This window comes from Protopterus annectens, chromosome 2.part1, assembly GCF_019279795.1.
Source record: "Protopterus annectens isolate FY-2018-M chromosome 2.part1, PAN1.0, whole genome shotgun sequence".
NCBI lineage: Eukaryota > Metazoa > Chordata > Ceratodontiformes > Protopteridae > Protopterus > Protopterus annectens.
The window spans coordinates 1,554,766,216-1,554,838,304 of NC_056729.1; positions in this window are offsets into that span (position 1 = coordinate 1,554,766,216).

The window sequence follows — 72,089 nt, forward strand, 5'->3', positions numbered from 1 at the left end:
AGTGGATGGGAGATCATAGGTTTACCCCGGGTATCACTTCTGTGTCACTGTTAGACAGAGGCACAGTATACTAACCTCGAAAAAGGGCATAGCAAAATAAATTTAAAATGGGTGGCGAAAGCCAAACACATTCTGGCTAGGCTTATAAATGTCCTAGGGCAGATAGCCTAGTATGAACCTATGAACCTATGAACCTAGAGCTATTTTCCTTTCCTAGGATGGGAAAACCAGCAACAAACGCTCACTCTTATCCTCCACAGCCAGTTCCTACCGTCACCTGAGCTGCATCAAACTCAGATCACCTTCACAGTAGCCATACGTACAAATATTTCAAGCACAGGCATTAATGTCCTTCTAGCCTGCCATAGTTTTGTTCCTTTATGACACAGGGCTAGCAGTGAGTCAATCAATTGACTAAATACTGGCAGTAGAAAAGCCTAGAATAGGCAAACCTAGGACATACTTAGATCCTACTAATGTAAAGAAAGTTATCAAAAGGCCACATTATCCTTTATGTGCATTTCATGATCTTAAGTTGCCTGATGCAAAGTTCTTTACTAGATCTGATGCTCATTCAAGCTATAAAGTTGTTCTTAAATTCAAGAAAACTCACGGGGTTCAAGACCGTATTTGGAGATTCTGATTCTTACTTTTATAATCTGGTTACAGTGAAGTACAAAATCAACTTTAGAAAACAGCAGAAGCTTATTAAAGTATTAAAGATTAGAGCCATTGGGGAAGTACATAACTCTTTGGTTACAGTAGAGGAACAGGATGCAAATCTCCATGCAGTGCTAAGCAGAAGTCGCGAGAGAGACAAAGACAGTGGAATTCTTAGAAGTGTCTCTGGTGTAAATAAAGTCAGTTACTTTGGCATGTTATTATGGCTTAAGGAATTATGCTATCTCTTGAAATATTGAAGCCATTAAAGAAAATGGCATGCCCAATGGTCAGCTACTGAGACAGAGTTCCATCTGAGCTCTCTGAAGTTAATGCATCATTGAGAGAGCTGTTAAAGCAAACAAGAGTTTGTATCAAAGAGTGTTCATGATGCACTACTCCAACAAATGAAAGAGCTCTTTACAAGACACCAAGTCCCTTTATTGCCTATTATTCTCCTGGAAAGAAATGTATTTATAGGCTGAGGCATCACAAATGGCATAGGTGAAGTTCATTCATAATAAATCAAATCAATAACATATGCTCAAATCCACTAGTTAACAATGATAAAAAATATGATATGAGAAGATACAAAATAGTTTTGTGTTACAAACATTTTCACCAATATTCTTGTAGAAATGCTGTTGTGGAATCTGATCACAAGCCACTAAAAATTATTGACCACTGCGCCAACACATTTGCAGACAATGGATTGGCATTATAAAGATATGTCACCAAAGCTGTGCATTGTGGCTTACCATCACAATGTCAGGAAACAGTTATGCAAACTTGGAAGGCACTCCTCCAAAGTGTTGTAACTGCAATTTTTAAATGGTTAAATCTACAAGAGCGAAAGTACACTAGCATTTGCTCTTGTGGATTTGTCATTTTTCATGGAGATCGCACTATAGTGGGGATAGGGAAATTTACCATTTCCCTCACTGTACTGTGATCATTCATAGCACATAACATAATTGTGACACACTAATGCTGTAAATCGAAGTGTTTGGCATTTTAAATACAACTACTTCCTTCCTGGAATTCCATTTCTGACATCAAACGGATGAACGTAGAAGTTCAGGAGTGCTGCTGTACCATAGTGCAAAGATGTCAAATTCAAGATTACTTTTCAGCAGTTTTGACATTTTACTTCTAATTTATTAGGTATTCGACATAATGCATTGCATAAATAAACACTCGTAAACATCAATTTCTACTTTATGATAGTAAACCGTGCACTATTCACATAAAGACATTATATGTTCATAGGTTGGTACTAGGCTATCGGCCCTAATGCCTATGCAAGCCTAGTCATAACAATTCCCTGGAAATTTTTTCCCACAATATTTACTTCTCTGGGCCCCTGTCTTGCAGGGCGACTGACATGATCCCCGGGGTGAATTTCCTATCTCCCATCCAATCATCAAGGTTCCTTTTGAAGAGGGCCAATGAGGCCCTCTGCTTGACATGTATGGGCAGTCTATTCCAGAGTATGGGGAGTCTCTGGGTCAGGAACCTATCCCTCCAACATGTTTTTTTCATTGTGATGATAAGGTTTAGATCCCTGAAGCATGTGGCTCTGAGGGATTGGGAGTTTTTTAAGTGGAGCATGACCAACAGCTCAGGGTTTGACATGGCCTTGTAAGTTAAGTAGAGATCGCCTCTGAGTAGACGATATGCCACAGAGTATAGCTGTAGTTTTTTTAGATGGTCGGCATATGGCATCTGCTTTAGGCCTGTGATTCTTTTAGTGAGGTATTTCTGTGGCCTTTCCAGCTGTTGCAGATGTCTTGTGAGGTACATACCAAATGGGGCATTATACTTTATAATGGGTCTAATGAGGGATGAGTACAGTGGGACAATGACCTCCCTTTTTCTGGATGAAAAGCCCTTAGTGATGAGGTGTGCCATGTAGAAGGATTTCCTGACTGTTGTGGCGATGTGGTTATCGAAAGTGAGACCACTGTCCACTTGTGTCCCTAAGTCTCTTATCACACTTTCGATGTTTAGTGGCCTTCTTCAAATGCAATGGTGTTGAAGGCCTTGGCGAGGTCCAGATAGGCTGTGTGGACCGCCTTACCCTCGTCCACAGCTCTGGAGACCGATTCAAAGAAGTCAATCAGATTCAGGAGACAAGATCAGCCCTTCACAAACCCAAACTGGGTGGGGTCCAGTGTCTGGAGGTTGCCAATGTCTTTGTTTATAAGTTCCATGATAATGCGTTCCATACCCTTGCAGATCAAAAGATGTATTTTCTTACAAATAGCTGGTGTCACAGAAAGACTACAATTAAAGGAATGGATGCACAGATAAACACGGTACTGGAAAATACTGTCAGAGTTTAACATAACCAATATCCCTGTTAGAAAGTGGAAGCTTGTAAAATGCTCAATCACCCATACCCAAGTTAAACCCTCAATAAAACAAGTAGTATCAAAACATCAAAATATATCTAGGAAGCATGGCTAGGCTTGAAAAGTCCATTTAGTGTCATTAACCTAGTGATCACCTATGAACCTATGAACTTATGAACCAATAACCACTTCAAAAGTTTCACAACTTTGAGTGAAACACTTTATTAAATCAGACTGCCCAAAAGCCAGATACCAGTTTTCACAGCTAACGTAAGAATACTGGAATCCTTAAGATGAGATTATGTAATTAGATGGTGCTTTGCTAAAGGAAAAAAAAGTATTTTTTTCCTCCACTCCTTAAATGAGGAAATGTTTCAGCGTTTTCACATTGGTCATTTGATTTTAGAAATGTGGAAAGAAGGTGTAAGATATATTTTGCATTGGCCAGGCATAAACAAGTTAAACTAAAATATTGTTGTCAGATGTTCTACTTGCAATAAGGAAAAACATTCATTTTCAAGACAGCCAATATGTTTAGATGCTCCTCCATACAGGCCATGGCAATATTCTTCCTACAATTCATACAAAATAATTAAAAATGCCTTATTACTATCAACTACTATACAAAACATTTTGATTTTGAGATGAGTATCCCTGCTTCTACTGCAATCATTTTGAAAAATGAAGCTAAGTATTTCTAAACATGATATTTCTAAGAAAATAATATCCAAAAGTGGTTCAGAGTACAAGTCTAAAGAATTTTAAGTTTTTCAAGTATATGGAGTTTACACATGTTACACATTCTACTATACCAATACAACAATGCATAGCCAAAATATCAGCCTAAAATGTTAAGCTATTGCCCAACAAGGCAAATATAGAAAATAGTTATTCACATCTGGCTCTGTTCAAATGCATGAACATTCTAATGCTTAAGGTCGTAAGTTCAAATTGTTTACTACAAATAATAATGACTGGAAAAATTATGTTATATTTTTTTCTTAAATACAGGTCAGAATCCATGGTGAAAAGATGAAATAGAAAACAAGTTAAGCCGATACATTAATTCTGATGCAGGTCAGAATCATTGCTTATTCTGTAGCTAGGGTATAGTGCATTTTTTTGCAAAAAATTGGGAATAGAAGCCAACAGTTGTAATCTACCTTACAGAGATAGATAAATCCCACAATATAATTACTCCAGGTAGAAAAGGTATATTATAGAAATTATAACACATGACCAAAGCTCTTGATGATCATCATTGAAGAGATTTACTGTGTTCATGATTCACTGCCAAAATATGCTATTTATGTTCAAAAGGTTCCAAAGTTGCTACAGCAGAACCATGAAAGAGCCAAATGAGCAAAGACTTAAATAGTTACAGCATATCTATTTAATTCAGTAACAAACCCAAGGCAGATGAAGTAGGAAGCTGTCCCAGTCATAAACTGTTATGGGGAGTGGTTGGCAGATCTTGATTGCTCTTCAGTTTAATACCAGCATTCAGAAATGAATACCAGTATTGCATTTGTGGTCAGAAATTAAGCATTTTACTGCTCTGTGTGTAGTAGAAACTGTAACAGTTACCCATTACAAATGTAGCAAGCAGAGTGCAACAATTTAAAAGGAAAATTATTTTTTTTCACTTTAGTGCTTATGGACCTTTTTGTTTGTTTGGCTGTTTTTTTCTTCTTCCTTAACTAGAGTTGAAGGGGAGCAATAGTTCAGGGGATGACAGCGGGAATAGCTAGCTACACCTCTGATTTAATCCTGCCTATATTCTAGAACTGTGATATGTTTAAGGGATAAATACATTTGCATGTGATCCATAAGTTATAAATGCATGCATAGTCAAATCATGCAAATGTGTGTGGAAGCATATTTTCATTTCATAGACAGATATGGATTCATAGCTTGCTACTAGGCTAATGCCCTGGTGGTGGTGGTGGTGGGGGGTCTTTTTAAGCCTAGCAAAGTTTTCCAAAAAGAATAATGACATCATGTATCGAAATAGGATATTGAGGGCCAAGCATTTTTATTTTATTTCTAATTCAGCAGTCTCTTTCATTTCATCCACAAGTTTAAAGAAGAAGATATTCTAGTGGTTCTTTCCTTAAAAGTTAAAATCTCCATATGACAATTTTCATTTGCAATATTAAAAAACTTTTATAGTTGGTGAAGTAGTGGTCTTCCAATTTTTTGTTATCACTTTTCTTGCAATTGTAAGAAGAGTCCAAAGAGGAAGGTAATCAACTTTTTAAACACAAGTGGGCACTGGCACATTAAACAGAATTAATGATTTATTTAGATTGAAATTATCACTGAATAGAGCCTGTAAAAAAGTTGAAATTATTCCAAAAAGGCTTAATTATATTGCAATCATAAAACATATGTTGCCAATCAGCGATAATATTTAATCCACATCTCCTACAAACTTTTTTTTTTTTTTTGTAAATCAACTCTATTTTGTGAGGTGTAATAAATTTATGATGTAGAAATTTCCAAGAGAATAGTTTCCATCTTAAAGATGTTGAGGTTTGAACTGAGGATGTTAGGATCGTTTTTTTCTCACTATCGCTTGGATGATAGTTATTATTACTTACAAAATATTCCCAATAATTACCGTTGCAAAAACCCATTTTAATTTTTACACTGCTGTAGAAAAGAGGAAAATCCCAGGATGCAAAAAACTCCCTTACCAGCCTCAGTAAGAAGCTGAGATCCCTCATAAAATCCTCCAAAGCTAGTTATGAAAATAAAATTGCCAAAGATTCCAAAGACAACCACAAGGCATTCTATAGTTATGTCAAGAATCTAAATGGCAATGCTCAGATGTGCTCTGAGCTACAACAGAATGGCATTAAATATACTGATACCAAGGATATTGCCAATATCCTGTCAGATCGATTTAGTGCCAACTTCACCCCCCTCTCATCCCCTAAAGGGCCCATCTCAATACCAAAAGATTGCCAGATTCCGGTAATCATGGCCACACAGGTAGAAACCGCACTCTCCAAAGCTAAGAATACAGCATCCATGGGACCAGATAACATCCCAGGCTGTGTACTACATGAACTACAAAATGAACTGGCACCTCACCTAAGTGTCATGTTTAATCATAGCCTCACCTCAGGCTTCATGCTCACTAAGTGGTGCACAGCTGCAGTTATCCCCACTTCACAAGGGGGGATCCACCTTGGATCCTGGGAACTACCATCCTATCAGTCTGACGAGTCTGATCAGCAAGGGCATGGAATGCATTATCATGGAACTTATAACAAAGACATTGGCAACCTTAGAACACTGGACCCCACCCAGTTTGGGTTCGTGAAGGGCCGCTCTTGTCTCCTGAACCTGACTGACTTCTTTGAATCAGTCTCTAGAGCTGTGGACGAGGGTAAAGTGGTCCACACAGCCTATCTGGACCTTGCCAAGGCCTTCAACACTATCCTCCACTCTGGAATTATAGATAAACTTACTAAGCTGGGCATAAATCCCTACATCACTCGATGGGTTACCAGCTGACTTACTGACAGAACCCAGACTATAAAAGTAGCCGACTCCAAATCCAGCTCCAGACAAGTGACAAGTGGAGTACCTCAGGGTTGAGTCCTGGAACCGCTTTTGTTTGGCATCTACTTCTCTGAAGTACAGGCCAATACTAAGGGAATCTGGCTAACAAAGTTTGCAGATGACTGCAAACTGGGAGCCATTATTAAATCCCCAAATGATGTAGATATTCTACAAAAGGGCCTTACAGAAAAAGATCCTTGGTGCCAGAGCCATGGGCTCAAGCTTAATGCCAAAAAATGTATAGTTATCCCCTTTGGGAAAAACCATGTAACCATGAATTACCACATAGGTGGAAGTACACTAAACACCGAAAGTGTGATGAGAGACTTAGGGACACAGGTGGACAGTGGTCTCACTTTCGATAACCACATCGCCACAACAGTCAGGAAATCCTTCTATGTGGCACACCTCATCACTAAGGGCTTTTCATCCAGAAAAAAGGAGGTTATTGTCCCACTGTACTCATCCTTCATTTGACCCATTATAGAGTGCAACACCCCGTTTGGTATGTACCTCACAATACATCTGCAACAGCTGGAAAGGCCACAGAAATACCTCACTAAAAGAATAACAGACCTAAAGCAGATGCCCTATGCTGACCATCTAAAAAAACTCCAGCTATACTCTGTGGCATATCGTCTACTCAGAGGCAATCTCTGCTTAACATACAAGTCCATGTCAAACACTGAGCTGTTGGACATGAGCCACTTAAAGAAATACCAATCCCTCAGAGCCACACACTCCAGGGATCTAAACCTTGTCATCACAATGAACAAAACATGATGAAGGGATAGGTTCCTGAAACAGAGACTCCTCATATTCTGGAATAGACATGTCAAGCAGAGCACCTCCTTGGCCCTCTTCAAAAGGAACCTTGACGATTGAATGGGAGATAGGAAATTCACCCCGGAGATCATGTCAGTTGCCCTACTAGACAGGCATCGAGGGAAGTAAATATTGTGGAAAGAAATATCAGGGGAATTGTTTGACTAGGCTTGTATAGGCCTTAAGGCCAATAGCCTAGTACCAACCTATGAACCTATGAAAAATTTTATAAATTCTGGAAAGGCAACCGTTCTCTGGAGCATTTTGATGAATTGATAGTATCAGATATTCTATAAATTTTTGAATCTCTTTTTTTAACTGATGTTTGATTCAAAGATAATCTTTTTTCTAACGCGTATCTACAATTTTGTATAGCTAGCCATACTTCAGTATTTAAATCGAATTTGTTTAGAATATAATCTAGTGAGAACATTTTTCTCTTTGTCCATTAATTGAAACCAAAATGTTAATTATTTGTCTTTAAGATTATTCATTAAGAATGTATTAAAAGTAATAATATTATTTTGTGTATATGATATAGGAAAGATTAAAAATATCCAGGCTGCATATTCAGGGGTCCTATACATGAGATTTTTGAAGTTAGAGATTGTCATAGCAATATAGGTTGAGCTGATTGATATTTTTTGATATGCAAGTATATGATCTTTTAATATCCAGAGAAAACTATTATTATAAATTTTGTTATAACAATTGAAATGTAATTGATTATTTTTCATAAGAATGTCCTCGTGAATATCTTTCCATTTAGTGAAATAGTTTTTATTTGTCCATAGGGTGATTGTTTTAATAATGGTTGATGTGGAATATAATTCTATATCAGGCAAATTTATTCCGCCATTGGACCAGTTACGCTGATGGTGCTTGAGTGCTATTCTAGGTTTATTAGGGTGCCAAAGAAATTTAAGTATTAGGGTTATTGAAATCTTTTATATATTGTTTGGGAATAATAAGAGCTATGGATTGTATTATATATAATATTTTGGGTAATCTAATTTTTATAATAAAAAAAACTCTCTTCGAGGGCCAACCATTTTTAAGCTACCACTGTGAATAAGGTTCATTGGTGCCAGGCTTGGTGTAAATTTCCTATTCCCCATCCACTGGTCTACATTTTGCTTAAATTGGATAACACACAAACTCAGCTTCACATGGGTGGGAAGCCAGTTCAATAGGAGGGGCAGTCTCTGGGACACATTTCTGTCTCTCCAGCATGTACTGTTTAATCATCATCATCATCCTCATTATCAGCAGCCCCCTTTTTTCCCATTTTCTACATGGGTTCAGGGTATCATGTTAATTGTTGCCATCTCCCTTGATTCAATGCCACACTCCTGCCTTTTTCAACACTCATGCCCAACTGTCACAGATCTTCTTTCATACAATCCATCCACATTTTTGCTAGATGTCTTTGTTTCCTCTTACCTTCTTCCTGCCTGTCCCAAATCTTCTTCACCAGATTGTCTTCTGCTTTTCTACACCTGTTCTCCTTGATCTTTTCTGCTACTGGAGCGACTTTGGCTTCTGCTCTTATGTCCTCATTTCTTCATTTGTCCCACATTATGCATCCTACCACCCTTGTCAGACACTTAATTTCCATCACCTCTAGATTTCTCATCTGCTCTGCCTTTACTGCCCAGGTTTCTGTACCATACAGTACTGCTGATCGCACCACTGTCTTGTACACCTTACATTTTCAGCTTCTTTGGCATTTTTTTGTCATAGACTACATGCCTGAGATTCTATGCCAGCTGGCTGCAGCCCCTCTGACTGTAGCTTTCACCTCTTCATTCAGACTTCCCTTCTCATCAACAACCCATCCCCGATACTTAAACCTATTTGCCTCTTCCACTATCCTTCCTCACTTTAAACCACCACAGTACTGCCCAAATCAGCTTTCTTTGGACCTCATCATATGCTTTCTCCAAGTCTAGAATGCCCAGTTGGACCCTTCCCTCATCTTTAGCTTCTTCTCAAGTATCTGTCTCACAGCATATTCTCTTTAAGTCAGACAAAATTCAGATCTCTAGACCTTGTATTCCTGGTACTGTTTGACTTACAAATATGCAGGACATTCATAATTGTGGGGTATGCGGATGCCCTGTAAGCCAGTCATAGATCACCCTTCGGCAACCTCTAGCATAGAAAGGGCTTTAGGGCACTCTGTATAAGGCAGGTTTATTATGCCTTGTATTGTTTTAGCAAGGGACCTGAGAGGTCGGTCTAGTTGCTACATGTGCCTGGTCAGGTACATACCAAAGAGAGTATTGTTCATAGGTTCATAGGAGATTACTAGGCTAATGATTTAAGAGCCCTTACAAGCCTGACAAATATAACCCAATTTTACCCAATATATGCCCCCCTAGGAGCAAGAGGATGGCATAGATTTGTGTCTGTGCATTGAGTATCTTACAGATTGCCCCTGTCCATAAGGGACAAAGGTATGTGTGAATTTGCAATTTCCCATCCATTGATCCAAACTACATTTGAAAAGGGGCAGGGAAGGGCTCTGCTTAATGTGAATAGGAGCCTGTTCCACAGAAGGGGCAATCTCTGTCTCTCCACCATGTTTTGTTTGAGTCACTGACTAAGTTTAGATCCCTAGATTGGGTGGCCATCATGCTGTTCAACATGCAGATGTGTAGCAGCTCAGTCAGGGCTGGATTTGTGAGTGCCTTGTAGATCAAGCATAAGTCACCTCTTAATAGTTAGTATGAGATGGAGTATGGGCTATGGCTTTTAGTCTATCTGCATAGGACATATTGTTTACCCTACATTTTCTTTGTGAGAACCTCTGAGGTCACTCCAGCTACTGTTAAGTGCCTAGTCAAGTATTTGCCACATGGTGTATTGTATTTGATTATCATTCTAATGAGGGATGAGTACAGAAGAACTATAATTTCCTTGGATCTGTTGGCCATGCCTTTGCTTATAAGTTATGCCATACAGAAGGACTTCCTCACCACTATGGACAAATGGTGGTCAAAGTTCAGGCTAATATCTATAGGTGCACCTAGATCTCTCACTTCTGAGTCTACTGTTAGTGGTTTGCTATGGAAGTTTTAATTTGCAAGGGTAATTTATTTCCCAAAGAGTATGATAATGCATTTTTTCACATTTAGTTTTAGACTACAGTTCTGGCACTAATCATTTGTCTGATCAAGACCCTCTAAAGGATATGTACATCACTGGGGAATTCAGTGATTGCCCCCAGCTTACAATCATCAGCAAACTTTGTCATCCAGAGGCCTTCCCCATTTGCCTTGACTTCAGAGAAATATATTCTGAATAGGAGTGGTCCCAGTACTGAACCCTGTGGCACACCACTAGTAACTGGCCTCTTCAACCACGTGTCCTGTCCATGAGACAACTGGGCTATCCATCTGGTGACATAAGGATTTATTCCCAGTTTTGTTAATTTATTTATAATACTTGAGTGGGGGGTTGTATCAAATGCCTTGGCCAGGTAGAGGTAGGTGGTATGTATGGTTTTACCATCATCCATGACCTTAGAGACTTTCTCAAAGAAAGCAGTCAAATTTGTTAGGCATGACTTGCCCTTGACAAAGCCAAATTGGATCAGGACCAGTGCTTGGCGGTTTCCTATGTCATTATTTGCCAGGTCCTTGTTTATACTTTCTATGGGCTTACATATAAGACCAGTCAAACTTTTGGGTCTGTAATTTCCTGGGGCAGTAGACGGTCCCCCTTTATGTAAGGGGATGACTGTTGCTGTCCTCTGCTCTACTGGACAAAACCAGTCCAAAGGTTGTGGTTAAATAGAGATCCTAATGGGCCTGATAAGTCCTGATTTTTGCTGCTTAAAAGGCAAACTGGTATATCATCAGGCCCCATTTAAGCTGTGTTTTTAACTTTAGAGATTGCAGTGGAAACCTGTTTTTAGCAATAATTGTCAGTGGAGTGGTGGAAGATATTTCTTGGGGGAGAATTGGGAGTGACTGAGAGCTGAAATTTGAGCTAGATTTGTTGGGCAGCAGATTTGTTATATCTTCTGGCTGTGTATAAGTGATGCCATCTGCAACTAATTCAGCACATTGTTGAATGTACTCTATTATTGGTCTGATGACCTCTTTAGACCTGAATGCCATGCCCTTACTTATAAGCTATGCAACATAAAAGGATTTACTCACCACAGTGGCCATGTAGGGGTTGAAGGTAAGGCTATCATTTATGTGAGTACCCAGATCCCTGACCAGTGGGTTAACTTTTAAGGGTACATTATCAACATGGCAATTAGCCAGGATGATTGACTTCTCAAAGGGTACAATTATGCATTTCATAGCATTGAGTTTAAGACCATGGCTTTGACACCATTTGTTAGTTAGTGATAGGCATTCTTGAAAAATGCTAGTGTCTGGAGGAAAGTTGATAACCCCGAGCTTGCAAACAGCTGCAAATTGAGTCCGACATCAACCTTCAGCATTTGCTTCCACTTCAGAAAAATAGATGCCAAAAAGGAGCAGGCCCAGTACCAAACAATGGGGGACTCCACCAATCACTGACCTCTTACTGGAGGTGGCCTCACCTATTTTGACATTCTGTGTCCTATTATTGAGCCAGTTGGCTATCCAGTAGATGATGAAAGAGTTTATACCTAATTTAGTGAGCTTGTCTATAATGCCTGAGTGAGTTATTGTATCAAAAGCCTTGGCTATGTCAAGGTAAGATGTATACACAGTCTTGCCTTCATCCATTGATTTGGTGACCTTCTTAAAGAAGTCCATCAGATTTAATAGGCATGCCCTTCCTTTAACAAAGCAGAACTATGATGGGTCCAGCATTTTCAGGTTACCTATGTCCTCATTTGTCATGTCCATGATGATTCTTTCCATGGCTTTACATATGAGGCTAGTCAGACTTATGAGTCTATAGTTAGATCAGTGGTTGGACCTCCTTTTTTCAGGAGACTGACTGTAGCCATCTTCCATTTCTTCAGCATAAAGCCTGACTGTAGGCTCCATCTGAAAAGTGATTCAAGTAGACCACAGAGGACCACAGAGATCATGTTTCATGCCATTTAGTGAACATCCCAGCATGTTATTGGAGCCCATTGGTGTAGTGCTTTTGGCCTTGGAAAGTCCATTGATGACCTCTTTCCCTAGTAATGATTGGATTATGGTATGTGGTATTTACTTTGGACTATCAGGGGACAGTGGGAGGAGAAATTTGAGCTGAACCTGTTAGCCAAAAGGTTGGCAGTGGCTTCCAGTTTGGCGTGGATGATACAATTTACAATAAGTTCAGTGCATTGTTACATATTTCACTTGAGGTTATGGACATAGCTGTAGAAAGCTTTGTGATTGTCCTTTGCCTGGGAAGCTATGCTTCTTCAAATTTAGTCTTTGAAGAATTAATTAACCCTCCGAGCTGCTTGTTTAGATTGGTCGGGGGCTATTAGTGTGCTTGGCTTTGTTCCACCTATTCTTGGTCAAGTTTTTTTTCTTTTGTTGCATAACCAATTGATATTGTGATTCCACCAGCATGGCCTGTCTTTTGACTTTGTTTTAGTCTTAATACAAGTGGGCACCACTCACCATATACGGCTATCACTATGGCTGCACAGGGATTTTGTAAATAGCTCAACATATGTTATGGCAGGGTTCCTGTTAGAATGACGAAAATGCATTTTGTCGAATGCGTTTTCATCTACACCTAAACAGCAAACAGGCAAAGCGGCTGTTCAGCTAATTCTTTCCCTGGGAAAGAAGTTGCTTGACCGCTTTATTACTTTGCCGTATTCTGCACTGTAGTGTGGTCTCAGAGATTCCCTTATCTGGTATAGCTCCCGAACATAAATGTGCAACAGTTACTGACCTTAGGGTTAGGGTGTGGGTTAAGGTAAGTGCATATGTATCAAACTGTTTACTTTTTTTTTTTTTGCATTAGATGCACGGTTGAGTTAAGTGCATATGTATTTTAAGCTGTTTACTTTTGTTTTGAGGAGGTAGAATTCGGGTTAAGGTAAGTGTGCATGTGTTTGGAACTGTTTACATACATGTGCAACAGTTACTGACCTTGGAGTTAGGGTACGGGTTAAGGTAAGTGCATATGTTTTAAAATGTTTACTTTTTGTTTTGTATTAGATGTATGGTTGAGTTAAGTGCATATGTGTTTTCAGCTGTTTACTTTTTTTTGGGCGGGGGGTAGAATTAGGGTTAAGGTACATGTGTATGTGTTTGGAACTGTTTACTGGTTTTTTTTTTTTTTTTTTTTTGGTTGGAACAGTGATTTCTTTCCCTAGGAAAGAAATCGCTGTTCTGGGGTGTTAACATTTTCAGCTTTCGCTGAAATAGGGTCGATTAAACATTGTTCGCTGTTTTAAGCATTTGATGTTGTAATATAGACCCCCATGGCATTTACTGGGTTGGGGAGTGCTTGGAATTTAGCCAGGGTGTTGCTTAGTTCAGACAGGTTAGCACTGGAATAGTTCCAAGAGGTTTTTGGTTTCACTGGATCCATAGTTTTAATTTGTATTTCAACCAATACTGGGTTATGGTCAGATCTAATAAGCAAGGACATTACAATGGGTGAGGAGCATTTCTTCCCCATGTTCATGAGTACAAGGTCAAGGATGTTTCTACCCGTGGTAGAAGAATGGACCAGCTATTCCTGTATGTTGGTATTAATGAAATTTAGGACTCACTGGGCTTGTACATTAGACGTAGTGTAAGATTTTTAATCTATAGAGGGATAGTTGAGATCCTCCACAAAGATCATATTGGGTTGAACGGTGAGGGTCTCTAGTACATTGAGATAGGTAGTAAGGATTTTCTGGGATATAAAGGGGGGCCTATAGGTTGCAAAGATATCATAAGAGACCTTGTTTATGGTGAGTTGTACATGTATGAGTTCCAGTACGTCACAAACTCTAAATAGTCTGGATGTGAGGATGTTTTAATATAGACTGAGACTCCTCCACCTTTAGTTCCCTCCTGTGCAGCAGCTGGTCTACAGGTATGAAAGTTATTATAACCTTGCATTGCCAGGGCACTCTCCATGACTTTAAACCTTGCCTCTATTACTACACAGATGTCTACACTCTCCAGGAAGTGGAAGGCTTGCAGGGAGTGGAGTTTCTTAAGACTTCCAGCATTGAGCAGCACCACCTTCAGATATTCCTTCATAGGTTCAGTTACGTCTGGAGGTTTATTAGTTTGGCATTGCCTACAATGGCAATGTGGGGGTGGAAAAGGTCTTTGCCAATATACAAAAGCCTAGGGGGAATAAGTGCAGACCATCCTGGCAAAGGATTATGGTCTGTCAACCATATCCTCCCAGGCCATCAAATATTCCACCCCCTTGGATTAACACCAGAAGCTAAACCGATTGTTAAAATCAATCATTTTCTGTGGGTAACAAGGCATCATCCTTGGAGAAGATGGTACGCTGCTCAGTGCTAGGTTCGTATCTGCCTGTGACACATAATCAGTGAGCTTAATCATGTATCTCTTCATATGGAAAAGGGAGATATGTCTCAGGTCATTAAGACCAGCATGGATTATGACAGAGTCTTACTGGTACTTGTGGTTCAATGACCTGAGGGCCTGGTGACTTGATGGATCCTTACCCCTGAAAGACAGCTAACCATGACTCTCTCTTTATGCAGTCTGATGAGGGGAACATCAGTGTGCCTCACTATAGAATCCCCAATGACCAGGAAATTTGGCTGTGCACTGGTTTGCCTTAAGGGCTTAGCAGTACAGGCATTGGATACAGTGTTACTATTTTTAGCTGTAGGTGGTGTTTTGATGGCATGTTTACATGATCGCTGAGTACCCTTTTTTATTGTTCTGTGCAGAAAGTCTTAGTGTTTTAGAAAGGTTACTTGTAAGTGCTTCAGCATAAATAGTTTTGTCATCCTGTGTAGTAAGCATAGTGCAAGTGTCACTGACAACCTCTATAAGATTAGATTTGGTTGTATGAGAGAGTTTTCCCTCCAGTATTAAAGTGTATTTACACCTCCCACATACTTTATCTGTTTTATTAGGAAAATGTTGGCTGTCAGTGTACATAAAATACCCATCTCAACCAGACTGGACACAGAGAGAGACAGGAAGTGCATATCCAAGGTTGCTGATCTACTACAGAGGAATGAGGGAAATTTAAATATTGAATAGATAAATATCACAAGAAATTTGATGAGGAACACTCAGCTATGCACAAACTAGATGCTCCAGTAGTTTAAAAACCTGTCTAAACTGTAAGGGTATTTTAAGGGAAACTTACACTGTGAGGGATTGGTGTCTTACACAGATTACAAAGGAGAATTAGGCTGCAAGATATTGGTGTGTATACAGGTCACTGCTAGACGCTGCTGTCCAGAGAGCAGCAGTTCTAACTAAAGACTGTAAAAAATGTCAAAAAGTGCAGATGTTCAACACTGAAACACTCAATTAATGCAGCTATCAAAAAAACAATGTGAAATTCAAGTGCCGAAACAGTGGATGTGGTAATGTTAGTCTTAGCTTGCTTGTAGCCAAGGATTGTGCAACTGCAGAGCTTAAACAGCAGAGGAGATTCAATAAAAAAAAAATTAAAAAAAACAAACAAACAAGGCCCTGTATCCAATCAAAAACAGCACACTCTTCTTTCCTTTTCCAGGCTTTTCCCGCCTTTCCTGTAACTAGTCTAGTCCAGATACACATTTGCTGTATCCAGGACTGTATGTAAGCTTCTGAGCACCCCAAGCCTTTCTGTGTTGGAGAAAAGCCTTCTAACTTATCAGTGGGAGTGGTAAGCACTAGGTAGCCTATCTACCACAAGAGGAGTGGTTTCTGGCCCAGAATTTGTAGTTTATTGGCCGTTTGGCCAGTTTTTCCATCTCTTTCAACTTTCTGGATTAAAAGCCCGCATTTGTGCTTGTTTCCCGCCTTTCCTGTAACTAATCTAGTCCAGATACAGGTTTGCTGTATCCAGGACTGTTTGTAAGCTTCTGAGAGGTGCCAAAGTCTGCTCTTCAATTTTTCCCTTAGATCTGCTAGTTCTCTCCTCTCCTGCACTTTCACTAGCTTATTCGTCTAGCACTTTACCATACCAGACTTCTTGTAGCAATTATTGTAGCACACAAAAGTGCGACCAGCACTAAATGTTTTACAAGGAAACAGCTCCAGTACTTATTATTAATGCCCACCCTTTCAGGCATGTCTAAAGGTCAGTTCCCTATGCTTTCTCCTATTAACCTGGTGAACTTGGGCATCCTGAGGCAATGTAGCAACTGCCTCATGTACACCAACAACCCTCTCCTCTTACCTCCCAACACAGACTTGCAAGAGATGCACTTATATATCCAAACTGGAAGCCATGCACTCTCCAGCCAAGACCAGAATAGCTGGTCAAGAGGAGAAGGTCAACACTTGCACCACACCACATGGAACACATAGCCCTCCAGAACAAACACCAGCACTGCCTTCACAAAAAAACACAAACTGCACACCCGCCTTCGTGGTGGCTCTCAGTAAAAATATACCCAAACTGCAGAGACCTCCAAGGCAGAAATGCACTCGACCACCACAACACAACGCTAATCATGAGACACATAACTCTCCTAAACAGTGTGTCACTCAACCAAAGCCCCTAAGGCAAAACAGCATGCCCAGCACACTAGTCATAGGTGATTTGATAGTGAGGCACACTGATGTCCCACTCACTAGGTTGAATAAGGAGAAAGTAACAGCCAGCTGCCTGTCAGGTGCCAGAATCCACCACATAACACATGCACTTAGGTCCCTCGACAACAGGTACAAATATTACTGTGTCATTGTACATGTGAGTGTGAATGACCTGAGACATACCTCCCGGGACTACATGAAAAGAGACATTGAGGAGCTGTCAGATTACGTAGTCCAGGTGGGTATGACCCTAGCCCTGAGGAGCATCCTACTATCACCCAGAATGATACCACAGTACAAGCAGAAAATTATTGGTTTCAACAATTGGCTATGTTTCTGGTGTCATTCTAAGGGGAACCAGTATCTGTCTGCCTGGGATGACATGATTGACAGACCTTGATGCTTTGCCAGAGATGGCCTGCATCTGTCACCCCTGGGATTCCAGATACTGGACAAGGTTCTTGCTACCCCTATAGTGCCTTTTTTAGGTGGTATTCCAAAACCAAATTACCACTGTAACAGCTACAAACAAATGCAATCTGAGGGTCATGCTGCTCAATGCTAGAAGTCTAAATCTCAAAATGCACTCGCTCAAAGAACTCCTTAAAAAATAGAGAACATCGACATTTGTGCTGTAACAGAGACCTGGTTCAAGCAGCAGAAAGCACCCCTGCACTACCAGGCTATAACTCATTCCACACCTTTCAGCCCCAGAACTTGGACCGAAGCTCCAAAGGCAGTGGTGTTTCCATATTCATAAAGGATGCACACACCTGCAGACTGGTAGCCCAGCATAACGCATCAAATATACTTCAGGAGCAGCTAACATTGGGTAAGACAGTGATTCAGGTCATAGCCTGTTATAGTTTCCCAACCATGTCCCAAGACTCACACTCCACATTTTTAAGCACCCTGGAGAACATTAGGGTCCAACCTAACACTCATACTGAGTGACTTCAACTACCCCTCCATTAACTGGGAAAACTACTCATGTACCAATACACTTGCCCAACATTTCCTGGAATTCTTTAATTCCAATGCCCCGGACCAGCTCATTCTTACCCCCACTAGAGGTAGCAACATCCTTGACCTGGCCATTACTAACATGGGCAACCGTTGCTCTACATCAATAGTCAACTCCTCCCTGGTTAGATCCGACTACAAACTAATCACATTGGAAATCCACATCCCTCACACCCCCTACCCCACCCCCGCAAAGGAAACCACCATGAAAAACTTCTCCAAAGCTAACTTTGGGCTCCTAAAAACAGAGGTGGCTAACTTCACAGCACCCATGCAAATGGAGAATAGTTGTATGACCGCCGAGTCATACACCAATGCACTGTAAGAACCCGTACACAAATACATGGATCTTGCCATACCCAATAGAACCAAGACGCTCTCCTCCAAAAAGTAAGCCAATCTGGTGGTCCTCTGCCATAAACAAACTCTACAACAGAAGGAGAAAACTGATGAGGAATAAGGTGAAGTCCGAAGACTGGAAGAACTCTCTTATCAGCCTCAATAAAAAGTTGAGATCCCTCATCAAATCCTCTAAATCTAGCTATGAAAACAGAATTGCAGCAGATAGTAAAGACAACCACAAGACCTTCTATAGTTATGTAAAGAATCTCCATGGCAATACCCAGATTTGCTCTGAGCTACTGCACAATGGTACCTCCTATACAGAGTCAACAGACATTGCCAATATACTGGCCGACAGATTCAGTGCCAACTTTACCCCTCTCCCCCACAAGGACCAATCACAATACCAATAGATTACCAGGCACCCAGTATTACTGCTGCACATGTTAAAACAGCACTGTCCAAGGCCAAGAATGCAGCTTCTATGGGACCTGACAATATCTCTGGCTGTGTTCTACATGAACTACAGAGTAAAGTGGCAACTCACCTGTGTGCCCTGTTCAATCACGGCCTCACCTCAGGCTTTGTCCCTACCAAATGGCGCACTGCTACAGTCATCCCTCTCCACAAAGAAGGAGACCCTAGGAACTATCGCCCCATTAACCTGACAAGTCTGATATGCAAAGCTATGGAACCTATCATCATCATGGACCTAATAAACAAGGATGTAGGGGAATCTCCAAACTCTGGATCCCACACAGTTTAGTTTTGTGAAGGGTAGAGCATGCCTACTCAACTTGGTTGAATTCTTTGAGTTAGTCACCAGAGCTGTGGATGAAGGCATGGTGGTTCATACAGCCTACCTTGATCTGGCCAAGGCCATTGATACCATTCACCACTCAGGAATCATAGAAAAACTCACTAAGTTAGGCATCAATCCCTATATCACTAGGTGGGTTGCAAACTGACTCACAGATAGAACCCACAGTGTGAAAGTATCTGACTCCATGTCAGACTGCCAACCAGTCATGAGTGGAGTCTCACAGAATTTGGTCCTGGGTCCTCTCCTGTTTGGTATTTATTTCTCAGAAGTCCAGGCCAACAGAAAGGGACTTTGGCTGACAAAGTTCGCAGATGATTGCAAGTTGGGAGCCATTATTAACTCCCCAAGGGATGTTGACATTCTACAGAAAGGCCTCAGTGAGACCAACAACTGGTGTCAGAACCATGACCTTAAGCTCAATGCCAAAAAATGTGTCATTTCATTACTAAGGGGTTTGCATCCGGGAAAAAAGAGGTCATTGTCTCCCTCTACTCTTCCCGTATTAAGCCAATCATCAAGTACAATGCCCCATTTGGCATGTACCTCACTAGACACCTGCAACAACAGGAGAGGCTGCAAAAGTACCCACAAAGAGGATCCTAGGCCTTAAACACTTGTCCTATATGGACAGATTCAAAAAATTCCAACTATTCTCTGTCTCATATTACCTACTTAGAGGCAATCTCTGCTTGACTTACAAAGCCATGTTTGATTCAACTCTGTTAGAAATGCTACATCTAAAGAAATCCCAATCCCTCTGCACCACACACTCCAGAGACCTCAATCTCTTTACCACAATCAACCGAACGTGTTGAAAAGACTAACCATGCTATGGAATAGACTTCCCATACATGTCAAAAAGAGCACCTCACTGGCCCTCTTCAAGAGACATCTTGATGAGTGGACGGGATATAAAAAATTCACCCCAGGGATCACTCCAGTGGCTCTACTCGACAGAGGCACTGGGAAATAAGGTTGGGTGGCACAATGCCAGAATAATCCTGTGGGCTAAGCTTGTAAAGGCTCCAGGGCCATTAACCTAGTACACACTTATGAACCTATGAACCTATTGAACCTTTACCCAGTCCCAGGCCAGAAAATGACTCAGGTCCCCCTACTCTCACTGAAGTGGAACTAAGGTAGTTTTAACTAAAGAGTGTAAAAAAAGTCAAAAAGTGCATATATTCAATATAGAAACACTCAATTAATGCACTAAAAACTAACATTAAAACAGTGGATGCAGTAATATAAGTATCAGCTTTTGTAGTGTTTATCAGAAACCAGCAACACTCTTCTTCTCAGGTACAGCAGTCACCAAATGTCACCAAACACCTCAGGCACAGACATTTAAATTTGAAACAAGCTAGTCCTCTAGCCAATCAAATACAGGCACAGTAAGACTTTCTCCAGCAATTCCCAGCTCAGAAGGGCATAGTCTATCATCTCCTGCCACAAGAGTGTAGACCACAAACCTTCCTAATGTAAAATAACTTGTGTGTGGAGCCTAAGTGCTTAAACAACAGCAAAGACACAGATTAACAGGCACAATAAGCCTTCACCAGCAATTTCCAGCTCAGAAGGGTAGAAGCTACTCTCTATTCCGACAAGAGTGTAGACTAGAAACCTTCTTAATGTAAAATAACTGTTTTGGAGCCCAATACCCCACTTGGGCATTATAGATAAGTTCACCAGCTTAAATATAAACCCCTATGTCACTAGATGGGTTGCAAACTGGCTCAAGGACAGAACCCACATGGTTAGAATTGCTGGAGCCATGTCAGACTCCAAACCAGTTACAAGTGGATTCCCACAAGGTTCAGTCCTGGGACCTCTCTTGTTCGGTATATATTTCTCAGAGGTACAGGCCAACATGGAAGGACTGTGGCTGACCAAGTTCGCAGATGACTGCAAACTGGGCGCCATAATCGACTCTCCAGCCGACACAAGCATCCTCCAAAAGGGCCTCATAGAAACAGACAACTGGTGCCAGAGCCATGGCCTCAAGCTAAATGCCAAAAGTGTATAGTCATCCCTTTGGCAAAACAGTGCACAAATTACCACATAGGTGGTAATCCATTAAGTACAGAAGAAGTAATTAGGGACCTGGGGACCCAAGCTGATAGCAATCTCTCATTTGACAACCACATGGCCAAAGTGGTTAGAAAAACATTTTATATAGCCCACCTAATCATGAAGGGATTCACATCTAGATCAGGGGAGGTCATCGTGCCTCTTTACTCATCCCTCATCAGGCCCATAATTGAGTACAATGCCCCTTTTGGGATGTACCTTACCAGACACCTCTAGCAACTGGAAATACCCCAAACGTACCTCACCAAGAGGATCAAAGGGCTCAAACAGATGCCATATGCTGCCCGGTTAAAGAAACTCCAGCTCTACTCAGTGGCATACCGCCTACTCGGAGGCGATCTGTGCCTGACGTATAAAGTCATGTCCAACCCGGAATTAATGGACATGCTGCACCTCAGAAAATCCAAATCCCATTGAGCTACGTGCTCAAGAGACTTGAACCTCAGCACGGAAATAAATAGGACATGCTGGAGGGACAGATTCATAACCCAGAGGCTCCCTTCACTCTGGAATAAAATCCCAGTCCAGGTTAGGCAGAGTCCCTCATTGACTCTCTTCAAGAGGAATCTTGATGAGTGGATGGGAGATCGTAGGTTTACCCCGGGTATCACTTCTGTGTCACTGTTAGACAGAGGCACAGTATACTAACCTCGAAAAAGGGCATAGCAAAATTAATTTAAAATGGGTGGCAAAAGCCAAACACACTCTGGCTAGGCTTATAAATGCCCTAGGGCAGATAGCCTAGTATGAACCTATGAACCTATGAACCTATAAGTGCTCTTTTACTGTTATTCAAAAAGTGTCTTTGTTCTGGTTTAAACCATAAAAAAGACACTTTTAGAATAACACACACAATAAGCCTTCAATCAGTAATTCCCACCTTGGAAGGTATAAGCTACCTCTTCTGACACAAGAGTGTGTTGACCACAAACCTTCCTAATGTAAGATTACTAGCTTGGAGCCCAAGTGCTTAAATCAGAACTAAAAGGCTTATAATAACAATTATGATGTAATCAGGCTATTAACGAGCACTAATAAATGTAGCAGATTAAATGCAACTGAACACTTTAAGAACATGCATCAAAAGGCTAAATAAAGTAGGAATAAGCTCAAATACAGTAAAAGTAGCTTAAAAGTGCATTTCTGAGTAAGTGGGAAGGCAGGAAACAGAAAATAATTCAAGCTTAAGAGAAAAATGGGGGCTGTTCCAGTTGATCTGTCAGTGCTTAGAAGAATGAGCTGATGAGATGAGACTGGGACAATTGTCCAAAGTTTTTTATAGTAGACAGTGGGCAACACAAAAGCCACAAGGTTTTAAAGCATAATAGGAGTAGGGCAGATGGCTGGTGAAAATCAAATGCAGACAGAGATCAGCAATAGTCAGGAAGAGAACAACAAGTCACACAGCACTACAGCTAAATAAAGATCCCACTAAATACTTATTGTTAAAGGTGAAATGCTATTTCTCAGCTCCTCCAACTAATTGCCTGCAAAAGAATTCTTTTCTAACTGACCCTAGCCAAGACCTCTTAAAACTTCAAAAAGAACAAAAAACTAAAACAAAACAAAATGTAAGTATTTATTTATTTATTTATTTTGACATTTGTTAACTGTGAAAGTCTGACAGATAGGTAGCCCATTTTCAGTGGAGGTCGAAGGGAATTCCCATACAGACACAAATACGAAAACAGTTACAAATACAGTTGCATAACAGAGAATCACAGCTGATTTTTAAATGCATAGAGTACACATAAAAGTTAGATTAAATACTTAACAGATATCATTAAAGGTATGTAGTTTGATATGATGTGGGTCTCAGTAAGTGTGGAAAAAGATGTGAAAAAAGTAAAAGGGGGTTAATAGATGGACATAAGGTAAAGAAGTAAGGTGTAGAGAAGTAGGAGTCAGTAATCAGGGGACTAAAGGGGTAATTAGAGGAGTTAAGATGAGTAGAACAGGGAGAAGTATAAGGAGAAACAGTTAGTAGGCTCATAGGTTCATAGGTAGGTACGAGGCTATTGGCCCTAGGGCCTATATAAGCCTAGTCAAAAAGGTACTCTGGTTTTCGCCACCCAGGAAAATTATTTTCCTGTGCCACTGTTGAGCAGAGCCACAGAAGTGATTCCCGGAGTGAATTTCCTATTTCCCATCCAATCACCAAGATTTTTCTTGAAGAGTGCTAATGAGGAGCTTTGTTTGATATAGATAAGTAGTTTGTTCCAGAGTATGGGAAGTCTCTAGGACAGGAATCTATCCCTCCAGCATGTTCTGTTTATTGTGGTGACAATGTTTAGGTCCCTAGAGTGTGTAGCTCGGAGGGATTGGAATTTCTTTAAGTGGGGCATGTCCAACAGCTCTGGGTTTGATATAGCTTTGTATGTTAGGCAGAGATCCCCTCTGAGTAGGCGATATTCGACGGAGTAAAGCTGGAGATTTTTGAGATGGTCTGTATAGGGCATCTGTTTGAGGCCGGTAATCCTCTTTGTGAGGTATTTCTGCAGCCTTTCCAGTTGTTGTAGATGTCTTGTGATGTACATACCAAAAGAGGCGTTGTAGTCTATAATGGGTCTAATGAGTGACAAGTAGAGGGGAACAATGACCTCTTTTTTCCCGGATGAGAAACCTTTTGTGATGAGTTGTGCCATGTAGACGGATTTCCTAACTACTGTGGCGATGTGATTATCAAAGGAGAGACTACTGTCCACCTGTGTCCCAAGGTCTCTTATCACAATTTCGGTGTTAAATTTACTACCGGCTATGTGGTAGTTCATGGGTACAGAGTTTTTACCAAATGTAAATTTTACCAAATTTTACAAAATGCACTTTTTGGCATTGAGCTTGAGGCCATGGCTTTGACACCAGGCATCTGTCTCAGTGAGGCCCTTTTGTAGGATGTCCACATCGTTAGGAGTTTCAATTATGGCTCCTAATTTGTAGTCATCTGTGTACTTTGTTAGCCAAAGACCTTCTGTGCTTGCCTGTACATCAGAGAAGTAGATACCAAACAGGAGAGGACCCAGGACTGAACCTTGTGGTACTCCACTTGTCACTGGTCTAACGTCGGATTTGGAGTCTGCTACTTCCCAGTGTACTGTCAGTGAGCCAGTTGGCAACCCATCTTGTGACATAGGGATTTATACCTAGTTTAGTGAGATTATCTATAATTCCAGAGTGGGGGATGGTGTCAAAAGCCTTGGCAAGATATAGATAGGCGGTGTGAACCACCTTACCCTCGTCTACGGCTTTGGTGACTGCTTCAAAGAAGTCTTTTAGGTTTAGGAGACATGATCTGCCTTTTACAAACTGGAACTGGGTGGGGTCCAAAGTTTGGAGATTACCAATTCTTTATTTATAAGTTCCATGATGATACGTTCCATGGCCTTGCAGACCAGGCTCATCAGGCTAATGGGGTGGTAGTTCCCGGGGTCTGTGGTGGATCCCCCCTTTGTGGAGTGGGATAACCATCACTGTGCACCATTCAGTGGGCACAAAGCCTGAAGTGAGGCTATGATTGAACATGTTACTTAGGTGGGGTGCCAGTTCATTCTGTAGTCCATGTAGAACGCAGCTTGGGATGTTGTCAGGTCCCATGGATGCTGTGTTCTTGGCTTTGGAGAGTATGGTTTTTACCTGTGCAGCCATGATTACAGGAACTTTGCATTCTTCCGGTATAGAGATGGGCCCTTTAGGGGTGAGAGGGGGGTACATTTAGCACTGAATCTATCTGCCAGGATGTTGGCAATATCAGTTGGTTCTGCATATTTAGCGCCATTGTGCTGTAACTCACAGCAGATCTGAGTGTTGCCATTGAGATTCTTGACATAGCTATAGAATGCTTAGTGGTTGTCATTAGAATCAGTGGAGATTTTGTTTTCATAACTAGCTTTGGAGGATTTTATGAGGGATCTCAGCTTCTTACTAGGCTGACCAGGGAGTTCCTCCAATCATGGGATTTTACTCTTTTTTGCAACAGTTTCTTTCTTCTGTTGTAGAGTTTGTTTATGGCAGGGGACCACCAGATTGGCTTCATTTTTTGGAGGATAGCATCCTGGTTCTGTTAGGGATAGCACGATCCATGCACGCGTATAAGTACTTATAAAGTGCAATTGTGTAGGATTCAGCAGTTGTACCTCTACTGTCCATCTGCATGGGTGTCGTGAAGTTTGCCACTTCTGTCTTAAGAAGCGTGAAGTTGGCTTTGGAGAAATTTGTTACGGTAGTTTCCCTAATGAGGAGTAGGGGTGGGATGTGGATGTCTAGGGTGATTAGCTTGTGGTCAGATCTGACCAATGAGGATTTGACCTTTGGTGTGGACCACTGGTCACCCATGTTGGTAATGACCAGGTCTAGGATATTGCTGCCCCTGGTGGGGGTGTGGATAAGTTGATCCAAGACATTGGAATTTATGAATTCCAGAAAACGTTGAGCAAAAGAGTTGGTACAGGAGTAGTTTTCCCAATTAATGGTGGGGTAGTTGAAATCGCCCATTATTAGGGTGTTGGGTTGTAACCTAATATTTTTCAGTGTATCAAGAAATGAGGAGTGGGAATCCTGGGGCATGGTGGGGGATGTGTAGCAAGCTACAATTTGAATTGCGGTCTTGCCCAGAGTTTGTTGCACTTGGATAATCTTGGATGCATTAGCCTGGAGATGTGGATATCCTTAATGAATATGGACACGCCTCTGCCTTTAATGTTTCGGTACAGGTTAGGTGGCCAAAAGGTGTGGTATGAATTATAGCCTAGTAATTCAGGGGTGCTCTCTGGAGCCTTGAACCAGGTCTCTGACAATGCACAGATGTCAATGTTCTCCATTTTAAGGAGTGCCTTGAGTGAGTGCATTTTGAAGTTTAGACTTTTAGCATTAAGTAGCATTACTCTCAGATTTTGTTTGCTTGTACCTGTTAAGGTGGTGAATTTGTCATTTGAACCTTGCCTAAAATTGGCACTATAGGGGTGGCAAGAGCCTTAGCCAGTATCTGGAATCCCAAGGGCGACAGGTGCAGGCCATCTCTGGCAAAGCATCACGGTCTGTCGATCATGTCATCCCAGACAGACAAATACTGGATCCCCTTAGAATGACACCAGAAGCTTAGCCAATTGTTGAAGTAAATCATTATGTCCTTGTACTGCGGTATCATTCTGGGCGATGGCATGATGCTACTCAGGGCTAGTGTCATACCTGTCTGGGCTACAAGATCGGAGAGCTCATCCATGTCTCTTGTCATTTAGTCCAGGGAGGTACGTCTCAGGTCATTCACACCAATACAGACAATGACAGAGTCATATTTGTACTTGTTGTGGAGTGACCTGAGTATGTGGGTTATGTGACGGACCCTGGCACCTGACAAGCAGCTGACAGTAACCTTCTCCTTGTTTAGCCTGGTGAGTGGGACATCAGTGTGCCTGACTATAGAGTCACCTATTACTAGTGTGCTGGGTACATTGTTTTGCCTTATGGGCTGTGGTTGATTGTCACACTGAGTCTGTATGCTATGTATCATTTGGGTTGTGTTGGGGGGGGGTTTGCTTGCATTTCCACTTTGGAGATCTCTGTTGCTTGAACAAATTATTATTGAGAGCCTTCGTGAATGTTTTTGTGTTTCTATGCATGGATTTTGGTGGTGTAGGTTTTGAGGGACTATGTGATGAGTGTGGTGTGGTGCAAGTATTTACCTTCTCCTCTTGACTGTCTAGTCCAGTCTTGGCTGAAGAGAGCTTTGCTTCCAGTTTGGCTATATAAGTGCATCTCTCACAGGTTGTAGTGTAGGGTGGTAGGAGGAGAGGGCTGTCTGAGTACATGAGGCAATTACTGCATTGCCCTAAGATGCCCAGATTCATCAGGTAGACAGGAGAAAACACCGGGAGCTGACCCTTAGACATGGCTGGATAGGTGCTTATTTATTAAGTACTAAAAACTGTTTTCCTCTAGATAAGTGAGGAAAGTTGAGTACTGTAGTAATTAGTAGCTTATTTAGTGCTTACAATGAGTTCTGAACAAGTGCTGAGCTCAAAGAAACAGAATTGAGTGCTAAAACTAAAAAACTGACTACTTCTAAGGGAAAATTTGAAGAGCAGATTTTATGGCGCCAGGAATAGTTTAACCCTAACTAAGCGGCTATGCAAAAAGTGTATTTTTTTAACAGTAGCAAATGAGCAAATTTATTTAAACAAATTAACCAGTTGACCAATAAGAGCTAAAAACTGAGCCCCATTCTGGTAGTCTATGATTAGACAAGTTATAGCTGCACACTCCTGTCACTAGGGTGCAGGGGAACCTTCTCTAAAAAGATGGCCAGGATTAGTGCTCAAGTTATACAAGCAAAGCTAGATTCAGCAGGTCTGAATCTAGTCTATGCTACAGCAAACAAGGTGTAACAATTTCAGAAAGAAACAGTTCAAATAAGCAGGCACAATAAGCCTCTAACCAGAAACTCCCAGCTCAGAAGGGCAGAATCTACCCTCTCCTCCCACAAGAGTGCAGACCACACCTTCTTAATATAAAACAACTGGTCTGAGGCCCAAGTGCGTAAACCAAAGGCTTAGAATAACAGTTACAATGTAATCAGGCTACTAACAAGCAGTAATAAATACACCAGAATAAATGCAATTAAGTACTTTTAAGAACAGACAGCAAAAGCAAAATAAAGTAATAAAGTAGGAAGAAACACAAATACAGTAAAAGCAGATGAATAAAGTGCAATTTTTTTATATAACAATAGAAAATGGGCAAACTGATTTAAACAAATTACACACTTAACCAGTAAAAAGCTCAAAACTGAGCCCTGTTCCAGCAGTCTTTAATCAGACAAGTTCTAACTGCACACTCCTGCCACTAGGGTGCAGGGGAACCTTCTCCAAAAAAGATGGCCTGGATCAGTGCTCAACTTATACAAACAAAGCTAGATTCAGCAGGCTTGAATTTAGTCTATGCTACAGCAAACAAGGTGCACCAATTTCAGATTGTTCAAATAAGCAGGCACAAAAAGCCTTTAACCAGAAATTCCCAGCTCAGAAGGGCAGAATCTAGCCTCTCCTCCCACAAGAGTGCTGACCACAAACCTTCTTAATGTAAAATAACTGGCCTGAAGCCCAAGTTCTTAAACCAGAACTAATACACGTTTAGAATAACAGACACTGAGCCTTCAATCAGCAATTCCCAACTTAGAAGGATGTAAGCTACTTGTCCGGCCACAACAGTGCAGACCACAAATCTTCTTAATGTAAAATAACTGGTCTGAAGCCCAGGTGCTTAAACCAAAAGGCTTAGAATAACAGTTAATCAGGCTACTACCAAGCAGTAATAAATGCAGCAAAATAAGGACAATTGAGTACTTTCAAGAAGAGGCAAAAGCAAAATAATGTAATAAAGTAGGAAGAAACACAAGGACAGTAAGAGCAGATGAATAAAGTGCATTTTTTTTCTCTGTATTAGGTAGAATGAGCTAATGACACTAGACTGGGAGGAGTGTCACAGATCAAATATACAGCAGGGGCAGGCAATTGCAAAGCCACCAAGTATAAGAAGAAGATACCAATAGGGAGTGAGGGTGGTAACACACAAGTTGTTAGACCACTATTTAACACAGCAGGAATAAAGGTGGGAGAAAAACAGCAATTTCAGCAAAGATCAGAAGCCAGCAAATATATATCTAAATCAATCAAGCAAAAGAAAATTAGGAAAATGCAGAACTTTGAAAAGAAGTGCCAGAAAAATATACTTATCACTTTATATTTCAAATTGTTTCAGTAGCACTTTCAGTCAGAACACAAGGACCTTCAAGCAATGAATGCCTGGAAGATGTTAAGCTGGGCTTTTGGCAAGAATAGATCCAGGAGTTTAGTAGGGTTTTTTTCACACCGTCTTGAAGCTATGGGTATGGGGCAGAGTTCTAATGTTTAATGTGAGTTTTTTTCCAAGCTAGGGCAACTGAGTAGCTGTATAAGTGTTGTCCTAAAGCTCTTTTTGGCTTGTTGATTGCTAAGAGGAACTGATCAGAGCTCCAAAGAGTGTGGGAGGGGTGTATAGTGATATAAGGGAAGAAATGGCAGGGCAGGAGAAGGGTTTGTTTAGGATGGAGTGAATCAGGGACAATTGGGGGACTAACAGTAGATGGGGCAGTTCCAGCCAGTGTAGAGTTTGTAGAGAAAAACAGTGATGAGACTTGTAGAGTTGGTTAGTAGCAGACCTGGCAACTTTTTTACAGGTTATTTCAAGCTTGACCTTAAGAGAGGCTTGTAGGTTGGTCAAGATAGGGGAGATATAGAGGAGGATTGGAAGAAGAAAGGTGCAGGCAAGAGAAGGTCTTGAGTCATTTGTGAGGTATTTTCTGTTTCTTTAAAGCAGTCTGAGTTTTTGATGTGTCCTTTTTATATAGTTTAGTACATGTAGATCAAATTTAAGTTGGTCTATGATTAAACCCAGTAGATTAGTGTGTGTTTCAACATTTATGACAGTGCTGTTGAGTGAGGTGATGGTAAATGATGTTTTATGATGAAAAAGGGACTTGGGTAGGAATAGGAGAAGTTTGTGTTTTTTTGGGGGGGGATTGAGTATAATTTGATTGCTAGTAAGCCAGTTTTAGACAGAGTGAAAGAAGTTTTGGGTAAGTCAGTGGCAATCAGAGATTTTGTCCAAGATAGTGATGATAATGGAGTCATCAGCAAAGTAGTGATGATAATGGAATCATCAGTGAGGTAGTGATGATAATGGAGTCATCAGTGAGGTAGTAATGATAATGGAGTCATCACCGAGGTAGTGATGATAATGGAGTCATCAGTGAGGTAGTAATGATAATGGAGTCATCAGTGAGGTAGTGATGATAATGGAGTCATCACCGAGGTAGTGATGATAATGGAGTCATCAGTGAGGTAGTAATGATAATGGAGTCATCAGTGAGGTAGTGATGATAATGGAGTCATCACCGAGGTAGTGATGATAATGGAGTCATCAGCGAGGTAGTAATGATAATGGAGTCATCACCGAGGTAGTGATGATAATGGAGTCATCAGTGAGGTAGTAATGATAATGGAGTCATCAGTGAGGTAGTGATTCATAGGTTCATAGGTTCATAGGTTCATACTAGGCTATCTGCCCAAGGGCATTTATAAGCCTAGCCCATAGTTATGTGGCTTTCACCACCCCTTTAGTTTGAATAAAAACTATGCCTATCATTTTTCTGTGCCTCTGTCAAGCAGTGACACTGAAGTAATCCCTGGGGTATATCTGTGATCTCCCATCCATTGGTCAAGATTCCTCTTGAACAAGGCCAGCGAGTGCTCTGCCTCACATGTACCGGGATTTTGTTCCACAGCATAGGGAGTCTCTGGGTGATGAATCTGTCCCTCCAGCACGTTCTATTTATAACCGTGTCAAGGTTTAAGTCTCCGCCCTTGTGGTTCTGAGGGATCTAGATTTTTGAGGTGAAGCATATTCATCAAATCTGGGTTTGACATGGCCTTATATGTCAGGCACAGGTCACCTCTGAGCAAGCGGTATGAGACTGAATAGAGCTGGAGTTCTTTCAGTCGGGCAGCATAAGACATATTTTTGAGACCCTTTATCCTTTTGGTGAGGAACTTTTGGGGCCTTTCAAGCTGCATCAGGTGTCTGGTCAGATACATTCGAGCGGGGCATTGTACTCAATCATAGGTCTAATGAGTGATGAGTACAGGGGGACGATGACCTCCCTTGATCTAGATGTGAATCCCTTAATGATCAGGTGGGCGATATAGAAGGTTTTCCTAACTACTTTAGCAACATGAGTGTCAAACGAAAGGCTACTGTCAACTTGGGTCCCCAGATCCCTGATGACTTTTTCTGTGCTCAGTGGATTGCTATCTATATGGTAGCTAGGGGTAACCTTGTTTTTCCCGAAGGGTATGACTATGCATTTTGGCGTTTAACTTCAGGCCATGGCTCTGGCACCAGTTATCTGTTTCTGTGAGGCCCTTCTGGAGGATATCTGTGTCAGATGTGTTTTCGACTATGGCCAGTTTGCAGTCATCTGCAAACTTTGTCAGCCATAACCCTCCTGTGTTTGCTTGTACTTCAGAAAAGTAGATGCCGAACAAGAGTGGACCCAGGACTGAGCCCTGTGGGACACCACTTGTGACAGGCTTTGAGTCTGACAAGGCTCCAGCAACTCTGACCCTGTGGGTTCTGTCGCTAGCCAGTTTGCAACCCATCTTGTGATGTATGGGTTTACATTCAAGCTGATGAGTTTTTCGATGATACCTGAGTGGGGTATTGTGTGAATGCCTTTGCCAGGTCGAGGTAGGCTGTATGGACTGCCTTTCCCTCATCAATGGCCTTGGTGACTGTCTCGAAAAAGTCAACCAAGTTTAAGAGGCAGGATCTGCCTTTGACAAAGCCAAACTGGGTTGGATCCAAAGTCTGCAAGTTCCCTATGTCTTTATTTATGAGTTCCATTATGATCCTCTCCATGGCTTTGCAGATAAGGCTTGTCAAGCTAATGGGCGGTAATTTCCAGGGTCTGTGGAGGCACTGCCCTTATGAAGTGGGACCACAGTCGCTGCGCCACTCCTTGGGTACGTATCCTGAGGTGAGGCTAAGATTAAACAGCTGTCCTAACTGTGGGTTTAATTCCTCGTTGAGTTCATGAAGCACACAGCCGGGGACACCATCCGGTCCCATGGATGCTGTGTTTTTTGCCTTAGTGAGGGCAGTTCTCACCTGGGCGTTGGAGATGTTTGGGGGGCTACAATCCTCTGGAATAGATATCTCTCCTTTTGGGGGGGAGGTAGTGATGATAATGGAGTCATCAGTGAGGTAGTGATGATAATGGAGTCATCAGCAAGGTAGTGATGATAATGGAGTCATCAGTGAGGTAGTAATGATAATGGAGTCATCAGCGAGGTAGTGATGATAATGGAGTCATCAGTGAGGTTGTGATGATAATGGAGTCATCAGCAAGGTAGTGACGATAATGGAGTCATCAGTGAGGTAGTGATGATAATGGAGTCATCAGTGAGGTAGTAATGATAATGGAGTCATCACCGAGGTAGTGATGATAATGGAGTCATCAGTGAGGTAGTAATGATAATGGAGTCATCAGTGAGGTAGTGATGATAATGGAGTCATCAGTGAGGTAGTGACGATAATGGAGTCATCAGCGAGGTAGTAATGATAATGGAGTCATCAGCGAGGTAGTGATGATAATGGAGTCATCAGTGAGGTAGTGATGATAATGGAGTCATCAGCAAGGTAGTGACAATAATGGAGTCATCAGCGAGGTAGTGATGATAATGGAGTTATCAGCATGCTGTAAGAGAGTGGAGTGGGAACAGGAGGTGTGAGGGGAGTTGGTGAAAATGTTGAATAGTGGTGGTCCAAGGATGGATCCTTGGGGAACAGCAGTGTAGACAAAGAGAAGGAAGAGAATCATTTGACCGATTGCTGCCTGTTTGAGAGGTAACTTGAAAGCTATGTCAGGGTATGGTTATAGCTATTGAGCACAGCCAGTATGGTAAGGAGCAGGGGGCTAGAGACAGTGTCAAAGGCTTTGGAGAGGTCAGGGAATAGACAGGAGATGAGCTTGTTGCTGTGAAGCAAGAAAATGTTCCCAGCCACAGAAAAACAGCTCCAATAATTTATTGTAACAAAATAAAATGAGCGCTTTTGTCTCAACCAGGAGACTTCCTCAGATAAAAATTGCATATACATCACATCCTTTTATACCCCCATTAATTTCCTATCACTTAATTACATGAATTAATTAAAAGTGAAATGCATCCACATTTGGAGCAAAATTGAATTGAAATCTTAGACATAATCGTTAAATGACACCCTTTCCATTTTACTTAAAAAACAAGTGTGTGCATAGAAAATACAAAAGTGAAAAATCACAATTTTTACCTTACTAAGTTATGATTGCTGGCTTGCGCGATAGTTTGAGTAAATGTAATTAGAGTGGCATTAGTACTGTGGTTGGGTGAAAGCCATGTTGCATGTGTGTGAGCAGATTCTCTTGCAAGAGGTAGTCCAGTAATTGCTTATGTATACATTTTTCCAGTAACTTTGAGAGGGGGGATAGGGCAGAAGTTAGATGAGTCAGTGGAGTGCCCTCCCTTGTGGATGGGAATAGTATAGAATTGTTTCCAGATAGAGGGGACAGAAGATTCTTGAATAGATTGGTTAATTAGGATGGAAACAAGGTAATCTAAAGAGCTAGCAGTTATTTTTAAGACGTGAGGGATAGGTTGCTAACAGAGGGAGAGCATGGTTTTTAGTTTGCTGAGAAGAAATTTTATGTAGGTAGTGGGGATTGGTTGTAGTGAGAAGGTAGTTGTTTGAGTTGCAGGAGTGGGGGGTGGGGAAGGTTAGCAGTGCTGTTATTGTAGGTTAGTTCAGAGATGGGGTCAATGAAGTAAGTATTAAGAATGGAAGTGATTTCCAGGGGTGTGTTGTTAGGAGAGGGGTTGGGGAACTAGGGCTGCCAGGGTGGAGAACTTTATTTATACTGTTCCAAATATTTTTCAGATGTTTGTGGTGGCTTGACAGGAGTTTTTGACAGAAATGTTTTCTTGTCAGTGATTATATGCCCTTTAGTGAGGTTGCGAAGGTGTTTGTGGTTTTGGAGGAGCGTCTGGGTTTTAAATTTTAGCCAACACTTCCAAGCCTTGTCTCTTTCCATCATTAGAAAGCAATTACATTTTGATAGCCATGGTGCAGAGTAGGATTTTATTCTAACTTTCCTTGGGATAGCTAGGGAGTTTACAGTTTACAGGAATATAGTGTTGAATTTGTGCACAGCTTCATCAAGGGGTAGGTGGAGCAGGAAAGACCAGTTTATAGAAGAGAGCATGTTGTTGAATACTTCAGGGATGACGTTTGAGAGTATGTGATGGTCTTTGTATTTGTGGGATTTATCATGTTGTAGTATAAATCTTTGGATGCAGATGGGAGAGTGGTCACTTGAGGAATCAGGTAGTGATTTGGGGTTATGATAAAGACTAGGATTAGAAACAAGGATACAGTCTAGGATATTGCCAAAGTTGGTAGGCGTACTTTCGTGAGTTGGGGTAGTGATGCATTGAGTAAAGTCGTGAAGAGTTAAGGTGGAGTCTGGGGAGTCAGGGGTGAGGGTTTGCTAATTGATGTGTTAGCCAGGAGAGTATTTGTTCAAGTAGTAGGATAATATTACCAGGTGGTATATAAATTGCAGCAACTGTAAGTGTTTTATAAGTGTTAAGTTTACAGTTGACTATTAAGAGTTCTGTTGGGTGAAAGTTGGGAAGGGAGATTTTGAATGGGGAACAGTTAAGTTGATTGGTATAGAATATATACTCCACCACCTTTTTAATGGTTCCTATCAAGAGGGTAGATATTGTAACCAGGGGGATGTGATTTAATTGCCAGTGTTGTGGGGTTTAAGGCATTCGATTAGAGTTACTATGTCTGGGAAGTATTACGCAATCCAAGAGTGGAATTCAGTAACTCTATTGAGAATGCTGCGTAATGTATGAATAAAGATAAAAATGGAAGTAACCAAACCTTAAATGAATAACTCCAATCCAAAATCAAATGTAGACAGAGATCAGCAATAGTCATGCAGAGAACAGAAAGTGACACATCACTACAGCTAAATAAAGATGTCACTAAATACTTCTAGTTAAATGAGGAATGTTTTTTCTCAGATCTTCTTCTAGTTAAATGAGGAATGTTTTTTCTCAGATCCTCCCACTAATTAGCTGGACTGTATTCACTGACTGCAAAAGAATTCTTTTTAACTGACCTTAGCCAAGACCTTTTAAAATTCCAAAAATAACAACAAAACTATGCAATATAAGAGTAAAGATAAAAAGTGGAAGTAACCAAACCTTATGAAAATACTTCCATTCCAAATTCAAATGCAGAGATCAGCGACAGTCAAATGCAGACAAATCATATTAGAGGATGATGATAATCACATGATCAAGCCACATTAAGTGACACAGACATACATGGGAAGCACATTACCCTGAAGTGAAGCATTAACCTCTTTTTGTCATCATCATCATCATCATCACCATCATCATTGTCAATCCCCTTTTTCTCATTTTTATATGGGGTTAGGGTGTCATGACAATGGTCACTAGCTCTATCAATTCAAAGCCACTCTCCTTCCTTTTTTCTACAGTCATGCCTGATTAATGCACGTCTTCTCTCACACAATCCAACCATCTCTTGGCTAGATATCCCCTTGTCCTCTGGTCTTCTTCCTGTTTCTCCCAAATCTGCTTTACCAAATCATTGTTTTCTTTCTTGCAAATGACTGAGCCACTGCAATTTGTTCTCATTGACCTTCAAACTGCAACTGCTTTGGCCTGTGTTCTGCTGTCCTCCTTTCTTCATCTGTCTCACAGTGTGCATCCTACCACTCTTCTCAGGCCCTTCATGTCCACCACCTCAAGAATCCCTAGTTTCGCTGCTTTCACTGCGCAGGTTTGTGTGCTGTACAGAAACACTGAGCACACCACTCTTTTGCACACCTTACTTTTTAGCTTCTTTGACATGCCTCAGGCACACACTACCCCAGAAAGTTTGTATCATTTGGCTGTTTCTAGCTTTAACCACCTCAGTCAGACCTTCCTTTTCTCAACCACATCTCACAGATACCTAAAGCTGTTAACCTTTTCCATTATTTTCCCTTCTCTCTGTTTTTATCTTCTAATTTCCTTCATTTGCTGGCATCACCACTGTCTTTTCTGTACATATTCTCATACCACATGCTTTTCATTTTGCATTCAGTCTCCTGTTATTCGCTAAAGTTCCTTACCAGTGGAGTACTACATTGTCTACATACAGCAGCTTTGGTGATCTGCCTCCCCCCCAACTTGTTTGCTGCTGCAGTCCACCACCAATATGAAAAGGAGTGGTCTCAGAGCTGAAGCTTGATGCACACCCACTCCTACTGAGAACCCCTTTGTGAGTCCAAACACTGTTTCTACTTGTAGTCATAAGGTCTTTGCATATAGCCTGTACTAATTCTACCAATATTTCTGAGACATTAAATCAACATAGAACTCTCCAAATAAGTTTTCTTAAGACCTGGACATATGCTTTCTACAAGTCTAGGAATACCCTGTTGGACTCTTTCCTACCTGCCCAACTGCAAACACTAGGTTGATTGTACTGTATCCTGATCTGAGTCCAAACTGCTCACGTCCCATCTGACTTTCTTCTTCTCTGTGTGTTCATACATGGATTACTCTTTCCATCACTTTCATGTACTCTGACAGAAGTTTGATACTGCTGTACTGCCTGCCATTGTGAATATTCAGGTACACTGTCACTAAACTCCTTATTCTCCAGTCATCTGGGATACGTCTCTCCTTCCATACCAAGATGAGTACCTTCAGGAGGCATTTCTCTCCTAATGTAGCCATCATTTTGATAGTACCTGTTGTGATTTCATCAAAGCCTGCTGCTTTCCCTAACTTCATTTTGTGCTTCTTTTATGGTGATTTATCCTTCCTCTTTCATCAGCTTTAGTGAGTTTTATTCATTCAGAACCTTCCTCAAGTGAACTTTCCATCCACCATTGATGTCCTCTGGACTGGTGAGCATGTTATTGTTGAAGTCCCTTCTCTTCTTCATTTTTTGTCATTGCCTTGCAAGCTGATAGAGCTTCTTTGTGCCAACTGCTGAGTCAATTTTCAGATGCTGGTAGCATACTTCTCAACTGTCCAATTTTTTGCAGAATGTCCAGATTTTGTCTCATATTTTTAGTCTGTTCCTCATAAAATGTCTGGTTTTCTGGCAAATCATTGAGGATTGAAGTCAGAAAATAATGGCAGACAGTTAAGTTTCAGACTTTGTACCCTTCTGAAAATTCTTACTACTGCAAAACCTGCTACTCTAGCATTTTTTAAGTTTGTAAGAGCAATATTTAAAAATTGTCCCTATTTTTGGGCCTTTGTCCCTCCTCCCCATTATTTATGGCTTTGTCCAAATTTCTTGCCCTAAGATGTTGAGAGGTAGGCTAGGTTTCCCTGACCCATTGTCCTTTGCCATTAAGACTGCTTTCTTACTCTCTTTATTAGCCATCCAGTATTCCGTCTTACCCTGATTGATCCTTTCTATCTCCCACTTCTTCCAACACTCCTCCTTTCTTTTGACAACTTCCTGGACTTCTGCAATCCACCACCAGTTTTTCTTAAGTTCCTTATTTCCGTATTTCGTTTGACCGCATATTTATTTTATCTTCTCCACACATGCTGTTTTGAGATGTAGCCTTTATTTTTCTGCCCCAGAAGAAAAAGAAAGGGACTATTACTACCTAGTCAGAAAATGAGACTGTTTTGTTGTTCCATATTGCTGAAAAGAAAATGAAGCTGTTTTGTTGTTCTGTTGCTGGAACTGGAAAGAGAGCTGATAAGCTATCTTGACTTCTGTTAAGTGCTATGTTATAACTAGTAAGCAGTGTGTTCTAATTAAAAAATTAGATCATCGTTATAGTTGTCAATTGCTAACTGCCTACTTCTGCTCTTGATATCATTTACATTCAGTGATATCACGTTCCATCCCTTCACTACCATGTTTAAGTCCTTCACTGTTCTTTCTTTTTATTTTCCATAATAATTTTATTTTCTGTAGAAGGGTTCCACACCCTCTTCCTCCATACCTGGCACCCATTTTTATGCTGCAAAGTATTACATACTTTGTGTTTGCTTGCTTGTTTTTATTTTTAGCTGCATGCCATTGGACAGCGCCCATAACTCGGTAGTCTCCTCTGTCTCTACAAGGTTCTGTGCTAATGCTGCGGGTCTCTTGTGCTGACCTTCCCTTTGGACATGTTAACAAATCTCCATAGTTAGGGGATTTCATTATACATCTTTCAGTCCATGCCCAAGTTCCCCATGATTTGCACATTTCCTATTTACACAATATTTTGATAATATAATCCACTTTTCCATGCATATAACATTTCTTTTCTTGGCCTGTTTAAGATACAGCTCTGTCTGCCCCTGTCCACAGTAATTTGATAAATGCCTTACAGTTCCATTTTCAGAGTTTAATAAAATATCCACTTTCCATACCCTGGCTGTTCCTTAGTGTTTATAATTCATTTAACACACAGTTTGCTCAAGATCCCCTGATTCATTCCTATAGAACAGCCTCACTATCCGTTTCCTTTTTAGTGTGATGTTATAAGTAAATTGATTCCACAGTTCAGTGGACTGTTTTAATTCCATTTGTCTCATGAGCCAAAAATATCATCATTCAGAACACACACTGTACTTTTACACAGTCCTAGAAAGTATGACAGCTTTCAAATCTTTGATATGCTATTTCATGCAGCATGTGTGTCAAAACCAGGAGCTATCATTTGGTATTTTTACACTGTGTAAATAAATATAGAAATATTCCCTTTGCGAGCATATTTGCCCTGTTATTTATTTACTTGCAACATTTGATTTTTTCATCTTTCTGTTGCAACCACTTCTGCATAAGACATGTTTATCAGCCTTATTTCTAGTTGGTTATAATTAATTTCTAACAAAATTGTTCCTGTTCTAAAACAAATTAGTCTCCTTGTTCAAAGAATGCTCCACATCACCACATGATAATTTTTAAGCCACGGTGGTGCAGCGGTAGCATTGTCGCCTCACAGCAATTGGTTCTCCTGTTCGATTCTCAGCTGGAGCACCTTCTGTGTGGAGTCTGCATGTCCTCCCCGTGGTCGAGTGGCATTCAAAAGACATGCACGAATGGGTGTGCCTTCGTTGAAGGTTGGGTGTCGGGCTGGCACCTCGGCACCGTGAAAATCTACTGCCAATCATTAGAGGACCGGAGTTCCGCTGTGGTGACCCCTAACCAGGAAAAGCCAAAAGAAGAACATTTATGTTTTAAACATCACCTTTTTAGCTGCCTATTCCTTATATTAGCCCACAAACTAGCATTCTTATCTGCCTGTGAATCTGGTATGCTTGCCATTTTGATCACTTGCTAAATATACAAATTAGTAATATCACATTATGTTTCACAAATTTAATAATCTTCCTCTCATGTTCTACTTGCAGCAACAAAATCATTATTACAGAATTTGCACCATTGCCACCCAGTCCAGCCTCCATGACTGCAATAAGAGCTGCCATTTGGCATCCTCCACTGATGGGATAGGAATTTTTTACTGGTGCCCTGGCCAGATTACCATTAGACCATATAAACACCATGCAGGGTCTTTAGTGAAAACAGATTTGGGCCTAGTGGGACTAACCTGCTAAAAAACAGCATTTCCATTCTTCATTTGGATTTGCATAATTAATAATCATGGTAGTTTTTTATAACATCACTACCGTTCTGTCGTCCCATATTCTTCCTGTTGCTTAAAGCTTTTCTTAGGCACTGACCCATTTTTGACAAAGTACACCCCTTATGAATATCATAACTCTCAGTTTTGATTGTCTTGACTCTTTATGTAGGTCAGTACTGAACCAGACTTTTTCTTATCTAATCATTTCGAACTGGCTACCCACCTCCATGTATGGTATTATCTCCTTTTCCCAATTTCAGAATGCCAGATCTAAGACTGCCCTACATGAAATAAGTTCCAGCCCAAGCTGTCTGAGGCCAACCACTTGTAGGCTATCAAGAATGATGTTGATTTTAGGCCTGGAAAAAGTTAAATGAATGGGAGGCTTGAGACTAAATTTTACCAATATTATTATTGTTGCGCTATTAATTATTCCCAAGGACGCTGCCTTATTATTGTTCCGCCAAGGACTCTGTATACTCAGACAACACATTGTAATGGTGGTAGCATTCATATGGTGCCATAACCAAGTGCCTTCACTGAGTCTGTCTGAATGATGCCATTGCAATTATGTTGCAATAGTCTAGACAGACAAGTAATGCCACTGACGTCCTAATACAAACACAGTGTAACAGAGGGTCCCTGTGTATAATCACTTCAATAAACCTTCCTTGCTGATTTTCTAGTGCAATTTTCTGTTGCTTACTTTCCTCCTGCCTGCCTGCTCCAACAACAAAAATATATATTTTTTATTAAATCAATCCCTTACAGGCTAAAGACCACTTCCCTTTTCTATTGCTATTTTTTTTTGCTTCCCCTTTGTCTCTTTCTGCAAAGTTTAAAATTATCCAGCAGAGTGTGTGTGTGTGTGTGTGTGTGTGTGTGTGTGTGTGTGTGTGTGTGTGTGTGTGTGTGTGTGTGTGTGTTTTGTAATGTTTTCTCAACTATTACACTAACACTTTGTAGGCACCTTGCAACTACAATAACTGATGCAAACATCAACAAGCCATGAATTAAGCAACCACACTCTTTACTATAATGACAAGTACATAAGGAAAACGGAACTGCAAAATATCCTTCACTGTCTGGATAATATTGGACTGAGGGTATCTTGGTGAAGATGTGATGTGATGAAATCCCCAATATTGTGAAAAAATCAGATTTCTTGTCTTATAAACTCTGGACCATTACTTGTGATGAGTATGTCGATATATCATGACATAAAAAATGGATTTCATCAGTGTGATGACTATTGATAAACATGTATTTTTCAGCTTGAGGATCTGTGGCTACTTTATGTAACAGTCAACACAGCTGATATTGAATCCTTGAAACTAAATAAAATAGTCAGCTTCACTCCATACTCTTTCCACAACATCATGAAGCATTGTTGAACCATTTGAGTTTTTTGTTTGTTTGTTTTTTTGTTTTTTTTTTCTAGTGGTTTATGTTACAGAGCTGACATTTTTTTTACAATCCTAACTAAATCAGAGTCCATTCCTGCAACACAAGATCCAGACAATAACTCCAAACCATAAGAAAACAATGTCTGGAATCCAAAGACCATGAAAGATAAGTAGGTGTGTTCAGACAGAGAGTACATTCAAACATGGTGAAAGTAATTTAAGGGGCAGGGGCCACTAATGACTTATGTATCATTATTTAATCCAGAGAAAAGGAGGGAGAAGAAAAACTGGAGCAGACAGGCAAGTACAGGGACAGCTCTACATCTGGGGAAGACCAAAGAGGAAAGGCAGCATATGCCAGTCCTGGGAAGCTGAACTACAAATGATGTAGGGATCAGGCTATACAAGGGAAATAAAATAACAAACTTCAGTATTTACTTATACTATGAGGTGGAGGGGGTGTGGAATGATGCTCTAGTGGAATTATTTTGAATGCTGGAGTTATTGCTGTTTTTACACAAAGATCCACTCACTCTGAAGGCAAAGCAAAAATTGTTTCTAGGTGAATGAAGACTGCAAACTTCAAATAAATAACAAAGAAATGAAGATGCAGTGAGTTCTGTGATCTCATTTGACACTATATGTACTGCTTTTTCAGGCTTGAGCTCTGTAAAACATTGTACATATGTTATAGCTACAATAACTGACAAAGACAGCCAAGAGCTACAAGGCAAATAGCCATATTCTTTACATTAATGGCAACAGCCCAGAAGAAGACAGAATCATGGGACATTCCACATTTATTTATTTATTAATTTTACATTTGTTTACCGAGACAGCCTGATTGGGCAAGAAGCCCATTTTCAGTGGAGGCCCGTGGAGAAGAGCTCCAGTAAGATAAAAGATGATTAAAAACAATATGCATATAAATTGAGGAGAAAACAGTAAAATGGATATAGCTGTTACACAATACTTTACATTACAAATATGTGGGTATCACATACAGATTTGTGTATAGGAATAAGTATTTGGTACAGTGCCAATGTAGGCTTAAGCAGTTTCTGAGTTTATACCGTACAGCTAGATGTGAGATAATGATACAGTAGAAGAAGTCAGTGATTAGTACATCCTGGGATGAACTTGCCCTAGAAGGATATTTAGTTATTTATTTATTTATTTACATTCGTTAACTGGGTAGTGTTCGACTGGGTTGAAAATAAAACGTTTTCAACTGAGACCCGGGGAGACAAGCTCCACAACAAAAAGAACATTATTAAGGTACAAGCAGTAAACTAAGTTTAAGTAGTACATTGCTAACAACATGCAGATGTGCTTAACAAAATTATTATAGCAACATCTAACAACAGGAATACAATATAAACAAGCATGTTTCAGGCATGCAGGAATACTTACAGTGGTGCATTGGTTAGCATTGTCACCTCACAGCAAGAGGTTCTCCAGTTCGATTCTTGGCTGGGGTGCCTTCTGTGTGGAGTCTGCATGTCCTCCCTGTGGTCGCGTGGGTTTCCTCCGGGTGCTCCGGTTTCCTCCCACATCCCAAAGACATGCTGCAGGTGGATTGGACACTCTAAATTGGCCCTAGGTGTAAATGTGTGTGTGTGTGTGTGTGTGTGTGTGTGTGTGTGTGTGTGTGTGTGTGTGTGTGTGTGTGTGTGTGTGTGTGTGTGTGTGTGTGTGTGCCTTCTGTGGAAGGTTGGGCACCGGGCTGGCAATTCAACACTGTAAAACTCCACTGCCAATCCAGAGCAGACAGGTGATCCGCTGTGGTGACCCCTAACCGGGAAAAGCCGAAAGAAGAAGACGAAGAAGATCAGGTACATAAGTCATGTAGCTTTACAAGGTGAGTCACTTCTGAAAAACCAAAATTGGTCATGTAGTTTTACAAGTTAGGTCATCTGAAGGAACAAAGATTAATAAAGAAAAGACAGATAGTGGGATAGCCTATGTGGGATGAGCACTATTTGGGCTATCGTGGGTGAGATGAGTGGGTTAAAAAATAGGAAGAATATTAGTTGGGAGCAATACAGGGGCATACCCAATTATCATTTAAATAGCCTTTCAGGGGAGTTTTAAATGTGGACAGGTTGAGGTTTTTAGTTTTCTGTTGAGGAAGGGTGTCCCAATCTTTGGCTATTTTATGGGAGTAGAGGGGAAAAAATAGGAAGTATATTAGTTGGGAGCAATACAGGGGCATAGCCAATTATCATTTAAATACTCTTTCAGGGTAGTTTTAAATGTGGACAGGTTGGGCATTTTAGTTATCTGTTGAGGAAGGTTGTTCCAATCTTTGGCTATTTTATGGGAGGAGAGGGAGTCTCCGTGATTGATGTGAGACTGGGTTACTTTTAGCATTAGTTTGTTTGATGACCTAAGGAGTCTACAGTTTGTGTTTGGTTGGACTAGGTTTGATAGAGCTGGGTAGTCAGTAGGGTTGAATATGATTTTATGGGCAAGTGAAAGTTGTGTTAGTAATAATAGGTTGTGAAGTTCTAGCCAGTTGAGCTGCTGGAGAGCAGTGCAATGGTGTGTTCTGTGGGGGTTGGTTGGTGACAAACTTAGCTATTCTGTTATAGCAGGAGTCTAGTTTATTTAGGTCAGTTTTTTATAGGTAAATAAAGACCTCAGAGCAGTATAGGAGGGTGGATAACAAGTGGGATCTTGCAGTGTCCAGTCTAACTTGTTGTGTAAGGTAAGGTTTATCCCTGTATGGAACACCTAGTTTAGAGTGGATTTTTTTGATAGTCAGATAGATGTGTTTATCAAATTTTAGTGAGTCATCTATGGTTACCCCTAGCAGCTTGGTCTGATTGGTGGGTTCAATTTTTGTACTGTTGTTAGATAGTATGGAGAGGGATTGGGTACTGTGTTTGGAATATTTATTAGAGAAAATTATGAGCTGTGATCCTTGAAGGCGAATTGCTGAGGTGCCAGATCACTGTGCTGAATAAAGAAGAAAAGGTGCTGGTGTAATTTTGTGTTTTTTGATTTGACTTTTTGCTGTTTGTGTGCTCTTGTTAAAATTATGAGCTTGGTCTTATTTGGATTTAGGATGAGTTGATGGCTGGTGAGGTACTTTTCAATGTCTTGGAATGATGATTGCATTTTGTGTTGGAGTTCTTGGGAGTGTGCTGAGCAGATAAGGGAGGAGTCATCTGCATATTGGGTGACGGTGACATGTTAGGTGGCAGTATTTAGGTTGTTGGTAAAAATTATGAAGAGGAGGGGCCCAAGTATGGAGTCTTGTGGTACCCCCATGGTGAATAGTGGGGAGAGGCTGTTTGCCCATTTAGTAGCCTGTTGTCGGTCGGATAGATAACTGTGAAGCCATGTTAAGGAAGTGGTATGGAGATTGTAAGTGGCAAGTTTGTTGAGAAGTAGCTGATGGGACACTATGTCAAAAGCTTTTGACATATCTAAGAATATGGCTGAGACTAGTTGTCCTTCATTTTTGAGGTGGTGAATGGTCTGTGTAAAAGTTATGAGGACTGAGTTAGTACTGTGTTTAGGCCTGAAGCCATGCTGGGTGCTGGAGAGTAGGTTGTTGGTAGTGAGGTGATTCATGAGTTATTGGTGGATATATTTCTGTAGAATTTTGGCAAGGGGGATATAATGGAGATGGGACGGTAGTTAGTTATGTCTCTAGATGGGCTGCCCTCATGAAGTGGTATGATATGAGAGATTTTCCATAATTTGGGAACGTACTGTTCGGAGATAGAGTGGTTTATTAGTAATGATATGGGGTAGGCGATGGATGGAACAGCTAGCTTTAGGTATTCATTTGGAAGTTGGTCGGCAGCTAAGTAGCAGGGTTTTAATTTACATAGGAATTTTTTTATGTAGGAAGTTGGAATGGGAATAAAGGAGAAGGAGTGTGCATCATTAGAGGTAGGGAAGGGGACAGTGAGTGGTAGGATTGTTTTGTTATCTAGGAGAGAAGTGATAGAGTTGATGAAGTGGGAATTGAATTGTGAGGCTAAGGACACAGAGGAGTTAGTAGTGAGGGGGGCTGGGGTAGGGGGTTTACCAGGGTTAAAGAGGTGGTTGATATTTTGCCAGAATTTTTGTGGATTGTGCTGGTATTTTTGTTGGCAGGTGAGGAAATAGGTTCTTTTATCCTTGATGATGTTTTTCTTAGCATGGTTTCTAAGTTGTTTGTAAAGGGTGAGATCTTTGCTATTTTTGGTCATATGATATAGTGACCAGGCCTTATCTCTTTGTTTCATTAGTTATTTTGTTTATTTAGAAAACCATGGTAGCTATTTGGTTTTTGGGCAAATTTTTCTGAGGGGAGCAAGATTATTTAATATTTCAAGGAATTTGTTATTGAAGTATTCTACAGGTAGGTCTAGTTGCAGGTTTTTTAATGGGGACCAATCGCAGTTTTGTAGTAGTAAATTGAAGGTGTCAGAGGAGATATATTTTTTCTATGGGTATATTTGTACGAGATGCTGGTTTGGATACGTATTTTCCTCCTAACTAGAAATGTAGGGGCATGGTCACTTAGCGGAACTGGTTGACAGCCTGCCTGGTACCCGTGGTTTGGTTTGTTGGTTAAAATCTAGTCTAGAAGTGATTTTTTATTGGAGTCCTTGTCGATGCGGGTGGGGTAGTTAATAATTTGGGTGAAGTTGTATAAGTTTATAAATGAGGTAGGGGAGTCGGAGGAGCAGGAGAACCAGTCTAGGTTGAAATCACCTAGAATGATGGTTTCTTGGGATAGAGAAAAAGATGACCAGGATAGGAGGGATTCTATGTTGTGCAGGTTGTTGCCTGATGATAGGTAGATGGCTATGATGTTAAGAGATTTGTGAGGATTAATTGGGAGACGAGTGATAAAGAGTTCAGCATGAGAGATGTCTGGTGGGGAACAGTTTAGTTTTTCTAGATTAAGTGATTCTTTAAACATAATTGCTACACCCCCACCACGTTTGTTTATCCTGTCCTGTCTTATAATATTGTAACCATTTGTAGCAATTTCAGAGTCTTTGATGTGGGGATTTAACCAGGTTTCAATTATGACTGCAATGTCTGGGGAGTAGGAGGCAAAGGTGGCATGGAATTCAGGTAATTTGTTTGCAAGGCTTCTGAGACTAAAGCATGTAATGAGAAGGGCAGAGTTACTGGTAATAGGTAAAGGTGTATAGGCAGTGGTGTCTGTGAGATTTTGGGTGGATGTGGAAAAGCAGGAGCTTGGGGGTAATGGGTAAGTTAAATGGGAAGTACAGATGAGCCCAGGACTTTGATGGATATCTGACTGGAGTTTTATCTTTGTTAGAGAGTACAAAATAAGGTGCTTCAGTTTGGTTATAAGTTGGTTATACCTGTAGAAGGACAACTGAGTGTTGGTGTGTTGTATATGTCTTGAAGGGAGGGCATCAGTATTAAATCTAGGGTAAGTTTTGGTGATGATACAATGATAAGGTTTGCGTAGGAGATGTGATGATGTGTATGCGAGTGTTGGGAATGGGCGCTTGGTGAGTTTGAAGTTATGGGGATTGGTAGCATACTAAGCAATGAGGAGGATGCCTGATAACAGAGTGTTGTAGAGCAAGTAGTTTGGACCTTTCATTCCAATTGGAGAGTGGGTGTGGAATCAGAAAGTGAGGTATAGGAAAGTAGAGTGTAGTATGGTATCGTGAGAGGTTGAGTCTAGCTGGGGGTTGTAGGGAGGGAGTTGTGTATAAGAGTTAAAGTTAGAGGGGTGTGGCTAGCTGAGGCGGAAGGGATGTGTATTGGAGAGTTGTACAGAGGATGTGGTTAGCTTAGGTGTAAAAGAAATGAGATAGAATAGGATGAATAGGATGAAATGAGGATGGAATAGAAGGTTCTGCATGCAGAGTAGAAGATAGGTGTGCTATGTTAGAGGAGAGGTGGATGTTAGAGCACAGATGTCTGTGTTAGGTTAGAGGGAAGTATATGTGGAATAAGGCATAATACCTGATTTAGTAGGAGGTTATCCTAGTCATATCACGTACATTTCCAAGAGCTGGCTAAGTGGGACTGAAGAAGATTTTTAAAGATAAGCTTACTATTTCCAGAACGAAGATATTCCATGTTTTTTCAATAGCACTGGAGTAGAGGGAGTCACCTAAACTATTCCTGCTTTTGGTTATTTCATCTGGCACTTTGTTGGTGGATCTTAAAAGACATTGTTTGTATAGTGATTTAGTAGGCCTTGTAGGGCTGGGTTTTGGGTCTATATTACAACAAAGAAAAATTAAAATATCAACCACTCACATGAGCGAAAAATCAGAAACACGAAATCGCTATCGTGGGGGGTTATGCCCCCACACCCCCGCTAAATATATATATATATATATATATATATATATATATATATATATATATATATATATATATATATATATATTCCTACTCCAAGATAGCACTACAGTGAGGAAAGGGCAAATATTCCAATCTTCACTGTACTGCGATCCAAAAAACTAAATATCGGATTCCTGATTTTTCGCTCAAGTGAGCACTGGATATTTTAATTTTTCATCATTCTAAAGTAGACCCTGGGTTTTTTCAGTTGGTTTAGGATTTGGTGGGCGATTGTAAGTTGGTTAAAGATCATTAAGTTTGGTAATTCCACCCAGGATAATTATTTGAGGGTGGACAATGATGGGTCTTAAAGGGTGAGGTGGTGGCAAATTTTTACAATTTTGTTGTAGCAGTTGGTTAGTTTAAGTCGCTTTTGTTTAGAATAATTAGTATTGGGAAGCAGTGAGTAATGTAGAAATTAGGTGGGTTCTTGCGATGATGGAATTACTGTTTTTTGTGAGGTAGTTTTTGCATCTGTAAAGGGTTCTCAGTTTTTTGTGCCCTTTTGTTACTGTTTGTGCTATATGCTTGTCGCTTTTTATGTTGTGATTTATGATAACTCCTAGTAATTTGGTCTGTAAGACTGGTATGATGGGGGTATTATTAGGAGAGATTATTTTAAATGGGGGAATGGGGTTGATGGCTTTTGTAAGATGAAATAACATTAGTTTTTTTTTTTTTAGGGTAGAGTATTAGCTGTGAGTTGAATAGCAATGCTTCAACATCAGTAAAGGATTTTTGGGCAATTTTCTGCAATAGTTGAAGACAGGGGGCAAAGCAGATTAGGTTGGTGTCACTGGCGCATTGTTTTCTCTCTTTTTTTATATTCTTTATCTGCCATAGCCATAATATTCATGTCTTTCTTTTTGCTTCCTTTAGGATGCTTAAGATATTCCTTTTTTTTAAAACATTTTTATTAAATTCACAGAATTTTAACAATATTATAGCTACACATACAGATATATTTCTCCTTGTTTTTTTTTTCTTTCTTCACAGACAGACAGACACACGCACACACACATTTTAGAATTAAAATATAGATTTTATTTTCACAGCAACAAACAATGTTTCATTTTCATAGGTTCTTAGTACTAGGCTATCGGCCCAAGGGCCTACGTAAGCCTAGCCAACAAGGTTCCCTGGCTTACACCACCTAAGAAAGTTATTTTCCTGTGCCACTGTCGAGCAGAGACACAGAAGTGATCCCCGGAGTGTATTTCCTATTTCCCATCCACTCATCAAGATTTTTATTGAAGAGCGCTAATGATGAACTTTGCTTGGCATAGATGGGTAGCTTGTTCCAGAGTATGGGAAGTCTCTGTGACAAGAATCTATCCCTCCAGCATGTCCTGTTTATTGTGATGACAAGTTTTAAGTCCCTAGAGCATGTAGCTCAGAGCGATTGGGATTTCTTTAGGTGTAGCATGTCCAACAGCTCTGGGTTTGACATAGCTTTATATGTTAGGCAGAGATCACCTCAGAGTAGGCGATATTCTATGGAGTAAAGCTGGAGTTTTTTGAGATGGTCAGTGTAGGGCATTTGTTTGAGGCCAGTAATCCTCTTTGTGAGGTACGTCTGTGGCTTTTCCAGCTGTTGCAGATGTCTTATGATGTACATTCCAAAAAGGGCATTGTACTCTGTAATGGGTCTAATGAGTGTCAAGTAGAGGGGAACAATGACCTCTTTTTTCCTGGATGACAACCCTTTTGTGATGAGGTGTGCCACGTAGAAGGACTTCCTGACTACTGTGGCAACGTGATTATCAAAGGAGAGACTACTGTTCACCTGGGTCCCAGGGTCTCTTATCACACATTCAGTGTTAAGTAGACTGCTGCGTATGTGTGGTAGTTCATGGGTACAAAGTTTTTACCAAAGGGGATGACAATGCACTTTTTGGCATTGAGCTTGAGGCCATGGCTCTGACACCAGGCATCTGTCTCAGTGAGGCCCTTCTGTAGGATGTCCACATCATTTGGGGGCTTGACTATGGCTCCTAGTTTGCAGTCATCTGTGAACTTCGTTAGCCAGAGGCCTTCTGTATTAGCCTGTACTTCAGAGAAGTAGATACCAAGCAGAAGAGGATCCAGGACTGAACCATGTGGTACTCCACTTGTCACTGGTTTCAAGTCAGATTTGAGTCTGCAACTTTTACAGTGTGGGTTCTGTCAGTCAACCAGTTGGCAACCCATCTTGTGATGTAGGGATTTATACCTAGTTTAGTGAGTTTAGCTATTATTCTTGAATAGGGGATGGTGTCAAAATCCTTGGTGAGGTCAAGATAGGCTGTGTGAACCACCTTACCCTCATCTACGGCTTTGATGATTGCCTCAAAGAAGTCAATCAGGTTCAGGAGGCATGCTCTGCCTTTCACAAACCCGAACTGGGTGGGGTCCAGAGTTTGGAGGTTACCAATGTCTTTGTTTATGAGTTCCATGATGATATGTCCCATGGCCTTGTAGATCAGGCTCGTCAAGCTAATAGGGGGATAGTTCCTGGGATCAGTGGTGGCTCCCCATTTGTGGAGTGGGATAACTGATGCTGTGCACCTTTCAGTGGGCACAAAGCATGATGTGAGGCTATGATTGAACATGGTGCTTAGGTGGGGAGCCAGTTCGTTCTGAAGTTCGTGTAAACAGCCTGGGATGTTGTCCGGTCCCATGGATGCTGTGTTTTTGGCTTTAGAGAGTGCAGCTTTTACCTGCGTAGTTGTGATTACAGGGACTCTGCATTCTTCCTGTATAGAAATGGGCTCCTTAGGTGGTGAGAGGGGGGTAAAGTTAGCACCGAACCCATCTGCCAGGATGTTGGCAATATCAGTTGGTTCTGTAATTTATGTGCCGTTGTGCTGTAACTCAGAACAGATCTGGGTGTTGCCATTGAGATTCTTGACATAGCTATAGAATGCTTTGTGGTTGTCCTTAGAATCAGTGGTGCTTTTGATTTCATAGCTAGATTTTGAGGATCTTATAAAGGATCTCAGCTTCTTACTGAGGCTGACCACGGAGCTCCTCCACTCATGGGATTTTACTCTCTTTTGCAACAGTTTCTTCCTTCTGTTGTACAGTTTGTTTATGGCAGAGGACCACCAGATTGTCTTCCTTTTTTTGGAGGATAGCATCTTGGTTCTGTTTGGGATAGCATGATCTATGCACTCGTGTAATAGAGTGCATTTATGTAAGATTCAGCAGTTGTAACTGTATTGTCCATCTGCATGGGTGTCATGAAGTTTGCCATTTCTGTCTTAAGAAGCATGAAGTTGGCTTTGGAGAAATTTTTTACTGTGTTTTCCTTAATGGGGGTGGGATATGGATATCTAGGGTGATTAGCTTATGGTCGGATCGGTCCAACGAGGAGTTGACTTCAGGTGTGGTCACTCATGTTGGTAATGACTAGGTCTAGGTGCGGTCACTCATGTTGGTAATGACCAGGTCTAGGATATTGTTGCCCCTGGTGGGGGTGTGGATAGGTTTATCCATGGCATTGGAATTTATGAATTCCAGAAAGTGTTGAGCAAAGGAGTTGGTACATGAGTAGTTTTCCCAGTTAATGGTGGGGTAGTTGAAATTGCCCATCATTTTTTGGAATACAGGTCTGATGTCTCTTTTATACTCCCATATAGCTCACATTTATTTGTTTATGTATTTATTTATTATTATTGGACTTTTAAGCTGAAGTCCTAAGGAGAAAAGCTCCAAAGACAGATATAAGGTTAGGTTACATACAATTCTTGCATTAACACAGTTAAGTATAAACATGTGCAAATTATAATGAACAATCATCACATGGTGATATAAGAGCTTTACTGATAATGTTTTGATAAACATTTTCATACACTAGTATTGAATACATAGTGACAAGGCAGTAAAAAATAATCCAGTCCTAAAAATGCAAACAAATAGCACAAATCAGTTGCAGGATCTAGAATATCTGGAGTTAACAAGTAGATCTGTGCATTCACATGATACTCAGTAAAGCTAAAAATACAGGTGTTACAACTTTACAGGAAGGAAGGGACATAGACAAGGTGAGTTTAGGAAGCTGGCAATAATTAAACTAAAGACAACACAAGATGAGGGGTGAAGAAGAGACAACAATGGCAATAAGATGGGTAGGGGAGAGATTAAGGGAGGCCAGGGGAAGTAAAAAAGAGACGGTTGAGTTAGAGTTACATGATCAAAGATTCAAAGATTCAGAGAAACTTTATTGTCATTTAGGACCACACAAGTGCAGCCGAAACAAAATTACAAATGTCAGCTCATGAGAGACATCCAGTGCAAATAAAGTAGATACAGCCGTATCAAAGAATAATATAAGAAAGAAAATAACAACATGTATAACATGCAAGAGGTAGGTCACATTACATAACCACACTCAATACCCATTATCCAGTGATAAATAATAAATAAATACCCACCACCAAACCCCTACACTGTTAAAAAAAGAGAATAAATAGAGACTAGGGAATAGCAGCTGTTTAGTTACTGTATTGTACTTGCTAACCTTAGACAGGACTCAGTATAGCCATCATAATGCATAATAGTAATGCTGGCGGTAAACTGCTCAGAGCAGCAGGATTAAATGAAAAAAAAAGTGGTTTCAATGTATCGGGTATTATGGTTGGTGTCTGAGTTAATAAGTCTCACAGCTGTAGGATGCAAACTGTTCCTGAATCTGGTAGTCCTACAGCAGAAGCTGTGGTACCTTCTTCCAGACATAAGTTGTGAGAACCAGTTGTGGCCTGGATGGGTCGAATCAGCAAGTATTTTATATGTTCTCTTTCTTGCTCTTGTAAGGAAAAGCACCTGAATAGAAGAGAGGTTTGTGCCCAAGATTTTCTCAGCCACCCTCTGTAATTTCTTCTTCTCAGCAGCTGTGCAGTTGTTGAACCATGCTATGAAGTTGCTAGTGAGGATGCTCTTGATAGCTCCCCTGTAAAAAGTGGTAAGAGCAGACAGTGGGAGCTTGGCCTTTTTGAGCTTTCTCAGGAGTTGAAGCCTCTGTTGAGCCTTCTTGACTATATGGTTGGTATTAGCAGCTCAGGAGGGGTCATCAGAGATGTGAAGGTCCAGGAACTTGGGTGTTTTGATTTTCTCTACTACCTCCCCTTTGATGGTGAGTGGTTGGTGACCTGTCGCCTTTCTCCTGAAGTCCATAATAATTTCTTTGGTCTTAATATTTCAGGTCCAGATTGTTCTTGTCACACCAGGCAATCAAAATGTTCACCTCATCCCTACAGTTATGTTTGTTCCTACCAATAATGAGACCCATGACTGTGGTATCATCAGCGAATTTTATAATATGGTTTGACTTATGTTTTACAGTGCAATCATGGGTGAGGATGGTGAAGAGCAAGGAGCTAAGCACGCTACCTTGGGGAACACCAACATTCAGGACTATGCGTTGAAAGGTGTTGTTTCCAGAGCATGTCCACTGGAATCTACCAATCAGAAAGTCAAGAGTCGAGTTACATAGGTGCTTGTTTATCCCGAGTTTTATGAGCTTATCCACCAGTTGCATCAGTATCACAGTGTTGAACGCAGAACTGAAGTCGATGTACAGCATCCTTACGTAGTTGTTCATCCCCTCTAGGTGTTTTAATGGGTCTATATTATAACATCAAAGTTCTCTTACATCGAATGTTATGATATCGAACCTGTAATGTCGAACGCTGAAAACAGCGAAGGTGCAGGACACCGAATTCTTTCCCAGGGAAAGAATTCAGTGGGCCATTGCTGTGGCTTCGCTGTTTTCAGCGTTCAGCATGTTGGAACCTTATGAGTCGGGTTCAGGTAAGTGTGCAATTGTGTGTAGGTTAGGGTTAGGGGGTGGGTTAGGTGAGTTAGGGTTAGGGTGCGGGTGAGGTGAGTGTGCGATAGTGACGGACCTTAGGGTTAGGGTTGGGTTAAGGTAAGTGGATAGCTAGTACTGTATGTAAAGTTTAGTTTAGGTGTAGGATTTTAAGTGTATGTGTGTAGATGGCTGTTTTTTGTGTGTGTTTGTGCTGTGTGTATGTTTCTTGGAATAGCGATTTTTTTCCCTGGGAAAAAATTTGCTATTCTGACTGTTCGATATTTTCAGACTTCGGTGTTTAGGGTTTGATATAATAACATTCCATGTTAGAGGACTTCAATGTTATGATATAGACCCGTTTTAATTGCATTACATAATTACATTAATAAATAGATATTTTTCCCCATGGCATAAAGGCATGATGTCCATCTATGCTGCCAGTGACATAAATTGAGGAAGGGACTCAGATTATTCATAGGTTTGGGTCAGCCAAAGGGATAGGATGAAGCATAGGTCCCCTCACACCCCGGACAGCACTAATATGTTACCTTAAAGATGACTCCTCAAGTAGGTAGGGGCCCACCCTCTGATAAAGTGTGATAGGCTTGTGTCAGGGATAGCTTGGTAAGGAGCAATGGGAAATACAGGTTGTGCAAACATGGTAACCAGGGGGAAAAACAGAGGGCTAACAGGCCTAGGTAGGGGGCACATAAAAACAAAAATACTAATAAGTAGTTATATATGAACTCAATGGGAAATTGAAAATGGCAAATACAGATGGATAAAAATGTTACAGTTTCTTTCATTCTTAAACCTAGACGGTGTAGATGACTACAGACCATGGAATACTTTTTTTTGTGTGTGTCTTGCCCCCACTGATGACTTTGATTCTTCCTGTCAATGTCTGTGATGCACATTTGTCTTCCCCCTCACCAACACACACACACACACACACACACACACACACACACACACACACACACACACACACACACACACACACACATGATCATATATTTATCCTTCTGCATATCTCCTGTCTAATCCTATCTCCTTCTAATCTTATCTGGAGGAATAGGTGTTCGGTGATATGACACCATGTACAGATGACAAGAACAGTTTCCATTCTGTGCTCTAGGTTACCTCAGTACAGGCATGTAGTACTTCACAGCTATGCACACGTGTAATACCGCCCACATAATAATAGCACAGACAGCTTTTCTAGTAGCACTGTCTAGTACCTGACAGCAAATCATATACCTGCAAGTACTCTGGGTCACCACTAGGGGGCAAGCATGTAGCAGTAAGGACCCACACTATTCTCAAAGGGAAAAAGAAGGTATACTGTCCCTTGCTATTCATTCCCCTTCCCCCATCTAGTCATCTGGGGTACAGAAAATTATAGGAATCCAGGTTGCAGTAGCATGAGTACTCTGCCCCTATGTCATTTGGCAAGCAGTAAATCTGAATGCTTTTTTATCTTAAAACTGCAAAAGCTCTAACCCACACAGGTTTATTACCTGCCGCAAACTATCAAACTTCCACCCCGAAACTTTTAATACTCTCCTTTCTAGAGTTAACTGGAAAATCCTGTCCCAACTTCCACTTGATGAAGCAGTCCTAACTTTTAATTCAACCTTCCTGAACATCCTAAACTCACTTGCCCCCCCTCTGTAAATTATGCATAAAATCTAACATATCCCCATGGCTACCAAAACTGTCCACACCGTTATGAAAGTTAGGGACAGGTCTCGGACAAAATGGACACAAACTAAGCTCCCTATAGATCTGCAAATATATAAAGAACTCAGAAACCAGACAAAAAACTCATTAATAAGGGGGGAAAAAAACTTCTATTTCAAACTTCCAACATTATTAAAAGCAGATCCAAAAAAAATTCTGGAATGCTATAATCCAAATACTGTACCCTGGTAATCCAAGCTCCCCTAATCCCTGTCCAGACAAAACACCTGAAGAAACAGGCAGCACCTTCAATACCTACTTTACTGAATCTATATCTAAACTAATCAACCCTAATCTTAACCCCTCTAAACCAATCCTTCAAATCTCCTCTGAATATGCCCTAACTACTAACCTTGCTCCAACTTTTTCATTTAAACCAGTCTCTACCTGCTATATCAAATGTGTACTCTCCAAGCTGAAATCATGCTCAGTATCAGCTGATCACATTCCCTCATATTTCCTTCAGATAGCAGCTGAATCTTTTGCAGTCCCTGTCTCTATCCTAATCAATCATTCCATCTCGGAATCTAAAGTTCCTTCGATCTGGAAACAATTCTACACACTACCTATGAATAAAGGAGGTAACCTCACAGTCATAGCTAATTTTAGACCTATTGCTATCATCTCCCCTCTCTCTAAAGTTCTGAAAAAATACATACACAAACAGGCCATGCAATATCTTATACAGGGAAATCTCCACACACCCACTCAGCATGGCTTCCAACCAAAACATAGCACTACTACAGCCCTATTATCCTTCCTTAACACTACTTCTTTAGCTAGAGATGACCACAGACTTGTCTCTTGCTTATTCTTAGACCTCTCAAAGGCTTTTGACATGGTCTCTCACTCTCTTCTGTTGGATGCTCTGAAAAACCTTCATTTCTCCCCTGACACTGTTGCATGGTTCTCCAGCTACCTCACTGATAGGCTGCAAGCAGTGAGATGGCACTCTGTACTATCCCCACCTCTCCTAGTTAAAATGGGGGTCCCACAAGGGTCTATTCTTGGGCCACTACTTTTCAATATCTTAACCAATCTACTCCATATGTCTTGCCCCCAGACTTCTCTAGTTCAATATGTTAATGACTCTACAGTCAACCATTGCCAGATCTCCATCTCAGCTATTATCAGCTACCCAGCAATCGTTTAATTCAGTTGAAACCTGGCTCTCCAACAATCAGCTCATCCTCATCCCCCCCAAAAAACTAATCTGTTACTATTTCTTCCTAAAAATGTTAACCATATCAAATCCTCCTTCTCTATACTGTCACTTAATAACACTCCCGTTGAGGTGGAATCCAGCACAAAACTCCTTGGCGTCACCATCGATGATCAACTTAAATTTGAGCAACATGTTAATAACTGTATCAGAAAAACCCACCAGAAATTAGGGCTCCTGTACAGAAACAAGAAGTTTCTGACAACTGAAGCCAAGATAACTCTCTCTCATGCTTACCTCCTACTTACTCTAATGTATAGCTCCCAAATTCTTACAAATCTCAGCTCATTCTTACTAACAAAACTAGAGTCTTCTTACAACAAAGTAGCCAGATTTGCTGCCCAACAACCATACAAATCCCATCACTGTCTCTCTCTAAAACACCTAATCTGGCTAGAACTACCCCACCAGCTTCTCCTCTCTCAGCTCCAGATCATCCACTTTATCCTATACCAGCCCTCCTACTGCCCAGTTCTAACCCCCCTAATCTCCCTCTATACTATACCAGATCCCTTCAGAGCTCTACCCAAGACCTACTACAAATCTACAAACCCAAGACCAAATCCGGTTGCAATATATATAGCCACCACCCTGCTATGGCTTGGAATAAGCTCCATCTTGACATCCAAACCCTCACTCATCCAAAACAATTTAAGAGCGCCACCAAGGAATATTTAAAATGTAACTGGACTTGTCACTATACTCACCCCCCTAAACTTTCCCCCCTCTAAGAGAAAATAACCCCCTGCTCTATACTGCCTGTCACAAATCCTAATAACTGAACTTCTCCACCTGATCTACTGACACCTTACTGGCTCTTTGGATGACACACATACTGTCTAACAAAATCTCTGTGGTTCATCTGATGACACACATACTGTCTGACAAAACTTCTAAATATGTCCCCAAATACTCTAAGTATAGTCCTAAGCTGTTACATCTTATTCTCTTAGTAGCTACATTTCTGAATTTTTTCTTGAAGATGTCTTAACATGATCTCACTTTCACTTAGCACTGTCCTACGTTCATACTAATTATTTCTCATTCAATATATTTCTGAAAATTGTGTTTTTTCTATTGCATAAACTATGTATTATGTTATTGTTATCAATTGTTTGTAAATGTAAAACTGTCTAATGTATGGAGCTTTTCTCCCCCGGGCCTCTACTGAAGAAGGGCTCTTCAGCACAGTCGGACATACCCGGTCAACAAGTGTAAAATCAATAAAAATAAATAAATAAGTCATTTGTCCCATCACCATACATTTATTGGTGACATAACCAAGTATTGTCACCTTCCTCCTCTTGCTGCTTTTGCCTTTTCCATCACACTCTTTGATGCCACTGTGCTTTGTGTTCATTTTCTTACAAGTGTTCCTTTCTTGTGTGCTAAGAATTAATTTGAATATTCTCTTTTAAAAATGCAGGTCATGAAGGTTAAAGGTCTATTGAGTTAGTCCACTAACCTTATAATAAACCTGAATGTAAATTATTAATTTATTTATTTGTCTTTGCTGACCAGGAAAGTCTAACTGGGCAAAGCTCTGTTTCAGAAGACGCCTGGGGAGAAAAGTTCAATCACAGTACATTTATATAAACAAATACATTTCAGACATTTCCCAGAAAAAAACAAACAATTACAAGACAGGTATATACTTTTAAATATGCACTTACTTACTTATTGGCATCTCACCACCCCCACTGTCGGCTAGTATAAAAGTTTGTAAGTCAACATCTAAAATACTGTTTTGAGAAATGCAACACTGGGTGAGTTTGATTTGCTTCGCCTTGCTTTTTCTGTGTTCAGAGTGAAATTGCAATATTCTGGGTGTTCAATAAGATTCCATTTTGAGAAAATAGTCTCGACATTCTGACTTTCAAGTAAGTGGTTTTACAATTATATAAAGCAGATCAATATATATATATGTGTGTGTGTGTGTGTGTTTTTCATATATATATATATATATATATATATATATATATATATATATATATATATATATATATATATATATATATATATATATATATATATATATATATATATATATATATATATATATATATACACTTTATATGTATATCTACTATATATATACTTCTACACTACCTCACCATCAATAATCTACTGTCTAGTACCCAGCATGGCTTTCGCCCCCATCATAGTACTACCACTGCCCACCTCTCCTTTGTCGACTCAGTAAATAGCAACCACAACAAAAAACTTATATCCTCTGCACTCTTTCTTGATCTATCAAAAGCTTTTGACATGGTCAACCACCAACTATTACTCCGCACCCTCCAAACCCTTCATCTGGACAACTTAGGCCTAAACTGGTTCAAGGATTACCTTTCTGGCCGGCAACAAGCAGTCCAATGACAAAATAGTTTATCTCAACTACTCCCTAACAACATAGGCGTCCCCCAAGGCTCCATACTTGGTCCCCTTCTTTTCTCTGTTTTTATAAATGATCTTTACGCTATCATCCCTAATGCCACCTGCATCCAATATGCAGACGACTCTACCCTGATCTGCTCTGATCTTTCTCTCCAGAAGCTTCAAGTAGCCACCCAACAATGTTTCGCCAGAGTTGAAAAATGGTTCTCTGACCTGAAACTTATTCTCAACCCAACTAAAACCAAGTTACTATTATTCTTCCCCTCGTCTTCCATTTCCTTAACCCTAACGTCGCAACCGTCTAATCCTAGCTCCTTTCTTGTGGAATCCTCTAATGGAACCATCATAGAACCTGTCTTCCACACCAAGCTACTAGGTGTTACTATAGACCACAAGCTTAAATTCAATCTCCACACTTCCCAAACCATTAAATCTGTTAACAAGAAACTAGGTTCAATGTACAGAATCAGGAACTTTCTTACTCCTCATGCAAAATTAACCATTGCCCGAACGCATCTTCTTTCCACGTTACTATATGCCTCCCCGGTATTTTCCTTCCTGAATAAACATGAGATCAACAACCTTTCTACCACCTACCACCACATAGCCAAATTCATAACAGGAACACCTTATCGTACCCACCATTGCCATAACCTCAAGAAACTCGGCTGGTTAGAACTGTCCAATCTTCTTAAATTTAATCAACTCACGGAAGCCTTTAAAATAATTCATCAACCTGCCAAAACCCCCTCACTGTCCAAAATCCTGACCCCATACACCAATCTTAGTTCCCTTCGGTCATCAAATAGTATTCAAGTATTAACCATCAAATCTAACAACATAGGTGGCGATGCTCTTTATGCTAACTCTATTGGAAAGCAATGGAATTCCCTTCCCAATAACCTTAGACTCATGACGTCACTCACTCCATTCAAAAACAATCTTAGAGAATATTTCAAGTCCCACTGGTTATGCCCATGTCCAACCCCAGATTAATACCCATAGCTTTAACATCATACTGCTCTCTTCTCTCTTTCAAACTATTTACAATCAATTTACTTCCTCCTTATCTACCTATGTTTTCTGACCTATTTAACCCATGTTTTGTCTCTACAAGTATTGTCTCTACAAGTATGTAAATAATGTTTGTTTTACTGTTTTGTTATTCCTTACAATGTAAGACTTCTATCAAATTGTAGTGCCTAACTGTTCTTATGTTTGGGAGCTTTTCTCCCCGGGCCTCTACTGAAAAAGGATATGTATCCAGCTAGACTAGCCCAGTCAACAAATGTAAAATAAAATAAATAAATAAATATATATATATATATATATATATATATATATATATACTATATATGCATATCTATAATATATGAATACATACATATATATATATATATATATATATATATATATATATATATATATATATATATGGGTTACCTTCACTTGCCTGAAAGTTCATTTGACGGACAATCATTTGACTCAGACCAAATGACTGGCACTTCACTTCCCCTAAAGTTCACTTCCCTAACAGTTAATTTGACTGACAGTTAGTACTGGCAGTGTGTAGAGCACTGTAAGGTAAGTAAAATGAATATGTCCTGTTCCCCAATGTAGTACGACCCTGGAGTTATATATATATATATATATATATATATATATATATATATATATATATATATATATATATATATGTGTGTGTGTGTGTGTGTGTGTGTGTGTGTATATATAGTTAGGGGGGGCACAGCCCCCCACACTGGGGGGGTGTTGGTGCAGGGTGCAGCCCCCCACTGAGTTTGATTTTATATTCTCTGCTTTTGGTTTTATATTGTTTAGTAAAACCAAGTTAGATGGGGGCTGTGACCCCCACACCCCTCCTAACTATATATACTAACTCCAGGTTGCACTACAGTGGTGAACAGGACATATTCGTTTTACTTGCCTTACTGGGCTCTACACACTGCCATTAGTAATTGTCAAGTCAAATGAACTGTCAGGGAATTGAACTTTAGGGGAAGTGAAGTGTCAGTCATTTGGTCTCAGTCAAATGAATATCAGTCAAATGAGCATTAGGGCAAGTGAAGGTAACCCATATTTATATACATACATATATATATATATATATATATATATATATGTATATATATATATATGTGTGCATATACATATATATATATATATATATATATATATATATATATATATATATATATATATATGGATCTAGGATGTTTGCTTGACTGAGCAAACTAACAAAATCCAAACGTCCAGGCATACTTACGCGAAAGTGCTTTTCACAGAAGAAGCACTTTTGTGTAAGTATGACTGTTGCCGAGGCTGTAATATGGTGCGGGTAAGGGAAATTTACCTTTTCTCCACTGTAGTGCGCTCTCGGAGGGAGAATATTAAAGTAGGGGGGTGTGGGGGGCACAGCCCCTCTGGTAAAATGTAAATGAAGTGTTTTTTTTTTTTTGTCACATGCTTTAACAAAAGCGCTTTTTCGATAAAAGCGCTTTTGATAAAGTGTGTTCGGGTTTTATGAATTCAATCGTTCGCTCAGTCGGGCAAACGTCCTAGATATATATATATATATATATATATATATATATATATATATATATATATATATACCAAGATCCGCCACATAACCCACGCACTCAGGTCACTCCACAACAAGTACAAATATGACTCTGTCATTGTCCATGTTGGTGTGAACGACCTGAGATGTACCTCCCTGGACTACATGAAAAGAGACATGGAAGAGCTCTCCAATCTTGTAGCCCAGGCAAGTATGACCCTAGCCCTGAGTAGCATTCTGCCATCACCCAGAATGATACCGCAGTACAAGGACAAAATAATTGACTTCAACAATTGGCTAAGCTTCTGGTGTCATTCTAAAGGGATCCAGTATCTGTCTGCCTGGGATGACATGGTCGACAGGCCACGATGCTTTGCCAGAGATGGCCTGCACCTGTCACCCCTGGGATTCTGGATACTGGCTAAGGTTCTTGCCGCCCCTATAGTGCCTTTTTTAGGAAAGGTTCAAATGACAAATTCACCACCATAACAGGAAAAGGCAAGCAAAAACGGAAGGTGATGCTACTCAGTGCTAGAAGTCTAAATCTCAAAATGCACTCACTCGAGGCACTCCTTAAAATGGAGAACATCGATATCTGTGCAGTGACTGAGACCTGGTTCAAGGCTCCAGAGAGCACGCCTGCACTACCAGGTTATATCATACCACACTTTTTGGCCATGTAACCTAGACCGGAACACCAAAGGTGGAGGTGTGTCCATATTCATTAAGGATATCCACACCTCCAGGCTAGTTGCCTCTGAGGTTATCCAAGTGCAGCTAACTTTGGGCAAAACTGCAATCCAAATTGTAGCTTGCTACAGATCCCACACCATGCCACAGGGTTCCCACTCCTTTTTTCTTGATGTACTGGAAAATATTAGGGTTCAACCAAACACCCTAATAATGGGCAATTTCAACTACCCCACCATTAACTGGGAAAACTACTCATGTACCAACTCCTTTGCTCACCGCTTTCTGGAATTCATAAACTCCAATGCCCTGGATCAACTTATCCACACCCCCACCAGGGGCAACAATATCCTAGATCTAGTCATTACCAACATGAGTGACCGGTGTTCCACACCTGAAGTCAATGCCTCATTGGTCCGATCCAACCATAAGCTAATCACCCTAGATATCCACATCCTGCCCCCAACCCCCATTAAGGAAACCATGGTAAAATATTTAGCCAAAGCCAACTTCATGCTTCGTAAGACAGAAGTGGTGAACTTCATGACACCCATGCAGATGGACAATACAGTTACGAATACTGAATCCTACACAATTGCACTTTCTAAGCACTTACATGAGTACATGGATCGTGCTATCCTAAATAGAACCAAGACGTTATCCTCCAAAAAAGGAAGCCAATCTGGGTGGTCCCCTGCCATAAACAAACTGTATAACAGAAAGAAGAAACTGTTGCAAAAGAGAGTAAAATCCCATGAGTTGAGGAGCTCCCTGGTCAGCCTCGGTAAGAAGCTGCGATCCCTGATAAAATCCTCCAAAGATAGTTATGACAACAAAATTGCCACTGATTCTAAAGACAACCACAAAGCATTCTATAGCTATGTCAAGAATCTCAATGGCAACACTCAGACCTGTTCTGAGTTACAGCACAATGGCACTAAATATACAGACCCAACTGATATTGCCAACATCCTGGCAGATAGGTTCAGTGCTAACTTTACCCCCCTCTCACCCACTAAAGGGCCCATTTCTATACCGGAAGAATGCAAAGTTCCTGTAATCACGGCTGCACAGGTAAAAACAACACTCTCCAAAGCCAAGAACACAGTATCCATGGGACCAGACAATATCCCAGGCTGCGTTCTACATGAACTACAGAATGAACTGGCACCCCACCTAAGTACCATGTTCAATCACAGCCTCACCTCAGGCTTTGTGCCTGCTGAATGGCGCACAGTGACGGTGATCCCACTCCACAAGGGGGGAGTCACCACAGACCCCGGGAACTACCACCCCATTAGCCTGATGAGCCTGGTCTGCAAGGCCATGGAACGTATCATCATGGAACTTATAAACAAAGACATTGGTAATCTCCAAACTCTGGACCCCACCCAGTTCAGGTTTGTAAAAGGCAGATCATGTCTCCTAAACCTGATAAACTTCTTTGAAGCAGTCACCAAGGCCGAGGGTAAGGTGGTTCACACAGCCTATCTAGATCTTGCCAAGGCTTTTGACACCATCCCCCACTCTGGAATTATAGATAAACTCATTAAACTAGGTATAAATCCCTATGTCACAAGATGGGTTGCCAACTGGCTCACTGACAGAACCCACACTGTGAAAGTAGCAGACTCCAAATCCGACTTCAGACCAGTGACAAGTGGAGTACCACAGGGTTCAGGCCTGAGTCCTCTCCTGTTTGGTATCTACTTCTCTGAAGTACAGGCTAACACAGAAGGTCTTTGGCTAATGAAGTTCACAGATGACTGCAAACTAACAGCCATAATCAAAACTCCTAACGATGTGGACATCCTACAAAAGGGCCTCACTGAGACAGATGCCTGGTGTCAAAGCCATGGCCTCAAGCTCAATGCCAAAAAGTGCATTGTCATCTCCTTTGGTAAAAACTCTGTACCCATGAACTGCAACATAGGCAATAGTATACTTAACACCGAAAGTGTGATAAGAGACATTGGGACACAGGTGGACAGTAGTCTCTCCTTTGATTATCACATTGCCACATTAGTCAGGAAATCCTTCTATGTGGCACACCTCATCACAAAAGGTTTTTCATCCAGAAATTAAGAGGTCATTGTTCCCCTCTACTCATCAGTCATTAGACCCCTTTTGGTATGTACCTCACAAGACATCTACAACAACTGGAAAGGCCGCAGAAATACCTCACAAGGAGGATTACCGGCCTCAAACAGATGCCCTATGCAGACCGTCTCAAAAAACTCCAGCTTTACTCCATCACATATCGCCTACTCAGAGGTGATCTCTGCCTAACATACAAAGCTATGTCAAACCCAGAGCTGTTGGACATGCTCCAGTTAAAGAAAACCAAATCCCTCCGAGCTACACGCTCTAGGGACCTAAACCTTGTCACCACAATAAACACAACATGCCGGAAGGATAGATTCCTGTCCCAGAGACATCCCATACTCTGGAATAAACTACCGATTTATATCAAACAAAGCTCCTCATTAGCACTCTTCAAGAAAAATCTTGATGATTGGATGGGAAATAGGAAATTCACCTCAGGGATCACTTCTGTGGCTCTGCTCGACAGTGGAACAGGAAAATAATTTTTGTGGGTGGCAAAAGCCAAGGTACCATTTTGGCTGGACTTGTATAGGCCCTAGGGCCGATAGCCTAGTACCTACCCATGAACCTATGAACCTATATATATATATATATATATATATATATATATATGTATATATATGTGTGTGTATATCTATTATATATGCATATATATATATATATATATATATATATGGATCTACCTGACTACATCGACAGTGCATAACACCGACAACAAGTCAGAAGATCGACAAGTCAGAAGACCGACGAAGGAAAACACCGACGCTGAGAACACTGAGATGGGGAAAGGATGTGTAAGTATGCAGTAGTGACGGCCGTTAGGGTGCGAGTAAGGTAAGTGTGCGATGTTGACGGTCTGTAGGGATAGGGGTGGGATAAGTGAGTTAGGGTTAGGGCGCGGGTTAGGTAAGGGTGCGAGTAAGGTAAGTGTGCGATGTTGACGGTCTGTAGGGATAGGGGTGGGATAAGTGAGTTAGGGTTAGGGCGCGGGTTAGGTAAGGGTGCAGTAGTGATATTTTATGGGTTAGGGGCGGGTTAAGTGAGTTAGGGTTAGGGCGCGGGTTAGGTGAGTGTGCGATAGTGACGGACCTTAGGGTTAGGGTTTCGGTTAGGGTTGTAGATAGTTGTGTATGTAAGGGTTAGTGTTGGTTAGTGTTGGTTTGTAAGGATTTTGGTGTGCTTGTGCTGTGTGTGTGGGTTTTGGACAGGGGATTTGTTTTGTTTGTTGTTATGATGTGTCGAGTGTATGAGGTGTCGTGTTTGTGAACTGTCGATTATGTGGTGTCGGTGAAGTCGTTGTCGGTGTTGTGTACTGTCGATGTAGTCAGGTAGATCCATATATATATATATATATATATATATATATATATATATATATATATATATATATATATAATTGTACGTACATATATATACACACTAACCGTAATACTATTGTGATATATACAAATGACTACTTAAGGATATAACAGTATTTATGCTACAGGGCTTCCAGATACCCATGACTTTTTACTTTATACTTTGTGAGTATATTAAGGGGTCATCTGCATATATCTCATGGGCCTATACCAAAGAGGTTTAAGGTAGTACGCAGTGAGGTATCTAACCTGGCTGGATATTTCTTGCTGTTTTTACTGACAGGTTTGTCTTTGCTCTTTCTTATCCTTTGACTTATTATCTTTATAATATTGTAATAACAGCACATTTGATAAAGTTTGTGTGTCCATCAGATTGAAGCCTTTTTCTATAAACTGTTCTGCACTGCTATGTTCCTACATAATATATCTGTCCCTTTGTTGGACTATAGTTTTCAGCTCCCTGGGTTGTGCATTTGTGTCTAAGGATTTGTATATTGCCCCCATGCCATGACACCATTTTTTCACCTGCCCCTACCCCCACCTCACAACCTTTATTTTTCAGTTCTGTCTCCATAACAATAGGGTCATTCAGGAAGGTGCACGCACTCCCTTGGCTTTGTTAAAGTATTCATTCTATTCATATGTAATCACAGCCACTGAGAATATGCATTACAGCAAATAATGTGATAGAATTGTTGTTGCCTCAGACTGGAACAGCAGGTTATAAAAGTGGTGAAAATTACCCCAGCCACCTAAATAAAGTGTTGACCACTTTGCATGGTTTTCTCAGGCAGGGTTTCCCTACAAAACTCTTTTCATTCTGAAAGGATTTTCATTAAAAATGTTTGAGCAATTTGGGTTGAATCTCTGAATCTAAACCTAAACATTTTCTGCAGGGGTTGATGACAGTAATTTGTTTTATTCCTATCAGTCTGTCACCCTGGACTATTGCCAGGCAAATCCCACATAAATAAACAAACATTTTTGCTTAAGTACGGGACATTTTAAATGTGCAACATTTTTAAAGGAACAGAATGACTGCATCTCATATAGCATCATCACTGCAAATTAGTTAGGATAAGAGTGGCATGCCTTCAAAGTTAAAAGAACGTAAAAGCTATCAAATTATGATTTATGTACATTGTACATTTTAAAAACATGCTGACAATTCTGATTAAGAACAGTATATATGACATTTTATTTTGCTCTTTTTAGACTTGGCTGTCTGGAAATATGTGAAGTGTCTTACTTTTAACATTTAGTGAGGATCAGATATTGTTAGGTAAAGTGGTAATGAGAGTAGGTGATACACTTGTAATGCCATGGGCAAAATGGTGATAAATCATGTCTACACTTCAGATTACACATTTTATCATACCTCTTTGTTTGCAGTGATTATTAAGGTAATTATTATGTTTTTGTTCATTTGTTTATTAGAGGTTTGCATAACTGTTAAGGTGTTTACCTCACAAGCAAAAATTGCAGGATTTTATTCTCACCAAGAGAAATTAGTTAGGCTTAAAATGACCCACAAAGAAACTTAGCCTAGTACTTACCTAAAACTCCCCCCAGTGTAAATTTATGGTTTCCCATCCAATTCTCCAGGTTATGTTTAAATAAGGTCATAGAGGAGTTCTGTTTTACATTCATTGGGAGTTTCTTCCAGAGGAGTGGCAACCTCTGGGAGACATATCTGTCTCTCTAGCATGTCCTGTTAATATCGTAGGCTAGGTTAAGATCCCTAGAGTGAGTGAATCTTTTCCCATTGGATTTGTGGATGTGCAGCAGCTTCATCAAGGCAGGGTCTGAGACTGCTCTGTAGGCCAAGCACAAGTCGCCTCTAAGCAGTCTATACAATACTGAGTAAAGTGACAGGGCTTTCAGTTGTCCATGTACATCATGTGTTGTTGAGCCTGAATTTTCTTGGTGAGAAACCTCTGAGGTCTCTCCAGTTGTAGATACCTGATGAGGTACATACAGAAGGGAGCATTGTACTCTATTATTGGTCTGATGAGAGCTGAGTACAGGGGAGTTATAACCTCCTTAGCATTGAATGCTATACCCTTGCTTATGAAATGTGCAATGTAGAAGTCTTTCCTTACTACTGTGGACACCTGATGATCAAAATTAAGGCTGCTATCCACTTGCGTTCCTAAATCTCTAACCATTGGGTTTGAACTTAAGGGGATATTATTAATGCTGTAATTAGCAGGGGTTTCTCCTTTGCTGAAGGGGATGATAATGCATTTTTTGCATTTAATTTAAGTCCATGACTTTTACACCAATCATTTGTTTGTGTAAGCCCATTTTGTAGTATGTTGACATATTTGGAGGATTCAATGAATGCAACCAGTTTGCAGTCATCAGCAAACTTGGTAAGCCATAGGTCATCTATTTTCACCTGGACTTCTGAAAAATATAAATCAAACAGTAGGTGGCCTAGCACAGATCTCTGTGGAACACCACTGGTAACAGGTCTGCTAGCAAAAGTGTCATCCCCAGTTTTGACTGTATGTGTTCAGTTTGTGAGGCAGCTGGCAACCCATATAGTGACATAAGAGTTAATACCCAGCTGGGTGAGTTTTTTAATGATGCCTGAGTGAGGGATTGTGTCAAAGGCCTTGGCTAGGTCGAGATAGACTGTGTGAACTGTTTTGCCTTCATCCACGGCCTTGGTGACATTCTCAAAGAAGTCCACCAGGTTTAGCAGGCAAGATTTGCCCTTAACAAAGCCAAACTGGGTCGGGTCAAGAGTTTGAAGGTCACTTATATCCTTATTGATAAGATCCATGATGATTCTCACCATGGCCTTGCAGATAAGGCTGGTTTGGCTTATGGGTCTATAGTTTCCAGGGTCGGTTGAAGGACCCCCTGTGTGCAAGGGGATTACGGTTGCTGTTTTCCAGTCAGCTGGGACAAAGCCAGTGCTTAGACTAAGACTGAAGAGCATGCTTAGCACTTGCAGGAATAGGCTTTGCTTACCCTGTGAGCCTGAACATAGTAAAATGGGCACTGGAAGTTGAATGAATACTAATTTATAAGTATCCAGTAATAAATACAGTATAGCACATATAGAAATCTTCACAAATTTCACTGTTCTGATATATTGAGATATATTTTCTTGCAGGCTGATGATACATTCCACACCAGCCTTATGAGAATACCCTTTGATTTTTGAATTGTATTAGTGTTATATTCTATCACAGTTTCTGAAACTAAAAAATGACATTCCTATAAGCAAAGAATATTTTTTGGTTTCCGTGTTTAAATCATTGATCAAAACAACTGTTTTAAGAATATCAAATGCATCTATTACCACCCATTTTACTTGTTATCATTCAGTTGTTTTTGCTTTGTGCTTCGGTGTAATTCCAGACAATCTGTGAATGAAGCTGGAGAATACGTTACTGTTTACAGACTGTGCCGATCCTTTATGGCTTCTCATTCTTTCTAGCCTTTAGCTATGGTAAGTAATGCCCAAAGGACCAGCATTTTTACTTAGGAATTCATTCCTAGCTTTATAAATAATCCAAGTGGCCTTTGCTCTCTATAATTCTCAACCCTCACTTTCTAGTCAACTAAAAATCCCTGGGCTGCTTTGTACGTATACATATTCACTTGGTTTGCAACACAACAGGCAACTCTACACACAAATGCTATTACAGAACTCTGCTTTTTATTTGAAATCTGTAGCATTATGTATTCTGATGCATCGATCTAAACTTGATGGGTCAGATATGGGTTATACGCCTTAAGGGCAGGTTAGGGTTAGAGCAGCAACTGACTGTTCTACTTTTCAGTATAGGGAGGCTTACCCTAAGGGTTTTTCCAGCACTTCATATGTGATCATAACACATACAGAACAATTGATTTTGTTTTCTCTGCAGTGGATTTCATTCTTCTTCTGTGTGTGTGTGTGTGTGTGTGTGTGTGTGTGTGTGTGTGTGTGTGTGTGTGTGTGTGTGTGTGTGTGTGTGTGTGTGCGTGTGTGTGTGTGTGTGTGTTTATATGTATGTATATATATATATATGTGTGTGTGTGTGTGTGTGTGTGTGTGTGTGTGTGTGTGTGTGTGTGTGTGTGTGTGTATGTGTGTGTGTCTATATATATATAGATCTACTTCATATGTTCGACACTTCAAAATGCCGAATTTCATATGCCCGAGATTATAGCAATATTGGAAATAAATTCGGGAGGACCATGCCATGCCATGACCGGCAGTACTGTTGTTGTCCCATGCTTCCTGAAGACCCATGCTGATTCAGAGTCTGAAATTCCTTAATTGTATCTTCTCATAACTCTCTCTCTCTCTCTCTCTCTCTCTCTCTCTCTCTCTCTCTCTCTCTCTCTCTCTCGCAAATGATGTAAGGCATGGAGTATCTCTAGCAATATGGAGTATCACAACCAGGCTTTAACAGAGTCCACTGTCAGTCCAGTAGATGAAATCTAGAAACTGATAACTAAAAGTGTCAGAGGAGGGAGAGATTTGAGCTCTATGGGTAGAAAAGAGTGGTTCAACATGGGTACATGTAGGCATATTGGGAGCACTATGATCTGATTAATAGGATCACAAGAGAAATGGCAGTGATGTAGTTTGTTAAATTGTTAATCAAGTGAGCATGGGAAGTGCTTTAGCTTACTGGTCAGAAATCTGCCTCACAGATTCAGAGTTTAATCCTGACACCTTGTCAGTGTCTGCGCAATATTTTCCATTTTCTCCATTACCTTTTTTTTTGGGGGGGGGGTGCATGCTGATGATTGGCTACATTAAATTATCCCTGTACATGTTGCAATCAGCTTTGTCTCTGTTGGCTTGATCATGGCTAAACAGGTCTGAAAATGAACAGATATAAATAAACCCATTAGGTACGTGTGCATCTTTTGACAGATTGCAAATCAGATAAATAGAAACTGAGGAAACCAAATCAGGGGCCACTGAATGAAACTTATTACCATCTCATAGCCTTAGTCCTGTGAATTAATCTGCTAAAATCTCAGGTGGATGAGAAGAACTACAGAGAAGTCTAGGGTGCAAAAAAAATAAAAAGAAAAAGGAAAAAATGTAACTGTACAGCAATTATTTTGGAAGTGGAAAACATAGCTTTGAATCTAAAATATCACTACACATGATATCATAAAAATAAAAAATTGCGGATAATATTTGCATGTTTTATTGTTTTATAATATGTATAAAGGAAGAGCAGCTCAAGGAGGCAGTTTTTATGCCTATTAAGGAAGACCAGTGAGCAAGTGAATAGGCAACAGGCAGGGATAACGTTTTTGGAATATTTATCTGCAAAGGCTACCAGGAGCACTTTGTTTTTAACTGAATAGTAACTGCAGTGTAGATTCCAAGAAAACGGTAAATGAAAATCTGTTTTACCTATAGGTACATATATGCAATTGGTTGTAGAAAACAAGTTGTTTTAGTACTATGAGTTCTGTGCCAACAGATATGGTAGTTACTTAAGCAATAACCCACGCCTGGGTGTGGGTAATGCTGGATTTACCCACGGTTGGTGTGGTTTGGTCACGACGGCGAAGCCTGAGTGGCCAAACAAAGACAACCGTGGGTAAATCCAGAATTACCCACACCCAGAAGTGGGTTATTACTATTATACAATGACATTATTTAAGAAACAAAATACTCACTTTTCTTAAATAATGGCATTGTATAATGCCTCCTTGCTGCCCTTCTGTAGCTGTCTGGTATTCTGCGGCAGTTCTGATGTACTGCGCATGCATACGCTTACGCAGTACATCAGAGCTGTGGGTGGAAGCAGCAGAGAAAGCAAGATCTCCGTTGCTTTTTACAAAGTGCCTCGCTATGTTAAAAGGATTTAACATAGTGAGACAGCTTTAAAAAAAGCAACAGACAAAGGAAGCTCTCTGTTACTTTTTTAAAGCTGTCTTGCTATGTTAAACTCCTTTAACAGCGAGACAGTGTCTAAAAAGCAACGGAGATCTTGCATTCTCCGTTGCTGTAAAAAAAAAAAAAAGACTTATACTAATGGAAAAAGTCTGGGCGACTGGACCTTTTTCCATTAGTATAAGTCTGATTTACGACATGCACGCTGACCAATCAGCGTGCATGTTTTGGAATATTAATGGGGGGTTGTTGTATAATCTGATTTTTCTTATGTTCTTTCCTGATGTGGGCCTGGGTCATGGCTGAAAGTAGTTGAAAGACTGTTTAACTTACCTGATTATCAGATGGAAATAAATAAATCTTTAATATAAGCAGAACACTACATAAATTAAATTATAGCATGATTAGAGAAATAATTAATGAACATCGGCATGTTTTAAAAGTGGAGAAGGAACTAAATCAATTAATTTCTGAAACACCCACATCTGCAAACTAGAAGTGATAATGAGAAATTTGGATAATTAAGTATGAGTGATAATATCGATAAACGCTATGGTTAGTAGCAATGGGTTTAGCGGAATAAATCTGTGTAAGACATGTCCATGTGTATGCATATGTGCAACCAACAGCAGTAGAATTGCTCATACAGTGACTGGTCATTTTTCTCCAAACACAAACATATATGCCATTGTAAAAAAACTAATAAAACATCAGTTCAATTAACGCTTTGGTTAGGAATTAGATAAAGGTTTCAACAGTACATCTAGTACTTTCTACAGTTTGGAAGATAATGATCGTGACTTAACAACTGAAAATAGATTTTGATAATTGTCTACCTGACTGTGAAATAAAAAAGTGGCAGTGCCTTTGGGGCTCATTTGACTAAGGGACTAATGCATATTTTTAAATAAAACATTAAGTTAAATAGTCAATGTGATTTTATTATGAATAATCATGCCTTGCTTAATAAACATGCAATTAAGC